The sequence below is a fragment of the Bufo gargarizans genome, chromosome 2, assembly GCF_014858855.1.
Source record: "Bufo gargarizans isolate SCDJY-AF-19 chromosome 2, ASM1485885v1, whole genome shotgun sequence".
NCBI classification, from domain to species: Eukaryota; Metazoa; Chordata; class Amphibia; order Anura; family Bufonidae; genus Bufo; species Bufo gargarizans.
Window position 1 is genome coordinate 207,809,889 of NC_058081.1, and position 72,089 is coordinate 207,881,977.

Sequence of the window (72,089 nt, forward strand, 5' to 3'; positions counted from 1 at the left end):
GCTGTCAGCTGTGCAGTGGCTGCATACAGCATGAGGGCGCTCTGTGACCTCACGCTGTGCGCGCTGGTTCACAGCACAACTGACAGCAGGAGCAAAAAGCCCCCAGGCGGTGAGGAGCGGCAGCGTCCAGGAGCAGGAGAGGTAAGTGTTTTATTTATTATGTGATCTGAGGCTGGGGGCTGCTGAATTATGGCAGGGGGCTGATTACATATGGTGGGGGCTGATCACATATGGCCGGGGGCTGATCACATATGGCCGGGGGCTGATCACATATAGCCAGGGGCTGATATGAGGCATTGGGGTCTCATCTAAGGTCTGATTGGGGGTCTTTTTTATATTGGGCTCTTATCTGAGGTCTGATCTGTGGTCTTATTAACATTGGGGATCTCAATGGGGCTGTGAGCTGGGGTCTGATTGCAGATCTGATGTCTAAAGAAAAATATTTTTTTCTTATTGTCCTCTTCTAAAACTTAGGTGTGTCTTATAGGGCGAAAAATACACAACAACTTGGTTGTCATGTATTCTGCAGGATGATAAATAATACTGAAGTGGACTTTTAAAACTGCTGAGTAACGTGAAGTCTGTCACCACCAGCCCTACTCACACATGCAGATCCCTACAGTATATCTCACAGCAAGGGTAGGCAACCTCTGTCACTCCAATTGCTGTAAAACTACCATTCCCAGCATGCCCGCTCGCTCTGCTCTTCTCAGAGCTCCCACAGAAGTGCATTAAGCCTTCTGGGAATTGTAGTTTGAAGGTTGCTGATCCCTGTATCACAGGGTTAATGGTTAAACCATAAGAACCTGACAAGCAGCTGATCTAACAATGTGACCTGATGACACAGTTAAAGATGAGTGCAGTTTTGGAAAATTTGATTCGTCCGAAGTACTCCAAGAAATTTGATTTGTTCTGAATTAATTTGTCATGAATCGCTATTAATCAGGTATACCCAAGCCACCTTGCCTAATCATATTTTTTCCACTTGGTGGCCCAATCTCAGTGTGAGGGTTTGGAAGTTAAACCTTTCCTGACCACCAAAAGTAAATTTACATTGATGGCCAGGCATGTAAAAATGGTTCAGTGAGCTTCATGGCCGCCGGGTGTCTGCTGTTTTAAAGAACAGACACCTGGCACTAATGTCCGCGTCCAGCATTACGCTTCAGATGCCTTGATCATCTGGGTGTGCTCCAGCTCCCTCCGTAAGGAGCCAGAATGTGTATGAAACAGCCCCTGTCCTCCTGTGTGATGGTACTAGAGATGGTGCACAGCATTTAGGCAGGAAAACCTTCCTCAAAGCAATAAAATTGAGGGATTCACAACATGGATGACTATAATCCCATGTGGATCCCCCCATAAGGTCAGGGATCCCTCCCTACTACATGGTAGATGGATCAAACATGGCTGCTGGATTATTGCAGCAACACTGTCCCTAGAGCATAAGCCCTTGCCATTTCTTTCCTTATGCTCAGCTCACAAGACAATGGCAGAGACCGAGCAGTATGAGGCTTTTGTAGGGCTGGGACATCATAGGGAATGGCTATCTGCAGATTGACTGGCTGTACGCCATTATTGGTGATCTTGCATTTTAACTTTGTAACATGCAGCCATCATTTTAGGAAAACCTGATTTGTTACCAAAAAGTGTAAGGAAATTCTGCTTTGGCCCAAATTCTGCTTTGAATTCTTCGCTCAACACTAGACAAAGCCTTATGTGGAGCAGTGGGTGGGCTAAATGAATGCACTACACTATTGCCAACTGAAATCCTAGGACTTATTATTTCTCTCCTGTCCATCTCTTTTTCAAGTTATATCTCTTCAGTTTCCTTTCAAGCTCTTTAATGACACTGACAAATAGCAAGCATGCTCAGCCGAATACTTCGCTAAGCAGCCAATAAACGTGCAGGTAAGTATTGCCATCACTGTAATGCCAGTAGTCATGTTGGCTACTGTTTTAGGGCAAATGTAACTAATCTGGGCCTAATATAGTGTCCATATTCTGTGGTGTTCTGTAACCAATACTGTACTACATCAGAAAACAGTGTCTGTATTTCAAATTCCAATTATCTGGGCCTAATATAGTGTGCAAATTCTGTGGTGTTCTGTAACCTATACTGTACTACATCAGAAAAAAGTGTCTGTATTGCAGATTCCAATAATCTGGGTCTAATATAGTGTCCATAATCTGTGGTGTTCTGTAACCAATACTGTACTACATCAGAAAATAGTGTCTATATTGCAAATTTCAATAAATTTGTAATATAGTCAGGGACCTCAGGTCAGGGACCGCCGCCCAGTTGCGCTCGGTTACCTAGGACATTTAAGTGCAAGTAGGCCGGGACAGAAGTGTAGGTGGAGTTAGTCGTGCACCATTCCCCACACCTTTGTGTGACAGTATGGCAAAAACTGTGGTTAACTAAATTTTGAAGAATTACATTCTAGAGCAGAATTACATTTTGGGAAAGGCGCAGAACTGTGTTACGTTTACTACAACCAAGTGGTAGGGCAGCAACTGTTTCAACAACAACTTGACTAGGTGGGAGTTCAGCTTGTACACAAACAAAATGCTGGCCGCAAATGGTTTTCTCATGGTCACATGTTCCGTAATGGAAGTCTCACGGGTAGAAGACAAAGAGGATGAGTCTGAGCAGGAGAAAAAGAAGAAGTAGCTGATGATGATGACAAGGACACTGTACTGCTTGGGGATGTGGCCTGGTTGCCACAAAAAAGACAAGAAGAAGAAAACTTGTTCTGAATCAGAATTCTGGCCAGTAGAGATGAGCGAATCGAAGTTGACGAAGTGGGATTCGATCCAAACTTCAGGAAAAATTGGATTTGCACCGAATCCCAATGTCCTCACGCTTCGTGGTAATGAATCATATTTTTTCCTGCACGTGTTACAACAAGGAACCCCGTGGAACGAATGATCACCCACAATGCCATGCATGCAACAATCAGAAGCCAGACAGCCCTGTAATGTCACAACCCTATAAATAGCCTCAGCCATCTTAGATTCAGCCATTTTCCAGTGCACTGAGATCAGGGAGAGACGTCAGCAGGAGCTAGGGACAATGGTAGAAAATACTTTAAAACTTTTATTTTGCTGTATAGAAGTTCAGAGAAAGGATAGGGAGGAATCATTCCACAGTATTGAAGCAGAACAGGGGGAGGTTACAGTAGAGGAGGTTAAAGCCTGGGTAAAAGGAACAATCCTACTACATCTTGCTGCACTGCGGTGGATCCAAATTACCATTATACAGCTCTGCAATTCCCGCAAACCATTCTTGTTATTGGGGTGCGAGTGCTGTTTGATCCAGCCATTAACAGGATTTATTACAATGAAATATTTCTATGTCCTTTTTGCCCTTGTGCGGTGCACTTATATGTTCTAAAGCAATTTTTGGCTTGTATTAGCCATTGATTAAAGTGAGAAAATTAAATCCCTTTTTGGCATGTATATGTGGCAAAAAAAATATATAATATTTGCCGTTCAGCGGTGCAGTTATATGTTCTAAAGACCTTTTTGGAATGTATTAGTTGCACAAAAATATATACTATACTATACTATATATACTATATAAATACTTACAGTTCTGAAGACTCCAGAGGCTCAGGATCAGTGCTCTTGGCAGCTGGGCTCAGGCTGGAAGTGGGCACCGCTCTGCAGGAAGGAGACCGGGGCTCGCTTGACTCACCCGAGCATTAAAGTGCACCCCAGCACCCCACAGTATGCAGTATAGCACCCTATAGTATACAGCACCCCACAGTATACAGTATAGCACCCTATAGTATATAGCACCCCACAGTATACAGTAAAAAAAACTATAGTATACAGCACCCCACAGTATGCAGTAAAGCACCCTATAGTATATAGCACCCCACAGTATACAGTAAAGCACCCTATAGTATACAGAACCCCACAGTATGCAGTATAGCACCCAATAGCATACAGCACCCCACAGTATACAGTATAGCACCCTATAGTATACAGCACCCCACAGTAAGCAGTAAAGAACACTATAGTATACAGCACCCCACAGTATGCAGTATAGCACCCCACACTATACAGTATACAGCACCCCAAAGTATATAGTAGAGCAGTATAGCACCCCACAGTCTACAGCACCTCACAGTATACAGTATACAGCACCCACAGTATACAGCACCCCACAGTATACAGCACCGCACAGTATACAGTAAAGCACCCTATAGTATACAGAACCCCACAGTATGCAGTATAGCACCCTATAGCATACAGCACCCCACAGTATACAGTATAGCACCCTATAGTATACAGCACCCCACAGTATGCAGCAAATCACCCTATAGTATACAGCACCCCACAGTATGCAGTAAAGCACCCTATAGTATACAGCACCCCACAGTATGCAGTATAGCACCCCACACTATACAGTATACAGCACCCCACAGTATATAGTAGAGCAGTATAGCACCCCACAGTATACAGCACTCCACGCTATACAGCACCTCACAGTATACAGTAGAGCAGTATAGCACACCACAATATACAGCCCCCACAGTATACAACACTCCACAGTTTAAAGCACCCCACAGTATATAGTAGAGCAGTATAGCACCCCATAGTATACAGCACCCCACAGTATACAGTATAGCACCCTATAGTATACAGCACCCCACAGTATGCAGTAAAGCACCCTATAGTATACAGCACCCCACAGTATGCAGTAAAGCACCCTATAGTATACAGCACCCCACAGTATGCAGTATAGCACCCCACACTATACAGTATACAGCACCCCACAGTATATAGTAGAGCAGTATATCACCCCACAGTATACAGCACTCCACACTATACAGCACCTCACAGTATACAGTAGAGCAGCATAGCAAACCACAATATACAGCACCCCACAGTATACAGCCCCCCACAATATACATCACCCACAATATACAGCCCCTCACATTATACAACACCCCACAGTATACAGTAGAGCAGTATAGCTGCCCACAGTATACAGCGCCCCACAGTATACAGTAGAGCAGTATAGTACCCCACAGTATACAGTACACCACAGTATACAGCACCCCACAGTATGCAGTATAGCACCCCACAGTATACAGTAGCTTACAGTATATTAGCATGGAATCCCATGTAACCTTTTCCTGATGTAATCTTCACAAAAAAAGCTCCACAATTCTGGCAAACTTCTCCTGCAGCAACACTCCTGGTAAAAAGAAAGGACCTTTGATGACCTCATATGACCAGTAATATTGCTAGGTTACTGGTCACATGGTGATAATGTCATCTAAGGTCCTTTCTCCTAAGAGAATCACAGCTCTTACAGTTTGCTGCCTGGAGTGCCAGCAGGTATGGCATGGCAGCACTCCCCTGTGTAGCTGACAGCCTTACACCCGGGGCAGTGGCTAGCAGGGTTCAAAAGGCAGCTGCCTTGGGCCCCCCAGGAGCAACTGGGCCCGGGGCAGTTGCCCCTTTTGTCCCTTGTTAAAGACGGCCCTGGTATTAGTGGCAGTGTATTAGTGCCGGAGTGCTTCCTTGTTATAATGGAGGGCAGCGCGATACTATGTTGCATATTACAAGGCTCCTGAGGAAGTTCGCAGGAAATACGTTGAGCCTAGGAAATGCATAGTTAGCATAGTTTAGTTATTGCTTCATGAGCAGCTAGCGGTGTTAATTTTTAATTCCCCAGTGAGTACATAGTGTGTGCAGGCTGACGCCAGCTGCGTGTATGTGCAGCACGAGTGGCGTTTTCAGCTGTTTAAAGTGATACAAAGCTAATTGATTTAGCATTTTTTGCAACCTTGTATTCCATTTGGGCTTTTTGAATAATTCCCTACTGAGTACATAGTGTGGGTAGGCTGACACCAGTTGCGTGTTCTTGCAGCATGAGTGGCGTCTTCAGCCGTTCAAATTGATACAAAGCTAATTGATTTAGCATTTTTGCAAAGCCAATACTGTGGCGAATGAGTAATAGTGCAGGCTACAGTATCCCTCAGTTGTGGGGATATAGAATCGGATTAATGGAGTAATCTGCATCTGGCTCCATATCTGTATTTTGCTCCTTCACTATTGAGTATTAATAGTAGAACTGTTTGATACATTCCCTTTCATCTTGTTTTAATTATTAAGTAATCAATAAAGATTTTTAGTTTTTAACTTTTAGCGTCCCAAGTCTGATGTAAATAAAAGAGAAAATTACATCCTTTTTAGGCGTGTATTAATGGCCCAAAAATATATATTTGCTGTTCAGTGGTGCAGTTAAACGTTCTAAAGCCCTTTTTTATGTTTATTAGTGGCACAAAAATATATATTATTATTTGCCGTTCAGCGGTGCAGTTTTACGGTTCTAAAGCCCTTTTAGGTGTGTATTAGTGGCACAAAATAAAGTATTTGCCGTTGTGTGGTGAAGTAAGAAAATTACAGCCCTTTTGATTATGTTTTAGTGGCAAGAATATATATATTTGCCGTTCAGCGGTGCAGTTATATGTTGTAAAGCCCTTTTTGGTTTGTATTAGTCACAAAAAAAAGTATTTACCGTTGTGTGGTGAAGTGAAAAAAAGTACTGCCCTTTTTGGCGTGTATTAGTGGCAAAAAATGTATATTAATTTGACGTTCAGCGGTGCAGTTATATGTTCTAAAGCCCCTTTTTGTGTGTATTAGTGGCAAAAAATATATATTATTATTTGCCGTTCAGCGGTCCAGTTATATGGTTCTAAAGCCTTTTGTGGTGTGTATAAGTGGAAAAAAGTAAGGGCCTATTTGCTGTTAAGCGGGGCAGTTATATGTTTCAAAGCCTTCTTTGGCATGTCGTAGTGAAAAAAAAAAGGGCTTATTAGTGAAGTGAGAAAATTACAGACTTTTTGGGGTGTTTTAATTTCCTTTTTTTTTTTATTTATTTGATCTAACAGTATGTCAGACAGAGAAGTGCCAGGCCCTGCACAGGGGAGTGGCAGACGCCTAAATGTTTCTGGTGCAGGCACATGTCACAGCAGAGTAAGGGGTCATGGCAACAGGAGTCTCAGCGAGAGGCCTGATCTCCTAGTGTCATCTTCTTGAATGGTTGACTCGATCATCCACTTCGTCACAAGTGACATCACACACCCCAGCCAAGAGTCAGTGGGTTCATCAGACACAACCCTTAATTGGCATGGCCCAGGAGCAGGCCCTGTGACCTCCCCTGTCCTCAACCTGTCTCTGTCCTTTCCTATTCCCTCAGCCAGACAAGTATTATGTGCTGTGGGCTCAGCTCCTGAAGTCTTCCACCCATCTGCAAGACATCCTAAAAATGGCCAAGACCTTTCCATGCACTTCAGCCACTCATACACCACAAAGCACACTGTCCTTGAGCTGCAGCGGCAGAACAGCATCCCCCAACACAATCTGATATGCAGCATTTCCACCCATTGGAATTGCACCCTCCATATGTTGAACCGATTATACGAACAGAGAAAGGCCATAAACGATTTCTTGATGAACCAAGCGAACAGTAGTAGTCCCCTGTGTAACTTTGATGTCAGTCAGTGGCAGATCATGTGTGATACCTGCAGTTTGCTCAGGCAATTTAAAGAGACCACGTTATTTGTCAGTCGCCAGGACTATGACATGAATAATGTTATCCACTGCTTCATGTCATGTAACAGATGCTGATAAATCTAGCTGGTCAGGAGACTGGAGACATGCGCCTTGATCTCATGGCCACATGAGCCCTGTGGGAGCTGAACTGGAGGAGAGGAGGACATTTGAGCACAAGCAATGTGTAGCAAAATGGGTGTTTTTTCTACACATATGACATTAAAGGAGGAGCAGGAGAAGCCAGAGGAGCTACAGGGTGATAAGGAAGTTAGGGCAGAGGCCCCAGACACATTGTGCCAGTATGCAGAGGAGATGGAGGCAGGGAGTACCTCTGAGTCACTTGCACAAATGGCCCGATGAATGCTCACTTGCTAGTAGTGATAAGCAGGAGGTGCCATATTTGATTTTGCGATATTGAATATTCGTATTATATTCGTATTATATTCGTCATTATTTCATTTATCGCGAATAATATGCGATTAAATTAATCGTGCAATTTTTTCCCCCCTGTATAAGGCAACGTTCCTATGACTATGGCTAGGCTAATATGTGTATTTTACGAATATTCTTAATATTGCTCTAACTTCGTCTTTTAGAATAGTCATAATATTCTAAAAGACAAAGTTAGAGCAATATTAAGAATATTCGTAAAATACACATCTAGACTGTAATTTAGCTAATATAGTGCTATAATCATTTTTTTTTTTTTGTCTAATTTTTTTTGCCTCTTCTGAACTTCAGTTTTGGAAAATATATACACTATTTTAAAAAATTACTATAGCACTATATTAGCTAAATTGCAGTCTATATGTGTATTTTACAAATTTTCGTAATATTGCTCTAACTTCGTCTTTTAGAATATTACGAATATTCTAAAAGACGAAGTTAGAGCAATATTACGAATATTCGTAAAATACACATATAGACTGTAATTTAGCTAATATAGTGCTATAATCTTTTTTTTTGTCTAATTTTTTTGGCCTCTTCTGAACTTCAGTTTTGGAAAATATATTAACTATTAAAAAAATTACTATAGCACTATATTAGCTAAATTGCAGTCTATATGTGTATTTTACGACATTTCGTAATATTGCTCTAACTTCGTCTTTTAGAATATTATGAATATTCTAAAAGACCAAGTTAGAGCAATATTACAAATATTTGTAAAATACACATATAGACTGTAATTTAGCTAATATAGTGCTATAATCTTTTTTTTTTTTTGTCAATTTTTTTTGCCTCTACTGAACTTCAGTTTTGGAAAATATATACACTATTAAAAAAAATTATTATAGCACTATATTAGCTAAATTGCAGTCTATATCTATATGTGTATTTTACGAATTTTCATAATATTGCTCAAACTTCGTCTTTTAGAATATTACGAATATTCAAAAAGATGAAGTTAGAGCAATATTACGAATATTCGTAAAATACGCATATAGACTGTCATTTATGTGTACTGTTATTACACTTTGGCATACTGCTCCCCGACAAGCGTCCCCGTAACCATGGGAATGCCTGTGCGTTAGAATATACCATCGGATCTGAGCTTTCACGATCTCAGGGAAAACTCAGATCCGATGGTATTTTCTAACCCACAAGCGTTCCCATCGTGACGGGGACGCTTGTCGGGGAGGAGTATGCGGACAACTGTACAGATACGAAAAAAATAATGCTAAAATTCTAAATAACGAATATATTCACTATATTGCTATGTATTAGTTTTTCAGAATATTGGTCATTTTATTTTCCATATGAAAACATGATTCCCCCCTGCTTAAGTTGCTTGTGGGTCAATGGCTTATTGACGCACAAGCAAGAAGCAGGGAGAAATCATATTTTCAGATGAAAAAAAAAACCAAATATTCGATTTCGCGAATATATAGAACTATATTCAAAATATTCTCGAAATCTCAAAGTTACGATATTCGAGATTTTTTTTTGCAATTCGAATATTCGAGCTCAACACTACTTGCTAGTGTAGTGACAGCCGAATGGTCTCCATTCGGCAGAGCGATGACTTCTGGCTCTCCACCTAGTTGGACCCTAACTACCAGTCCAAAAGGGGGGCCTTTTTTACACCCGTTGAGAGGGAGGACAAACTAAACTACTATAGAGACATCCTATGTAGTCAGCTGGCTGCTTCATATCTGTGCCATCGTCCATCCTCTCGCAGGTCTGACCAGGGGGGCCCTCTGCGCTCACCTTCCTCTGCCATGGCTGCTGTGGCAGGGTGGGAGCAGTTTCTAGCTCCATAAGCAGCAACTTCTAGAGTTGCTGATGAGCAGCTTTCTTCACCCGCCTAGTGAAGAAACTACACACCAGCAGCAGATAGACCTGGAGCAGGACCTGAAACAGCAGGTGGTGGCATAGTTGGACAGCAGCCTGCCACCCCACATTGAAGATCCGCTGGACTACTGGGCAGCCAAACTGGATTTTTGGCCGCAACTGGCAGTGTTTGCCCTGGAAAAGCTGTCCTGCCCGGCCTGTAGTGTGGCATCAGAGCGGGTGTTTAGTGCGGCGGGGGCCATAGTTACCCCAAGAAGAACTCTCCTATCCACCCAAAATGTGGAGAGCCTGACCTTTGTCAAGATGAATCAGGCTTGAATCAGCTAAGATTTCCACCCACCAATGCCTGATGCATCAGACTAGATCATCCATGGCACCACACCAACACTTTGACAAAAGAGACTGGTTTCTTCTGGCTACCTCCCTCATCTACTATTCTGATACTGCCACCCACCTGATGCCACGCATCTGATGCCAAGTGTTCCTTCTTTCACCCATCATCTTTAGCTGGTACTGGTATTGCCAACCACCTCTCCACTCTTTCAGAGGGTCCCTCTGTGATCTCCTGATACTGCTGCCACCTCTACACTATGTCACCTTGCTACTCTGTGGTCTCCTGATGCTGCTGCCACCTCCACACTATGTCACCTGGCCACCCTGTGGTCTCCTTATGCTGCTGCCACCTCCACACTAGGGTTCTGTAGACATCTATGTGGAATCAGCTGACGATGGTGTAAAAGGAGTGCTCTTCTTCTTGATGCTAACATTGACCTGTAAGGCTGAGTTCACACTTGAGTTATTTGGTTAGATTTAGTTTTGCCCCCGTAACTGCCCAAATAAGAGAAGTGTGCACTGATTCTAAGAGCTACGCCTGTCATCTACATATCATACTGACTCACAGTATTGTTTTACTACCATAGCAGACTCCCTATGCATGTTACTGGGAGGCACAGTGTTCTACACCACTATATAGGGTCTCTGCAGCCAGGAAGTAGCAGTTTTTTTATGCGTTTCACCACAAATAAATTCGTATCGAACCAAGTTTTTTCAAAAATGTCTGCAAAAGGGCCAAATCGAATTTTTGAGAAATTCGCTCATCTCTATTGGCCAGTAATATCTTTATACTGGATCCAATGATGCTGCCTCATGTGCTGGAATAGATCCCTGCCATCGACTAATTTTAATCCTGCATATCTTGCACATAGCTGTGGTTTTTTATGCCAGTCTTGTGGAGAAAAAAGGCAAAATGAGAAATATTCGCACAGTTAGTAGCAGCCGAGCTTGGCCTAGGCTGGCACGTTTTGAGCATGCACCCACAGCATTAGCAGCATCACCTGTTTCCTATCTGAGCACAATAGAAGCAGATCCAGCCCTGGCAATTCTTTTGTAGGTTATAGACGTACGTTGCCTCTGCTCTGTGTTGACACTGTGGCCAACATCATTCTCATCTGATGTCTCCTCTTTAATCTGTTCTCTTATACATAGACATACTGTGCATCAGACTCATTGTCAACATGCGGTCTAATATATACTGTAGACCTGTTTATCTAGTACACTTTCTGCACCATTAATACTTAATCTATTTGGTTATATATAGACTTACTGTGCATCAGACTTAGTCTCAAAGGTGGTCTATTATATAGGCGCTTTTACCTGCCTGGTTGACTCGCTCTTCAGCGTAATCTCTGGTCACAACAGATTCACACTGCTAGGAATTGGTAGGTTCCTCTGACACCACCCTTAGTTTGCATAGCTCAGGACCAACCTCTACACCCTCACCTGCCTATTTATTGTGCTGTTCCTTCTGCTCAGGAAGTGATGCAAACTGCCAGCTCTGCTCTGCTTTTCCACTAGGACAAGCTTAATGAGCACAGTCAACAGCTACAGGCCAAAACAGACTGGGAGGAGAGGCCCGTTACATCCTCCTTTAGGTGTGCAACTAGAAATAATGACAATAAAGTAGGGAGCATGCGTTGTGAGCAGTCAGGGATGTGGTCATGAAACTGGTAAGGGTGTCATAAGTGATGAAAAGACAGTAGTGGATGTTGATGTATCCAATCGCACGTGGGAGCCGGGTGAAGAGGGGGCAACTTCATCATCATTAGGGGGTGAGGGTGGCAGCAGGGCCATGAGACAACAGCAGGGTGGCAGCGTGCCGATTAGCCAGCAGGGTGGAAGCAATGGGAGATCTGGAGACAAACATGTCTAGGGTAGACGTGTAAAATGTAAAATGCCATACTCGGCAATGTTTCATCACGTCGCTGGAGGATGTTAGTATGGCAGTATATAGGATATGTGGGCAGAAAGTGAAGTGCGGTCAGGATGCTAATGTTGGCACCACACCCTCCATTAACATATGGAGTGTCAAAATAAAGTGGCCTGGGAACACCATGGCACTAATGTAGTGGTACAGCTTGACACAGAAACCGCCGCATCTTCTAGAGGCCCACATGTATGTGTGCACTCATCCAACAGAGCAGAAGCTGAATGTCCACCTGGCCAAGTTCCTCCCTTTCCATATCGTGGACTGTGAACATTTCAGTGAACTGATGGCTTGTGCCCACCCAAGATGGAGAGTCCAGCACATGTTAGTTGAGCAGAAGGTGGGCCAGTCATTTTGCCTTTCGGTGTCCGATACAGTTTATGCCAGAACTGACGTGTAAAGGTTTAAATATTGTCAAGGACAATATATGTCCTTTCCAGCCCACTGAGTAAATGTGGTTCCAGCCCAGACACACCAGCAACTTGGCCAGGTGATGGCAATGCCACCTCAGCATTGTAATCGTGGGATTTCCTCACCAATGTGCTCCTCTGCCTCCTCATCCTTCACCTTGTCCTCAGCCTCCACTGTAGGCACAGTTCAGAGTGGTCCTCCATCATACCAACCATACAAAGCACAGCATTGTGACACAGTTCTGGAACTGGTCAACCTGGGTTAACGGAGTCACCCCCAGGAAGAACTGGTTCACATCATCAACCAAGAAATCCAATTCTGGCTGTCTCCTCTCCAACTGGAGATAGGTACCATGGTCATCGATAACGGGAAGAACATTCTGTCTGTGCTGCATCAGGGAGGGCAGACCCATGTGCCCTGTACAGCACACATCTTCAATTTGGCTGTCACCTGGTTCCTGAAGTCTTAAACCAAACTGCAAGACATCCTAAAAATGTCAAGGAAACTGTACCGTGCAAAACATGCCTTCCTTAAGCTGCAAAGGCAGAATGGTGTTCCCCTACATTATCTCATATAACCGATTTCTTAATGATGCAGACAGACCGGACTAGTCCCTAATGCAACTTCGGCGTTAGACAGTGGAAGCTCATGTGTTACACCTGCTGTTTGCTGAGGCCCTTTGAGGATGCCACTTTATTTATTATTATTTTTTTGTCAGTCACCAGAACTACAGGATAAATTATGTAATTCCACTCCTTAACGGCCTGGAGGGGATGCTGATTATCTGCCCAAGCGACAGGAGAGGAGCTAGAGGGCAATGACCAAGACAACATAGATACCCCTACAGACCATGGCAGTATGCAATGAAGATGGAGGCAGCAAGTCCCTCCAAGTCCCTTGCACAAATGGCTAGATGCATGCTGAGTTGCTTGCGTAGTGACAGCCGCATTATCACCATTTGGCAAAGGGATGACTACTGGCTTTACACAATTAGGGATGGGACAAGCAAGCTTCGTATCCTAGATCTGAAGTCACGCCACTCAAAACATCATTTTAATTCTGTACAGAGATTCATCTCCGTACAGTATTAAAATATATGGGCTCCGACAAGACAAATTTGTTATCACCAAAGTCTCCCGGGGCTTCGGTCAATAACTTTGGGATTCGATTTTTCAACTTTAAAACCAAGTTAAAACTTGGTTCTGAAGTAGGCTTTGGTACTGAGGTGCCAGTCAGTACAGAAGCCGACTTCGGATACCTGTTTTAAAATGGTTATCCAGTTTAATAATAGAATGCTGAAGTTAGCAAGACTTTGGTGATAACTCATTTTGCCTCTTCGGAGCCCGTACATTTTACTGCTTTACATTCATCCCTATCCAAAATGTTAAACCTTGCCTACCGGTCCAAAATCGGGGCCTTTTTTACACCTTCTGAGGGAATGATACTTTTGTGTTTGGTTGGTTGCTGCCTACGTGCGCCATCACCCATCCTCATGAAGGTCTGACCGGGGGGACCCTCTGAGATCACGCTTCACTGCTGTGAATGCTGGATGGGGGGCTGGAGCAGCACCAGCTCCATCAGCAGCAACATAAGTCTTGAGTCTCTGATCAGCTGTTTTCTTCAGCCGCCTACTGAAGAAACTCAGCAGCAGCAGGGCATGGAGCAGAAAGTGAACCATCAGATGCTGGCATACTTGGTCTGAATCCTGTAAAATCCAAGATCCCTTACTGGACAATCAAATTTGAATTGTGGCCATAACTAGCCGAGTTTTCCTGCCCAGCCAGTAGTGTGGCATCAGAGCGGGTGTTTAGTGCAGCAGGTGGCGTAGATACCCAAAGAGAACTCGCTTTTCAACACAAAATGTTAAGAGACTAACCTTTATAAAGATGAATCAGGCCTGAATCAACCAGGATATCCAGACAGCAGTGCCTGATGCAACAGGCTAGATCATTCTGACAGTAATGATCTGACTGTAGTGTGCTGCCACACCGGAACATTGTGATAAATGGCCCATTACTTCTGATCACGTGATTACTTCTGATCATGTGCTGCTGCCACTATTCTGATGTTGCCACCCGCTTGATACCACATGCCTGCTGCCTTTGCTGCCACCATCAACACTCTTTTTTGGGCCACTATTTTGACTCTTCATGCTGTTCCCACCCTCACCACTCTGTTCCAGGGCCACTATTGTGACTCTTCATGCTGTTGCCACCCTCACTAATCTGTTACAGGGACACTAGTGAACCTGTTTGGCCGTGTTGACATCACTGTTCATTTTTCTGTTCTTTTGAATCATCATAAGAACAGAAAAATGACAAAAAAGAATGGTCCTGTCGCATCCGTAAGGCCTCTATCACACTGTCAGTATTTTGAATTAAGATTTGATCATGATGTGGAAGCCAAAAGCAGGAGTGGGTCCAAAATACAGAAGACACGCAAATATTTCCATCACATGCTATCTCTGTTTTGGTCCCACTTCTGATTTTGCCTTCCCAATACTGATGCAATACTGATGCAAAAGAGAATGACCAAATTTTGACTGTGTAATAGAGGCCATTAAAGTCCTGCATGTAGGATTTATTTTCCATCTAAATAAAACTGATTTCAGATGCAGATTGGCAAAACTCATGCAAATTCAGCACAAGGTCTCTTTCACACGGTCAGTACTTTGCATCAGAATTTGATCATGATTTGAAAGCCAAAAGCAGGAGTGGATCCAAAACACAGAACAGATCCAATAATTTACATCACATTTTATCGCTGTTTTGGATTCACTCCTGTTTTTGCCTTACCAATACTAATTAAATGCCGAACAAATACTGATGGTTTGAAGGTGGATGCTCCATGTACTGCGGCCCAATTCATAAACTGTAAAGCTTGTACTCTACTAGAAAGTAGATTTTAAGCGCACAGGGAAAGGTGTGCTTTAGGGGAGATATCTGTATTAAAAATTAAAAATGCATTAATAAAGTACATTACAAAAAGTATTATTAGGGCATACAGGACATTTTACCAAAATGTTAATTAGAAATTATACCAATATCCTACAAGAAACTGAATACAAGTACATTACAGGCACACAACAACGTTTGCCTGTATTTTACTGTATTCCAAAGATACATAAAGATTTAAAAAATCCTCCAGGGAGACCTATCATCTCAGGAATTGGGTCTTTGACCTCGAATCTATCGCAATATATAGACAAAATATTACAATCGGTGGTCAAAAAAGGTTTTTCATATGTTAAAGATAGTACCCAAATCATTGAGATGATAGAGAAAACAAAATATCAGCCTAATTGTATATTGGCCACATTAGATGTAAACTCATTGTATACTGTGATACAACATGAAGCAGGTATTCGATCAATTGTTGCACAGAGAAAAAAAGCAATCTCCCGAAAGAACAAATAGATTTTATAGCTCAAGGAGTACAATTTATTTTAACCCACAATTATTTTTATTATAATACAGATTTTTAGCTACAAACAACCGGAACTGCCATGGGTACCAGGTTTGCCCCCAGTTATGCAAATCTTTTTATGACTGAGTGGGAGGAGGAATATATCCTTCCATTTTTAGGGGGCAACCTGGTACTCTGGCTTCGTTATATTGACAATATTTTATTAATATGGAATAACACAGACACAGAACTAAGAGATTTTATAGACACTATTAACCATAACCAATTAAATTTAAAGTTCAGTCTAAATTTTAGTACAAAACAGATAGAATTTTTAGATTTATTAATATCAATAGAAATGGACCATATGACTTGCCAAACGTATCAAAAACCTGTGTCAAGAAACAGTCACATTTTGTTTTCAAGTTGCCATCTGCCACGTTGGCTTATAAATATTCCAACAAGCCAATTTCAGAGATTAAAACGTAATTGTACAAAACTAGAAGATTTTGAAAAAGAGGCTGAGGAAATGAAAAAACGATTTACTGTTAAACAATATCCAACAAAGTTATTGGATAAGTCATTAAAGAAAGTACAAAACATGACAAGAGATACTTTCTTCCAAGCCAAAATAAAAGGTGCAAGTACAACACAAGAGGAAGACGTAATCAGAATGATATTACCATATAATACTCAACATAAACAAATAGAAAAAAATTATTAACAAACATTGGCATCACATACTTAAAGATAAAATTATAGGATCATCATTAACAGAAAAACCAAAAATAACTTATACTAAAGCACCTAACTTATCATTGAAAATTGCCCCAACTGTACAAAATAATAAAAAACAACAACAATCTATGATACAGAATTGGCATAACTTGAAAGGTTTTTTTCGCTGCAGACGGTGCAACAACTGCAAAATAACTAAGTTCCCCAAAAAAACTATTAAAGTTCAATCATATAATAGTTCATTCACACGGGAAATTAAAGATCTTTTAACGTGCAACACAATTAGTGTAATCTACATAGTAGAATGCACGTATAAAAAACAATATGTGGGCAGAACAAAAAGAAGTTTAAAAATAAGGATTTCTGAACACATAGCAAACATAAAAAAAGGATACGAAAAACACCCCTTATCAATGCATTTCAAACAAATACACAATAAAGATCCAAGTGGAATTATATTTATAGCTTTAGAAAAAATTGAAATCAATTGGAGAGGGGGCGATCATATCTCGAAAATGTCCCGGATAGAGTCACAATATATTTATGATTTTAATTCAATAAGACCAGGAGGTCTGAATTCAGAATTTGAAATATGGGGTTTTATATAGGAGGTGGGCCTCTCCCTGATGAGGAGTCATGTGTCAGGCTGTCTACCAGAACCACAACTCTCCGTCGGGGGAAGGCACACACCCGTTGACAACACAACACAGAATATAAGCAGTGAATAATATATTTTTCATGGATGTTTTTTCACAACATATTGTAATCTTCGTGGAGTTATGTTTTCGAAAAATTATTCGTAACATGTTCTTAACATCGTTCTTAAAAGTATTATAACACATTAAAATCATAGTTTAATACTATTTTACCCAATAAATAATTTATCTTTTATTCATTTTAATCTTGATTTTAAAATAAATAAGGGATGACAATATTATGTTAATGAGTGACCATACTCAATGAACAAGAATCCAATTTAGGAAGTCATATATGTATTGGAATGCATGGAATAGAGACAACATGTGTTTGTGGACATAAAAAAACAGCGTTTTTTAGCTGTCTCTACTCCATTCTTTGAAATAATTGTGAAACAATAGTTAAATGGTTGTATAACGCATATTTATGAATATTCTACATATTAAATAATGTAAGATAGATGCAATAGGACTATATACTCTTTAGAATGATATAAAACCAAAAAACGCAAGTTGCAAGAAAAAAACGCATCACAAACGCATGTGCGTTTTTTGGTTGTCTCTACTCCATTCTCTGAAATAATTGGGAAACAATAGTTAAATGGTTGTATAATGCATATGTAACGGACCGTTTCAGCAGACTTTTTGTGAAATATCTATTGTATGTACTATTGAATGAGATTCCAGCTGAAACTGATATACAACACAGACAAACGCTCTAGGTCTGGGTGAGTAGCTTTACTGTGAGAGGGACGCCTCTACAGCAAGCACAATCGAATTCTACAAGTGACTATACTGTATATACTGAAAAATTTATTCGAAAATCACCCATTGACCTATATAGCCTCAGTGTTCCATTGCAAATACCAACTATTCTATGGTATAAATCAAGGCAATATACGAAAATTTGGGCGATTATAACATCAATATTCTGCAATTAACTCAGTACTGGAATGTGTTGGATTACCCATAAGAACAAAGAGACAAGTATACTTGGCAAATTTTTGGAACTACATTCGTATAATACCTGAAAACTATATACAAAAGATTCTAAGGATACTTTTCTGCTAATCAGATTTTTTATCCGATTTTTTTATCTGATTTTTTACTTGAATATATATTTGATCTTTTATAAATTGACTCTATTATAACATCTGTTGTCCACTGATATATGGTTATATACTTTCTATACTGTGTGTTAAATAAGATATATTGTTATCTATATTGTTATCCATTTTTTAATTACAATATTTTATTTATTTTTAATTATTCTTGTTTTAATGTAAACAATAAATGTGTTATATATGTATGAAACCCAGATGGTGAGTGCCTGCTGATTATTTTATATTTTATATTTATTAATTAAAAATGTTGTTACTCTTTCAGGATATACTCTAATGGTTTGAATAATGGTTCACTCATAGATTAACTGCATCAGTAAGTCCCATAAAGTTTGTATAGAACACATACTTGACCATTGCTGGGAGTGTGAGAGATAATGGAGACGGACCCCTCATTCTAGTGATTTCAGTGGGTTACATCAGTAGGTCCCCAGTGATTAAACAATTTTGAACTATCATTTAGGTGGTTACACTGAAAATCCATAAACCATATTTCAAGACTATATACAATTGTAAATCGTACCATATATTAGACAGTATTCAATACATAATTGAAGTTATACTATTAAGATTTCAAAACTTTTCTTTCAGCACCATACAGTACCTTTATAGCTATAACCTGAGTCAATAAAAAGCAAAAGACCAAATAATAAAAGTCAATCTGTAAGACATCAGAGAGCAAGTTGACTATGGTTCCGAACATTGTCAAACATCCCTCGCTTACAGTCTTTTAAGTACCATGGGACTCTTTTTCACCATGGGGCATAAGATGATTACCTCTTGCTTTTGCGATAAGTGGGTCCATCTTTACTTACTACAAGACTTACATTGATTTTTTGCATCCTATCCACATTCACAATCATTTAGTTGTTTAATTTCTAGCAAGAAGCTTCTTCTTCAGTGCTAAATTTCAAGAGAACAGTAATCTTCAAGAAAGACACCTTTACATTCCTTGATTGAGAGAACATCCATCTCTGGTGAAGACCTTAATCAATTCTAGGTCTGGAGTGTTTTTTTTTTGCCTTTTATCTTTTATTTTGTTTCATTTAAAGGAGACCTACAAAAAGAAACACCTAAAATCCTCTTTAATTTAAAAGGGCTATTCCCATCTTCAAGATCATATTTAATTTGATAAAACTAATGCCCTACATAATTTTTCAAATTTGATTTTATTACCAAAAATGCACCCATGTTGAAATAATTCCATTAATAATTTCCTTAGTTTACCTTTCATTTCCCATAGATACGGCCCGCTCCTCAGCCGCATCTATAGGCCGCGCTTGCGCAGACAGGACCTTATTTTCACCCAGGCGGCCGGTCTTTTTCTCATGAGCGTGCACACTGCCTGCCACGCATGCGCAGTTCTTCATTCACGCAGCATCTGATACAGAGCTGGGGAGAGAGGATTGTAGCATGCAGGAGAGCGGACGTGACCGGGAAAAGAAAAGTTCGGTAAGTGCCTGCTGCCATATGCACTCGGATTGCTGATGGGGGCATATAGTGGGCTTATGGCGATGAGGGGGTGGCTGATGGAGGCGCTGGGGTGGCTGATGGAGGCGCTGGGGTGGCTGATGGAGGCACATGGGAGGCTGATGGAGGCACTTCGGGGGCTGATGGAGGCACATGGGGGGCTGATGGAGGCACTTGGGGGGCTGATGGAGGCACTTGGGGTGCTGATGGAGGCACATGGGGGCTGATGGAGGCACATGTGGGGTTGATGGAGGCATATGGGGGCTGTTAGAGGCATATGGTAGCTGTTAGAGGCATATGGGAGCTGTTGGAGGCATATGGGGGGCTGATGGAGGCACATGGGGGGGCTTATGGATGCACATGGGGGGTTGATGGAGGCATATAGGTCCTTTTGGAGGCATATGGGGGCTTATAGATGCACATGGGGGCTGATGGATGCACTTGGGGGGCCAATGTAGGCACTTGGGGGTCTGATGGAGGCACTTGGGGGTCTGATGAAGGCACTTGGGGGTCTGATGAAGGCACATGGGGCTGATGGAGGCACTTGGGGGGGCTGATGGAGGCACTTGGGGGGCTGACGGAGGCATATGGGGGGTTGTTGGAGGCATATGGGGGGCTGATGGATCTAGCAGTGCTGAATATGCTGCTGTTCAGCCACAGTTATAATGGGGAAGGGAATAGACAGATGTAGCAAAGCTGTATATGTGGCAGGTCAACATCAATGCTGGTGGAAGAGAGAAACAGATGTAGCAGGGCTGTATATGTGGCGGGTCAGCATTAATGCTGGTGGAAAAGAGAAACAGATGTAGCAAAGCTGAATATGCAACTGTTCTGACACAGTACTGGTTGAAGAGATAAACAGACAGATGTAGCAGAGCCATATATGAAGCTTTTCTGACACAGTGCTAGTGGGGGAGTAGAATAAAGATGTAGCAAGGCTGCATAGGAAGCCATTTAGCCAAAGTGATGTTAGGGGACTGAAGAAGACACATGTAGCTGAGCTGTATATGCATCTATAAAGATACCGTACATAGTGTAAGGTTTATACACAACTGGAGTACAGCTGTAATGGAAACAAATCTGCATCAGTGCTAGTGGGTGGGGGTTGGTCAGGCTTTTGAGCTAATGTATAATATGGAACTACAGGGTGGGCCATTTATATGGATACACCTTAATAAAATGGGAATGGTTGGTGATATTAACTTCCTGTTTGCAATTAGTATATGTGAGGGGGGAAACTTTTCAAGATGGGTGGTGACCATGGCGGCCATTTTGAATTCGGCCATTTTGAATCCAACTTTTGTTTTTTCAATAGGAAGAGGGTCATGTGACACATCAAACTTATTGGGAATTTCACAAGAAAAACAATGGTCTGCTTGGTTTTAACATAACTTTATTCTTTCATGAGTTATTTAGAAGTTTCTGACCACTTATAAAATGTGTTCAATGTGCTGCCCATTGTGTTGGATTGTTAATGCAACCCTCTTCTCCCACTCTTCACACACTGATAGCAACACCGCAGGAGAAATGCTAGCACAGGCTTCCAGTATCCCTAGTTTTAGGTGCTGCACATCTCGTATTTTCACAGCATATGCTGTGAAGATACGAGATGTCACATCATCAATAAATACAAGAGAACCAGTTCCACAACAGAACCAGTTTGACACACATACACCTACCTCCTGGAGAGTGTTCTTGATCTGGCCAACTGTTGTGAAGAGTGTTTTCTTCACCATGGAAAGAAATCTTCGGTCATCCACCACAGTTGTTTTCCTTGGTCTGCCAGGTCTTTTGGTGTTGCTGAGCTCACCGGTGCGTTCCTTCTTTTTAAGAATGTTCCAAACTGTTGTTTTGGCCACGCCTAATGTTTTTGCTATCTCTCTGATGGGTTTGTTTTGTGTTTTCAGCCTAATGATGGCTTGCTTCACCGATAGCGACAGCTCTTTGGATCTCATCTTAAGAGTTGACAGCAACATATTTCAAATGCAAATAGCACACTTGAAATGAACTCTGGACCTTTTATCTGCTCATTGTAATTGGGATAATGAGGGAATAACACACACCTGGCCATGGAACAACTGAGAAGCCAATTGTCCCATTGGCCAATTGTCCTACTTTTGGTTCCTTAACAAGTGGGAGGCACATATGCAAACTGTTGTAATTCCTACACAGTTCACCTGATTTGGATGTAAATACCCTCAAATTAAAGCCGACAGTCTGCATTTAAAGCACATCTTGTTTGTTTCATTTCAAATCCATTGTTGTGGTGTATTGAGCCAAAAAAATTACAATTGTGTCGATGTCCCAATATTTATGGACCTGACTATCTTCCTGCAAGTCTAGGTTGTTACAGAGGATTATTCAATTTGCACCATAATGGTAATTTAGATCCACACAAAGCTTCCATTGCAACAAGCTGGGTTTACACATTGCAGTTTCTATCACAATTGTATGTAGTTTCTAAGGATAAAACATGTTACATCAATGTGTTTTACCAGTAAGCACCACATTGGCAATTACCACAGCTACCACAATAAATTTGCCTGTGGTTCTTACATGTGGTTTTTGTTATAGTTTCTTAACACAACAAAAACTGAAACCTGTAAACCCACCATTAGTGGTGCAGCAAAACTATTAAGGTCTTTAAGTTGTCTTGTCTTGGCATAGCTGTAACACAAAAAAAAAAAAAAAACATTTTGTTGCATTTTGCTGTTGAGCTAGCATTTTATAAGTGTGGAAATACACTTGAATCTGACTACTGTAAAATTATAGTAAAATAAAAGTAATTACAGCTAGAGTTGAGCGAACACCTGGATGTTCGGGTTCGAGAAGTTCGGCCGAACATCCCGGAAATGTTCGGGTTCGGGATCCGAACCCGATCCGAACTTCGTCCCGAACCCGAACCCCATTGAAGTCAATGGGGACCCGAACTTTTCGGCACTAAAAAGGCTGTAAAACAGCCCAGGAAAGAGCTAGAGGGCTGCAAAAGGCAGCAACATGTAGGTAAATCCCCTGCAAACAAATGTGGATAGGGAAATGAATTAAATTAAATATTAAATAAATAAAAATTAACCAAAATCAATTGGAGAGAGGTTCCATAGCAGAGAATCTGGCTTCCCGTCACCCACCACTGGAACAGTCCATTCTCAGATATTTAGGCCCCGGCACCCAGGCAGAGGAGAGAGGTCCCGTAACAGAGAATCTGTCTTCATGTCAGCAGAGAATTAGTCTGCATGTCATAGCAGAGAATGAGGCTTCACGTCAGCCACCACTGCAACAGTCCATTGGCATATATTTAGGCCCAGCACCGAGGCAGAGGAGGGAGGTCCCGTAACAGAGAATCTGTCTTCATGTCAGCAGAGAATTAGTCTGCATGTCATAGCAGAGAATGAGGCTTCACGTCAGCCACCACTGCAACAGTCCATTGGCATATATTTAGGCCCAGCACACACACAGGCAGAGGAGAGAGGTCCCGTAACAGAGAATCTGGCTTCATGTCAGCAGAGAATCAGTCTGCATGTCATAGCAGAGAATGAGGCTTCACGTCAGCCACCACTGCAACAGTCCATTGGCATATATTTAGGCCCAGCACACACACAGGCAGAGGAGAGAGGTCCCGTAACAGAGGATCTGGCTTCATGTCAGCAGAGAATCAGTCTGCATGTCATAGCAGAGAATCAGGCTTCACGTCAGCCACCACTGCAACAGTCCATTGTCATAAATTTAGGCCCAGCACCCAGGCAGAGGAGAGAGGTCCCGTAACAGACAATCTGGCTTCATGTCAGCAGAGAATTAGTCTGCATGTCATAGCAGAGAATGAGGCTTCACGTCAGCCACCACTGCAACAGTCCATTGGCATATATTTAGGCCCAGCACACACACAGGCAGAGGAGAGAGGTCCCGTAACAGAGAATCTGTCTTCATGTCAGCAGAGAATTAGTCTGCATGTCATAGCAGAGAATCAGGCTTCACGTCACCCACCACTGCAACAGTCCATTGGCATATATTTAGGCCCAGCACCCAGGCAGAGGAGGGAGGTCCCGTAACAGAGAATCTGTCTTCATGTCAGCAGAGAATTAGTCTGCATGTCATAGCAGAGAATGAGGCTTCACGTCAGCCACCACTGCAACAGTCCATTGGCATATATTTAGGCCCAGCACACACACAGGCAGAGGAGAGAGGTCCCGTAACAGACAATCTGGCTTCATGTCAGCAGAGAATTAGTCTGCATGTCATAGCAGAGAATGAGGCTTCACGTCACCCACCACTGCAACAGTCCATTGGCATATATTTAGGCCCAGCACCCAGGCAGAGGAGGGAGGTCCCGTAACAGAGAATCTGTCTTCATGTCAGCAGAGAATTAGTCTGCATGTCATAGCAGAGAATGAGGCTTCACGTCACCCACCACTGCAACAGTCCATTGGCATATATTTAGGCCTAGCACACAGGCAGAGCAGAGAGGTCCCGTAACAGACAATCTGGCTTCATGACAGCAGAGAATCAGTCTGCATGTCATAGCAGAGAATGAGGCTTCACGTCACCCACCACTGCAACAGTCCATTGGCATATATTTAGGCCTAGCACACAGGCAGAGCAGAGAGGTCCCGTAACAGACGATCTGGCTTCATGTCAGCAGAGAATCAGTCTGCATGTCATAGCAGAGAATGAGGCTTCACGTCAGCCACCACTGCAACAGTCCATTGGCATATATTTAGGCCCAGCACCCAGGCAGAGGAGGGAGGTCCCGTAACAGAGAATCTGTCTTCATGTCAGCAGAGAATTAGTCTGCATGTCATAGCAGAGAATGAGGCTTCACGTCAGCCACCACTGCAACAGTCCATTGGCATATATTTAGGCCCAGCACACACACAGGCAGAGGAGAGAGGTCCCGTAACAGAGAATCTGTCTTCATGTCAGCAGAGAATTAGTCTGCATGTCATAGCAGAGAATCAGGCTTCACGTCACCCACCACTGCAACAGTCCATTGGCATATATTTAGGCCCAGCACCCAGGCAGAGGAGGGAGGTCCCGTAACAGAGAATCTGTCTTCATGTCAGCAGAGAATTAGTCTGCATGTCATAGCAGAGAATGAGGCTTCACGTCAGCCACCACTGCAACAGTCCATTGGCATATATTTAGGCCCAGCACACACACAGGCAGAGGAGAGAGGTCCCGTAACAGAGAATCTGTCTTCATGTCAGCAGAGAATTAGTCTGCATGTCATAGCAGAGAATGAGGCTTCACGTCAGCCACCACTGCAACAGTCCATTGGCATATATTTAGGCCCAGCACACACACAGGCAGAGGAGAGAGGTCCCGTAACAGACAATCTGGCTTCATGTCAGCAGAGAATTAGTCTGCATGTCATAGCAGAGAATGAGGCTTCACGTCAGCCACCACTGCAACAGTCCATTGTCATAAATTTAGGCCCAGCACCCAGGCAGAGGAGGGAGGTCCCGTAACAGACAATCTGGCTTCATGTCAGCAGAGAATTAGTCTGCATGTCATAGCAGAGAATCAGGCTTCATGTCAGCCACCACTGCAACAGTCCATTGGCATATATTTAGGCCTAGCACACAGGCAGAGGAGAGGTTCATTCAACTTTGGGTAGCATCGCAATATAATGGTAAAATGAAAATAAAAATAGGATTGAATGAGGAAGTGCCCTGGAGTCCAATAATATATGGTTATGGGGAGGTAGTTAATGTCTAATCTGGACAAGGGACGGACAGGTCCTGTGGGATCCATGCCTGGTTCATTTTTATGAACGTCAGCTTGTCCACATTGGCTGTTGACAGGCGGCTGCGTTTGTCTGTAATGACGCCCCCTGCCGTGCTGAATACACGTTCAGACAAAACGCTGGCTGCCGGGCAGGCCAGCACCTCCAAGGCATAAAAGGCTAGCTCTGGCCACGTGGACAATTTAGAGACCCAGAAGTTGAATGGGGCCGAACCATCAGTCAGTACGTGGAGGGGTGTGCACACGTACTGTTCCACCATGTTAGTGAAATGTTGCCTCCTGCTAACACGTTGCGTATCAGGTGGTGGTGCAGTTAGCTGTGGCGTGTTGACAAAACTTTTCCACATCTCTGCCATGCTAACCCTGCCCTCAGAGGAGCTGGCCGTGACACAGCTGCCTTGGCGACCTCTTGCTCCTCCTCTGCCTTGGCCTTGGGCTTCCACTTGTTCCCCTGTGACATTTGGGAATGCTCTCAGTAGCGCGTCTACCAACGTGCGCTTGTACTCGCGCATCTTCCTATCACGCTCCAGTGCAGGAAGTAAGGTGGGCACATTGTCTTTGTAGCGTGGATCCAGCAGGGTGGCAACCCAGTAGTCCGCACAGGTTAAAATGTGGGCAACTCTGCTGTCGTTGCGCAGGCACTGCAGCATGTAGTCGCTCATGTGTGCCAGGCTGCCCAGGGATAAGGACAAGCTGTCCTCTGTGGGAGGCGTATCGTCATCGTCCTGCCTTTCCCCCCAGCCACGCACCAGTGATGGGCCCGAGCTGCGTTGGGTGCCACCCCGCTGTGACCATGCTTCATCCTCATCCTCCTCCACCTCCTCCTCATCCTCGTCCTCCTCGTCCTCCAGTAGTGGGCCCTGGCTGGCCACATTTGTACCTGGCCTCTGCTGTTGCCAAAAACCTCCCTCTGAGTCACTTCGAAGAGACTGGCCTGAAAGTGCTAAAAATGACCCCTCTTCCTCCTCCTCCTCCTCCTCCTCCTGGGCCACCTCCTCTTCCATCATCGCCCTAAGTGTTTTCTCAAGGAGACATAGAAGTGGTATTGTAACGCTGATAACGGTGTCATCGCCACTGGCCATGTTGGTGGAGTACTCGAAACAGCGCAACAGGGCACACAGGTCTCGCATGGAGGCCCAGTCATTGGTGGTGAAGTGGTGCTGTTCTGTAGTGCGACTGACCCGTGCGTGCTGCAGCTGAAACTCCACTATGGCCTGCTGCTGCTCGCACAGTCTGTCCAGCATGTGCAAGGTGGAGTTCCACCTGGTGGGCACGTCGCATATGAGGCGGTGAGCGGGAAGGCCGAAGTTACGCTGTAGCGCAGACAGGCGAGCAGCAGCAGGATGTGAACGCCGGAAGCGCGAACAGACGGCCCGCACTTTATGCAGCAGCTCTGACATGTCGGGGTAGTTGTGAATGAACTTCTGCACCACCAAATTCAGCACATGCGCCAAGCAAGGGATGTGCGTCAAATTGGCTAGTCCCAGAGCTGCAACGAGATTTCGCCCATTATCACACACCACCAGGCCGGGCTTGAGGCTCACCGGCAGCAACCACTCGTCGGTCTGTTGTTCTATACCCCGCCACAACTCCTGTGCGGTGTGGGGCCTGTCCCCCAAACATATGAGTTTCAGAATGGCCTGCTGACGTTTACCCCGGGCTGTGCTGAAGTTGGTGGTGAAGGTGTGTGGCTGACTGGATGAGCAGGTGGAAGAAGAGGAGGAGGAAGCCGAGAAGGAGGAGGTGGCAACAGGAGGCAAAGAATGTTGCCCTGCGATCCTTGGCGGCGGAAGGACGTGCGCCAAACAGCTCTCCGCCTGGGGCCCAGCTGCCACTACATTTACCCAGTGTGCAGTTAGGGAGATATAGCGTCCCTGGCCGTGCTTACTGGTCCACGTATCTGTGGTTAGGTGGACCTTGCCACAGATGGCGTTGCGCAGTGCACACTTGATTTTATCGGATACTTGGTTGTGCAGGGAAGGCACGGCTCTCTTGGAGAAGTAGTGCCGGCTGGGAACAACATACTGTGGGACAGCAAGCGACATGAGCTGTTTGAAGCTGTCTGTGTCCACCAGCCTAAATGACAGCATTTCATAGGCCAGTAGTTTAGAAATGCTGGCATTCAGGGCCAGGGATCGAGGGTGGCTAGGTGGGAATTTACGCTTTCTATCAAATGTTTGTGAGATGGAGAGCTGAACGCTGGCGTGTGACATGGTTGAGACGCTTGGTGACGGAGGTGGTGGTGGTGGTGTTGGTGGTACATCCCCTGTTTGCTGGGCGGCAGGTGCCAACGTTCCTCCAGAGGCGGAGGAAGAGGCCGAGGCGGCAGCAGCAGAATAGGCCGAGGCGGCAGCAGCAGAAGAGGTAGCAGGGGGAGCCTGAGTGACTTCCTTGGTTTTAAGGTGTTTACTCCACTGCAGTTCATGCTTTGCATGCAGGTGCCTGGTCATGCAGGTTGTGCTCAGGTTCAGAACGTTAATGCCTCGCTTCAGGCTCTGATGGCACAGCGTGCAAACCACTCGGGTCTTGTCGTCAGCACATTGTTTGAAGAAGTGCCATGCCAGGGAACTCCTTGAAGCTGCCTTTGGGGTGCTCGGTCCCAGATGGCGGCGGTCAGTAGCAGGCGGAGTCTCTTGGCGGCGGGTGTTCTGCTTTTGCCCACTGCTCCCTCTTTTGCTACGCTGTTGGCTCGGTCTCACCACTGCCTCTTCCTCCGAACTGTGAAAGTCAGTGGCACGACCTTCATTCCATGTGGGGTCTAGGACCTCATCGTCCCCTGCATCGTCTTCCACCCAGTCTTGATCCCTGACCTCCTGTTCAGTCTGCACACTGCAGAAAGACGCAGCAGTTGGCACCTGTGTTTCGTCATCATCAGAGACATGCTGAGGTGGTATTCCCATGTCCTCATCATCAGGAAACATAAGTGGTTGTGCGTCAGTGCATTCTATGTCTTTCACCGCTGGGGAAGGGCTAGGTGGATGCCCTTGGGAAACCCTGCCAGCGGAGTCTTCAAACAGCATAAGAGACTGCTGCATAACTTGAGGCTGAGACAGTTTCCCTGGTATGCATGGGGGTGATGTGACAGACTGATGGGGTTGGTTTTCAGGCGCCATCTGTGCGCTTTCTGCAGAAGACTGGGTGGGAGATAATGTGAACGTGCTGGATCCACTGTCGGCCACCCAATTGACTAATGCCTGTACCTGCTCAGGCCTTACCATCCTTAGAACGGCATTGGGCCCCACCATATATCGCTGTAAATTCTGGCGGCTACTGGGACCTGAGGTAGTTGGTACACTAGGACGTGTGGATGTGGCAGAACGGCCACGTCCTCTCCCAGCACCAGAGGGTCCACTAACACCACCACGACCATGTCCACGTCCGCGTCCCTTACTAGATGTTTTTCTCATTGTTATGGTTCACCACAACAACAAATATATTATTTGGCCCAATGTATTGTATTCAAATTCAGCGGGATATAAATTTGAGGCCTAGTATTTAGGCGCTGGGTGACCGGTATGGATTTAGTGACAGAATTAGACTTGGAAATGCACAGAAGCGTGTGTGTGAAGTTATTCTGAATGACCCTATGTGCACCTTCAATATGATCTACCCTTTTAGGGATAGATTTCAAATAGCTCTGATATAGCAGAAACCACTAAATTATGAAATTGCTAAATTGGGAATTGTATTTCAACCCAGAACAAAAAATGTGCTTTGACGGACACTAAATAACTTTCCCAGCCACAACAGGACAGCGGTAACGAGAGATTTAGCGGGATATAAATTTGAGGCCTAGTATTTAGGCGCTGGGTGACAGGTATGGGTTTAGTGACAGAATTAGATTTGGAAATGCACAGTAGCGGGTGTGTGAAGTTATTCTGAATGACCCTATGTGCACCTTGAATATTATATACCCTTTTAGGGATAGATTTCAAATAGCTCTGATATAGCAGAAACCACTAAATTATGAAATTGCTAAATTGGGAATTGTATTTCAACCCAGAACAAGAAATGTGCTTGAACGGACACTAAATAACTCGCCCAGCTACAGCACTAGGGACAGATTTAGCTGGATATAAATTTGAGGCCTAGTATTTAGGCGCTGGGTGACCGGTATGGATTTAGTGACAGAATTAGACTTGGAAATGCACAGAAGCGTGTGTGTGAAGTTATTCTGAATGACCCTATGTGCACCTTGAATATTATATACCCTTTTAGGGATAGATTTCAAATAGCTCTGATATAGCAGAAACCACTAAATTATGAAATTGCTAAATTGGGAATTGTATTTCAACCCAGAACAAGAAATGTGCTTGAACGGACACTAAATAACTCGCCCAGCTACAGCACTAGGGACAGATTTAGCTGGATATAAATTTGAGGCCTAGTATTTAGGCGCTGGGTGACCGGTATGGATTTAGTGACAGAATTAGACTTGGAAATGCACAGAAGCGTGTGTGTGAAGTTATTCTGAATGACCCTATGTGCACCTTGAATATTATATACCCTTTTAGGGATAGATTTCAAATAGCTCTGATATAGCAGAAACCACTAAATTATGAAATTGCTAAATTGGGAATTGTATTTCAACCCAGAACAAGAAATGTGCTTGAACGGACACTAAATAACTCGCCCAGCTACAGCACTAGGGACAGATTTAGCTGGATATAAATTTGAGGCCTAGTATTTAGGCGCTGGGTGACCGGTATGGATTTAGTGACAGAATTAGACTTGGAAATGCACAGAAGCGTGTGTGTGAAGTTATTCTGAATGACCCTATGTGCACCTTGAATATTATATACCCTTTTAGGGATAGATTTCAAATAGCTCTGATATAGCAGAAACCACTAAATTATGAAATTGCTAAATTGGGAATTGTATTTCAACCCAGAACAAGAAATGTGCTTGAACGGACACTAAATAACTCGCCCAGCTACAGCACTAAGGACAGATTTAGCGGGATATAAATTTGAGGCCTAGTATTTAGGCGCTGGGTGACAGGTATGGGTTTAGTGCCAGAATTAGACTTGGAAATACACAGTAGCGGGTGTGTGTGAAGTTATTCTGAATGACCCAATGTGCACCTTGAATATTATATACCCTTTTAGGGATAGATTTCAAATAGCTCTGATATAGCAGAAACCACTAAATTATGAAATTGCTAAATTGGGAATTGTATTTCAACCCAGAACAAAAAATGTGCTTTGACGGACACTAAATAACTTTCCCAGCCACAACAGGACAGCGGTAACGAGAGATTTAGCGGGATATAAATTTGAGGCCTAGTATTTAGGCGCTGGGTGACAGGTATGGGTTTAGTGACAGAATTAGATTTGGAAATGCACAGTAGCGGGTGTGTGAAGTTATTCTGAATGACCCTATGTGCACCTTGAATATTATATACCCTTTTAGGGATAGATTTCAAATAGCTCTGATATAGCAGAAACCACTAAATTATGAAATTGCTAAATTGGGAATTGTATTTCAACCCAGAACAAGAAATGTGCTTGAACGGACACTAAATAACTCGCCCAGCTACAGCACTAGGGACAGATTTAGCTGGATATAAATTTGAGGCCTAGTATTTAGGCGCTGGGTGACCGGTATGGATTTAGTGACAGAATTAGACTTGGAAATGCACAGAAGCGTGTGTGTGAAGTTATTCTGAATGACCCTATGTGCACCTTGAATATTATATACCCTTTTAGGGATAGATTTCAAATAGCTCTGATATAGCAGAAACCACTAAATTATGAAATTGCTAAATTGGGAATTGTATTTCAACCCAGAACAAGAAATGTGCTTGAACGGACACTAAATAACTCGCCCAGCTACAGCACTAGGGACAGATTTAGCTGGATATAAATTTGAGGCCTAGTATTTAGGCGCTGGGTGACCGGTATGGATTTAGTGACAGAATTAGACTTGGAAATGCACAGAAGCGTGTGTGTGAAGTTATTCTGAATGACCCTATGTGCACCTTGAATATTATATACCCTTTTAGGGATAGATTTCAAATAGCTCTGATATAGCAGAAACCACTAAATTATGAAATTGCTAAATTGGGAATTGTATTTCAACCCAGAACAAAAAATGTGCTTTGACGGACACTAAATAACTTTCCCAGCCACAACAGGACAGCGTTAACGAGAGATTTAGCAGGATATAAATTTGAGGCCTAGTATTTAGGCGCTGGGTGACAGGTATGGGTTTAGTGACAGAATTAGACTTGGAAATACACAGTAGCGGGTGTGTGTGAAGTTATTCTGAATGACCCAATGTGCACCTTGAATATTATATACCCTTTTAGGGATAGATTTCAAATAGCTCTGATATAGCAGAAACCACTAAATTATGAAATTGCTAAATTGGGAATTGTATTTCAACCTAGAACAAGAAATGTGCTTGAACGGACACTAAATAACTCGCCCAGCTACAGCACTAAAGACAGATTTAGCGGGATATAAATTTGAGACCTAGTATTTAGGCGCTGGGTGACAGGTATGGGTTTAGTGCCAGAATTAGACTTGGAAATACACAGTAGCGGGTGTGTGTGAAGTTATTCTGAATGACCCAATGTGCACCTTGAATATTATATACCCTTTTAGGGATAGATTTCAAATAGCTCTGATATAGCAGAAACCACTAAATTATGAAATTGCTAAATTGGGAATTGTATTTCAACCCAGAACAAGAAATGTGCTTGAACGGACACTAAATAACTCGCCCAGCTACAGCACTAAGGACAGATTTAGCGGGATATAAATTTGAGGCCTAGTATTTAGGCGCTGGGTGACAGGTATGGGTTTAGTGCCAGAATTAGACTTGGAAATACACAGTAGCGGGTGTGTGTGAAGTTATTCTGAATGACCCAATGTGCACCTTGAATATTATATACCCTTTTAGGGATAGATTTCAAATAGCTCTGATATAGCAGAAACCACTAAATTATGAAATTGCTAAATTGGGAATTGTATTTCAACCCAGAACAAGAAATGTGCTTGAACGGACACTAAATAACTCGCCCAGCTACAGCACTAAGGACAGATTTAGCGGGATATAAATTTGAGGCCTAGTATTTAGGCGCTGGGTGACAGGTATGGGTTTAGTGCCAGAATTAGACTTGGAAATACACAGTAGCGGGTGTGTGTGAAGTTATTCTGAATGACCCAATGTGCACCTTGAATATTATATACCCTTTTAGGGATAGATTTCAAATAGCTCTGATATAGCAGAAACCACTAAATTATGAAATTGCTAAATTGGGAATTGTATTTCAACCCAGAACAAGAAATGTGCTTGAACGGACACTAAATAACTCGCCCAGCTACAGCACTAGGGACAGATTTAGCTGGATATAAATTTGAGGCCTAGTATTTAGGCGCTGGGTGACCGGTATGGATTTAGTGACAGAATTAGACTGGGATATGGCCAAAAAATAAACAGACTATTGCTGGTTAAATGCACTTGGTGTGACAGCTTCACCCTGATGTAGGCTTTAGCCAAAAAACAACCACACCATTGAGGGTTAAATGCACTTGGTGACAGGCGCAGCTTGCCCCTGATTTAGTATATGGCCAAAAAATGAACAGACTATTGCTGGTTAAATGCACTTGGTGTGACAGCTTCACCCTGATGTAGGCTTTAGCCAAAAAACAACCACACCATTGAGGGTTAAATGCACTTGGTGACAGGCGCAGCTTGCCCCTGATTTTGTATATGGCCAAAAAATGAACAGACTATTGCTGGTTAAATGCACTTGGTGTGACAGCTTCACCCTGATGTAGGCTTTAGCCAAAAAACAACCACACCATTGAGGGTTAAATGCACTTGGTCGCAGCTTGTGCTGGCGCACCACAAGACACAAAATGGCCGCCGATCACCCCAGAAAAATGTGACTGACAAACGGTCTGTGCAGCCTAAAAACAGTGAGCAATTGAGGATCAGCAGCTCAATGATCCACAGCTGCAGATCGATCAGTTAATCAAGTCCTTTGGAGGAGTTAATCTGCCTAATCTCGCCCTACTGTCGCAGCCGCAACCTCTCCCTACGCTAATCAGAGCAGAGTGACGGGCGGCGCTATGTGACTCCAGCTTAAATAGAGGCTGGGTCACATGGTGCTCTGGCCAATCACAGCCATGCCAATAGTAGGCATGGCTGTGATGGCCTCTTGGGGCAAGTAGTATGACGCTTGTTGATTGGCTGCTTTGCAGCCTTTCAAAAAGCGCCAAGAAAGCGTCACAAAAGCGCGAAGAAAGCGACGAACACCGAACCCGAACCCGGACTTTTACGAAAATGTCCGGGTTCGGGTCCGTGTCACGGACACCCCAAAATTCGGTACGAACCCGAACTATACAGTTCGAGTTCGCTCATCCCTAATTACAGCACATCTCAATTTTTAATCCAAGAAAAGCTAAGGATTCTTTTACATGAGCAGATTTTTGCCCATGTAAATAGTGCTGATTGACAATATAGCATTTCAATCGGAGTATGTCAGCACAAAATACCCCCCCCCCCAGCAGAGCCACATACCACAGTGCGAAAAAAATACTGGCGCTGCCATAGTATTCTGCTGTATCACTGTCACTAATCCAATTGAATTCACTAATGGCGGCAGCGCCAGTCCACCCCTGCCGCCCCTTCATGTTTAATTGATGGGCTTTTTTGTTTCCTTCATGTGCAACTCCTCCTTGAGATACCGAGTCACCGCATCAGAGATCTCAAGAATGAATTCTTCATGAAGAAGACAAAAAAGGTTTTGTCTGTACTAATAGGAAGGCGGACATTTTATTTCTCCTAACGATTGCTCGCCAGACAAAATGAGCCATTATAACTAAGGAAAGGTATTTGGGAATAAATTTATAATAAAGTAATTATTTATAATTTTAAATTTATTAAAGTAATGTTTAAGTATTTTCATTTTCTTAATTCCCTGAGAACCCCTTTTAAAGTCAAAGACTGGGGACCCTGGGGATAAGTCAGAAGCAGTTGCAATGACATAGCCCTGGGTCTAACATAGGTCTAATACATTCACATGACCAACAAAACCTTTATTGCAAACTGCTTGCAGTTCCTTCATAACTTCTAGCAGAAATAATAGGAATGATAAAGCATAGAGTCATAAGAATAGATGCTTCAGAATGGTTATTACATGTGGGATGCATGAAGCTATTAAACAGACATGTCAGGAGATGTGACAGGTAGGGTTGAGCGAACTTGAACTGCAAAGTTCGGGTTCGTATCGAACTTTGGGAGTTCGGGTACCCAGACCCGTACCTGGACTTTCACTAAAGTTCAGATTTGAGTTCAGTGTTCGGGTGATTTTATTATTTTCCATTATAACATGGTTATAACAGAAAATAACAGCATTCTTAAGATACAATGCTAAATAAAATAGCCATTGAGGGGTTAAAAAATAATAAGAAATCTCACCTCATCCACTTGATCGCGCAGTCGGTAACCTCTTCTTTCTTTAAGACCTGCAATGACTTCACCACACTCACCATGTGGCGACGTCATTGCAGGTCCTGCTGAATGAAGATAGAAGATCCTTCTATCTTCATTCAGCAGGACCTGCGATGATGTCGCTGTGCTCACCACGTGGTAAAAGCGGTGACGTCATCGTAGGTTCTTTTGCAGGTCCTAAAGCAAGAAGAGGATACCAGCTGTGTGATCAAGTGGATGAGGTGATTTTTTAAAATTATTTTTAACCCCTCAATGGCTATTTTATTTAGCATTCTATCTTAAGAATGCTATTATTTTCCGTTATAACGGAAAGTAATAAAGTGAAGTTCGGGTCCCCATTGACTTTGATGAAGTCCGGGTTCGGGTTCAAGTTCAGGGCAAGTTCGGGTCCCGAACCCAAACTTTGACCCGAAGTTCGGCTGAACACGCCGTTTGCTCATCCCTAGCGACAGGTCCTCTTTAATATGGTATGTGGATTTCAAGGTAGTTGCAAGCTTAAAGCACTGACACCACCTGTTGTATATATTAACTGTGGGCATTTATTGAGCAGTTATGAAGGTCATCTTGCTTATCTGCCATATTGTTAGGCTACTTTCACACTAGCATTAATATTTTCCGATATTGAGATCCGTCATAGGGTCTCAATACAGGAAAAAAAAAAGGTTTCCATTTTGTCCCCATTCATTGTCAATGCAGACAACATGTAACTGAACAGAACGGAGTGCTCCAAAATGCATTTCGTTCTGTTCTTAAATGCAGAGCAAGATGGGTCCGTCATGACCCACAATGCAAGTCAATGGCGATAGAAAACGGATCGATCCCCCACTGACTTTCAGTGTAGTTCATGATGGATCGGTCTTGGGTATGTTAAAGATAATACAACTGGATCCATTCATAACGGATGCAGACAGTTGTATTATTAGTAATGGAAGTGTTTTTGCTGAATCCTGCCGGACCCAGCAAAAATGCTAGTGTGAAAGTAGCCTTACTGTAATACATTAGCACCAAATTCATAAATAATACTAAAAAATAATGCAAAAAATGATAGTGCTGTGATTTAGCACTCCACCTCATACTTTCAAGCTCCACCTCTTTTACAAGGATAGGCAATGTACCTCTATTGTCAAATACAGGAATGTTGGGGATATATGTGGTGAGACTTAAATGCACTGGTATAATTAATAGTGCTTTTGATATTATATTTTCTCAGTGAAGACTATACCTCTCGCAACATAGTAGCAGAACTATTTAACGAGCTCATTAATTATATTGAATTACACTGCTAATTTGTTGCATAAAATCACTGTATGTCACAAGAATCATTCAATGCATTAATAGCCTTATTATGCGCAGCTGGGGGTGCATAGTTGTATATCTAATTATATTTAATTACAGATAATTATAATCAGCACTACTCTGCCATTTTTTAAACACTTCCCACTCTGCTGTATATTTTTCCTGTTTGTGATACATTATAGGATATTTTCATGAAACCAAGACTATTACAACAATGCAGCTCACAATGACAATGAAATACTCCTTCATAATTGTCCTTTATGTAGTTTACCTTTAAAGGGTAGATGCTGTGGCTTTACCTGCTTCTCGATATTTTCTTGTAGATACCATGGAAGTGAGTTTAATGGGCAGAGCCAGCAATTTTATATGGTGATTAGAGCTGACAGGAAAACAGACAGAGATTGGCTCAATATTCTGTTCACCTAGTAGTAAATGTCTGATTTGCAGTTTCTGTGTCCAAACTAATGATGCAGTCTCTGAAAGGAGGAATATGGAATTTGGAATTTAGTCTAAGCTAAAAAACTACAGTCTGTTCTTAGACAGAAGGGTGAAATCCATTCCAAGAATCCATTTAGTTCGGTAATATTTTCTATTACTGCCTTTTGGCCACTTTGCTTAGTTGCAATATTAGTGCTAGAAATCCGTCTTCTCACCCATATTATTAGCTGCTTAAAGAGGTTCTCCCATTAACGACATTTATCACCTAGCTAGCAGATGCATGTAATTCCCAAGAAGACAGGCCCAGCTAACTTACTAAGGAGTGCTACATAATTGGAAACTGCAGAATATACGGCTGAATGAAAAAGTAAGTGAACCGTTTGACATTACCTGGATTTATGCATTGATCACTAATAAAATGTAGCCTTTTTGTTACCACACTAACTATTATACAGAAACTCAATCTAAGTAAACTAGCAAAACACAAAACAGTACTGTACATGTATTTTATTATTATATTATAATTTTTTTGAAATAGTCAGTTGTCACTCTGAAAGAAGATGGTGGTGTTTGTATCCTGGGTTGGAGGCCCATTCATCCAAGTAGAAGAAATGGATCAGCACCCACTTTTTTATTTATTTTTTACAAATCCAGCTACATGACAGCTTATTTTTGTGGGACACACTGCTGTTTTCATTGGTACTCCTTTGGGGGTACATGCAACTTTTTTTATTGCTTTTTTTAAATAATTTTTTTATTGAGAAAAATGTGAAACATACATATGAAGTATATGTTATAATAGTAACAATTGGTATGTCAGGTATTAGACAGCAAAATTCCGTTAAAATGATAGGATACTTAGAGCTAATAATCATTACACATAGTAGCCATCACTTTTTCATATTTCACTCAGTTTCCATGTTGTGGTTGAATTTTTAGCATTTTAGCCTTAAAGGGCAAAGGCCTTCAGAGGCAAAGCCTTTATGATAGAGTGTTTAAATAAAGTTTCTATATGTAATCCAGGCACTCCAGCTAGACCTGAAGGAGTTAATCCTACGATCTCCTCAAATCTGTATATCTGATCCAATTTCTCTATCCATTGAGATATGGAAGGGAGATCAGAAGATAGCCAGAATTTTGGGATAAGGAGGCGAGCGGCACATAACATACAATAGAAAAGCCAAGTAGGGGTCCCTTTAGAGGTGGAAGGATTGGATCCCAATAAGGCCAATTGGGGTGATACTGGAATTACTAACTTACATATTTTGTTGGCCATGCTGAAGAACTCGGCCCACCACTTCTGTATAAGAGGACATGACCACCATAGTAACATAGTAACATAGTACATAAGGCCAAAAAAAGACATTTGTCCATCCAGTTCGTCCTGTTATCCCGCAAGTTGATCCAGAGGAAGGCAATTTTCTCCACTTTAGGGGACTATAAACTTCCTTCCCGACTCCAATCAGGCAATCAGAATAACTCCCTGGATCAACGACCCCTCTCTAGTAGCTATAGCCTGTAATATTATTAAGCTCCAGAAATACGTCCAGGGCCCTCTTGAATTCCTTTATTGTACTCACCATCACCACCTCCTCAGGCAGAGAGTTCCATATTCTCACTGCTCTTACCGTAAAGAATCCTTTTCTATTTTTGTGTACAAACCTTCTTTCCTCCAGACGCAGAGGATGTCCCCTTGTCACAGTCACAGTCCTGGGGATAAATAGCTGATGGGATAGATCTCTGTACTGACCCCTGATATATTTATACATATTAATTAGATCTCCCCTCAGTCGTCTTTTTTCTAAATTGAATAACCCTAATTTTGATAATCTTTCAGGGTACTGTAGTTGCCCCATTCCAGTTATTACTTTAGATGCCCTCCTCTGGACCTTCTCCAGCTCTGCTATGTCTGCCTTGTTTACAGGAGCCCAGAACTGTACACAGTACTCCATGTGTGGTCTGACTAGCGATTTGTAAAGTGGTAGGACTATGTTCTTATCACGGGAATCTATGCCCCTTCTGATGCAACCCATTATCTTGTTGACCTTGGCAGCAGCTGCCTGACACTGGTTTTTGCAGCTTAGTTTGCTGTTTATTAAAATTCCTAGATCCTTTTCCATGTCAGTGTTACCGAGTGTTTTACCATTTAGTATGTACGGGTGACTTGCATTTTTCCTTCCCATGTGCATAACTTTACATTTATCAGTGTTAAACCCCATCTGCCACTTATCTGCCCAAGCCTCCAATCTATCCAGATCCCTCTGTAGTAGTATACTGTCCTCATCAGTGTAAATTACTTTACACAGTTTAGTGTCATCTGCGAAAATTGATACTTTACTATGCAAGCCTTCTACAAGATCATTAATAAATATATTGAAGAGAATAGGGCCCAATACTGACCCCTGAGGTACCCCACTAGTGACAGTGACCCAATCTGAGTGTGTACCGTTAATAACCACCCTCTGTTTTCTATCACTGAGCCAGTTACTTACCCACATACAAATGTTTTCTCCCAGTCCGAGCATTCTCATTTTATATACTAACCTTTTATGTGGTACAGTGTCAAATGCTTTGGAGAAGTCCAGATATACGACATCCATTGATTCGCCGCTGTCAAGTCTAGAACTTATCTCCTCATAGAAACTGATTAAATTAGTCTGACATGACCGATCCCTCACGAAGCCATGCTGATATGGCGTTATTTGCTTATTTCTGTTGAGATGCTCTAAGATAGCATCTCTCAGAAAACCTTCAAACAGTTTACCCACAACAGATGTTAAACTTGCCGGCCTATAGTTTCCAGGCTCTGTTTTTGGCCCCTTTTTGAATATTGGCACCACATATGCCATGCGCCAATCCTGTGGGACATTCCCTGTCAGTATAGAATCTGCAAATATCAGAAATAAGGGTCTGGCTATGACATTACTTAATTCCTTTAGGATACGGGGGTGTATGTCATCCGGTCCTGGCAATTTGTCTATTTTAATCTTTTTAAGTCGCTGATGTACTTCTTCCTGGGTCAGACAGGACACTTTTAATGGGGAATTTATTTTTGCATTCTGCATGTCATCTGACAATTTATTTTCCTCAGTGAATACATTGGAGAAAAAAATATTTAACAGCTTTGCTTTCTCCTCATCGCTCTCTGCGACTTCTCCCTCATTACTCTTTAAAGGGCCGACACCTTCAGATTTATACTTTTTAATATTTATATAATTGAAGAACATTTTAGGGTTAGTTTTACTCTCTTTGGCAATTAATCTCTCGGTCTCTAGTTTGGCCGCTTTTATTTGTTTTTTACATGTTCTATTTTTTTCCTTATAGTTTTTCAGTGCTTCTGTGCTCCCCTCCTGTTTCAGTGAATGATATGCTTTCTTTTTGTTATTTATTGCTTTCTTTACAGTTCTATTTATCCACATTGGTTTCTTTTTGTTCCTTAACCTTTTATTACCATACGGTATGTACCTCTCACAATGAGATTTTAGGATGTTTTTAAAGATATCCCATTTTGTGGCTGTATTTTTATTTTTGAGGACTTTGTCCCAGTTAGTTTGGCCTATGGCCTCTCTTAATTGGCTAAATTTAGCTTTTTTGAAGTTTGGTATTTTTGTTCCTCCCTGTAGAAACGCTCTTTTGAATGATAATTGGAAGGTTATTACTTTGTGGTCACTATTTCCCAGGTGTCCCCCAACCTGCACGTCTGTTGTTCTGTCCGGCCTATTGGTTAATACTAAGTCCAGTATGGCCGTCCCTCTAGTCGGGTCCTGAACCAGTTGGGAGAGGTAATTGTCTTTGGTTATTGCCAAGAACCTGTTTCCTTTATGAGATATACAAGTTTCAGTTTCCCAGTCTATATCTGGGTAGTTGAAGTCCCCCATAATAACCACCTCATTATGATTTGCCGCCTTGTCTATCTCGTTTAGTAATAGATTTTCTGTGGGCTCTGGTATATTAGGTGGTTTATAGTAAACTCCTATTAGTAATTTATTGTTGTTTTTAGCTCCATGTATCTCTACCCACACTGACTCCACATGTTCATGTCCCTCACTTATATCTTCGCGGAGTGTGGGCTTTAGACCGGACTTTACATAAAGGCAGACCCCTCCCCCTCTCCGGTTTTGACGATCCTTTCTAAACAGACTGTATATGATAAAAGGAACCTCTTTGTTCTTTACATCTCCAGCATGTGTCCGAACCATTCAAACTGTACATACAAGTGATATCAGGAGACCTATACCAACGAGTTAAGATCTTGTAACCATTTTCCTGGGTTCTGACACATCTGGAAGACTTATGAGGTAGCAATAAGAGTTGTGAGACCTCCGCTTGAGAAAAAGCAGTACCTAGATTTCTCTCCCATAGGCCTATAAAAGCCGGTTTGATCAGAGTCACCGGTGTATTTAGTTTTTTATAGAGTTGGGATATCAGTTTGGTGTGCCTGGAATGGTCCACTAATAGGCTTTCAAACCACATTAGGGGACGTAAGAGAGCTTCCATAGGAATATTTTAGCAATAAAAGAACGTAAGAAGGATAGCAGGGGAGGAAAGGGTTTACAGTCTGGGAGAATATGCAAGATTTCTCTATTGTTTAACACTGTACCCTCTTCACCATATATGGAGAGAATCGGAACTGTGGAGTTCCTAATTGAATAAGGTAAACAATCCCTTAAATCAGAAGAGGCATGTGCCATGATGTCTCTTATCTGAATCAGAGGTGACAGAAGGGGTACAGCGTGTTGTGATGACTGGAGCCACTTCCATGCCGACAGTGTCGACTTTACAATCGGGTTAAGAGGTCTATCCTGGGCAGGGAACTTTTCCATTCCCACCTAGAGACCTGAGGAGCTCGAGCCAAGATCACTCTGCTCCATGAAGACCCAAGGTTTCCTTAGAGGGCTTGTAAGCCAGTCAACTACCCTTGATAGTAAGACAGCTTTCCCATAAAGCTCATGATCCGGTAATCCTATCCCCCCTTTAACCTTTGGTCTACAAAGAACAGAGCAAGCCAGTCGAGCCCTCTTCCCATCCCAGACAAATGCGCTGATTTGACGTTTAAGTTTAACATAGTGGGCCAGATTTATCATTAGCTCAGGTCAGAATAATGGAGTGAAAAAGTCCCCAAAAAGTCCCAAACGCTAAAACTGCGCACAAATTTGCGACTTTTTTCTGCTCTGCACTATGCTCGCCAGTTTTCTGAAAGTGGGCGTGTTTTCTTATGTAAATGAATCTATTTATACAGATTTACTATTGGGACTATTTAAAAAGTTGAAAAAAAGTCGCAATTTCACTCCTGTGAGGACCATGCTTATCTTATGAGACTTTTTAATAGAACATGCGACTTTTTCATAAAAACATGCAACTTTTTCATAAAAACGTGCAACTTTTGTAAAGCTGCTTACTGACGGATAAACTGCTACCGTCAAACCACATTTATTACAGTCTTAAAGGGCCGATCATAAATCTGACTTGGCTAAAACTGACTTTAGCCATATGTTAAAGTGGAGTGAGCTGTCAGAGTCATGATAAATCTGGCCCAGTATGTCTTTGGGATTGGAATAGGTAAAACCTGTTGCAGGTAAGTCAGTCTGTGTAGGACAAGGGATGTGACCATATTTTTTCTGCCAAACCACTAAAACACTTATTAAACCTGACAGGGCACACCTGTGAAGTAAAATCCATTTCAGGTGACTACCTCTTGAAACTCATCAAGAGAATGCCAAGAGTGTGCAAAACAGTAATCAAAGCAAAAGGTGGCTACTTTGCAGTTGTTTCACACTTTTTTGTTATGTTTATAATTCCACATGTGTTAATTCATAGTTTTGATGCCTTCAGTGTGAATCTACAATTTTCATAGTCATAAAAATAAAGAAAACTCTTTGAATGAGAAGGTGTGTCCAAACTTTTGGTCTGTACTGTATGTGGAGAGATTTCAGGGAGGGAATTAAGGGACAAAAATTCCTCTAATAATGTTCGTACACCCTTTAAGTTTTCTTCAGTGGATATAAGTTGTTTGTTTAGTCTCCATCTAAATGCACAGGGTTCTAGTAAAGGAGCAAGAATAGTAATGAACACAGGCGCATGGTCTGAGAGGGTCATGTTGCCTATGTATGCCTGGGTACATAGGCCTAGATGTTCTTTGAACACAAATATATAATCCAGTCTATGGTATGATTGGTGGGGAGGCGAAAAGAAGGTGTAATCCTGCGTGGAGGGATTGAGAAGATGCCAGACATCAAACATGGCACTGTGATGTAGTTTTCTCTTAAGATGATTAAGGGCCTTGGAAGAAATTGCGGACTTCTTGAATGTTTAATCCAGTAAAGGATCCAGTGCAGTATTTAGGTTTCCTCCAAGCACCACCACACCTTCCCTGTATGTCTCCAGAAGGGAAAGCACCTCCACCAACCATGGCACCTGATTAACATTGGGGGCATATATATTAGCAAAAATGTATAGTTGGTTGGCAATAGTTTCCTTTAGCAAAATATATCTACCCTCCACATCTTGAATGTGTGAGACATATGTGAAAGGAAGGCCTCTCCGGAACCCCGATGCTCACGTCTCTAGATACTGCCGAATTGGATCCACAATGATACCAATGTGGGAATAGAGACCGGGAGAGGTTAGGATATTTGTTAAATTTAAAATGTGTCTCCTGAAGCATCAGGACTGAACATTTTTCTTTTTTCATATGTGTAAATATTTGGCAACGTTTGGCTGGGGCGTGGAATCCCTTAACATTAAAAAAAGCTATACACAGGTCAGCCATCTATCAATGGGATGTCTAACCGTCCTAAGCTTTGGATTTCAAAACTGTTCTGTGTGAGTGAAAAATGAAGGTACTTAGCTTCCCTAGGCGGAGCATCAGGGTTCCAGAGACGTCCCCCTCTTCTTCGGGAGTGTATTCTAGGTAATTGAAAACACCTGTCATAATAACAAAAAAGATGGAACATAAAATAAGAAACATAGCAATGAATGGTTGTATAAATTTTCAATGGGGAGATGGTTAATTTGCCAGACGTCTTTTGGGTAGGTCAAGAGATGGAAACTCGCTGACCGTTATAGAGAAAGGATATTCCAAAAGGTAATAGCCACTTGTACAGAACTTTATTATTGCATAGCAGTCAGTAAGTGGCTTCAAAGCCCTCCTTTTCTTTAAAGTGGATTGGGCCAGATCTTGAAAGATTGTAATAGGGCTATCGTCCACAATCAAATGCAGGGCATTACGTGCTTTGTTTAGTATCGCGTCCTTAACAGGATAATGAATAAATTTGCAGATCACGTCTCTTGGTGGCTCTGTAGGTTGAGGCTTGGGACGTAGTGCACTGTGTGCTCTCTCAATGATAAGTTCACGGGAAGAATCTGGGCCCAGTAGCTGCAAGCAGATGTTCATAACTGCTTCATGTATGTCGTCTGTGCCCACAGTTTCAGGGATGCCCCTAAAGCGCAAATTATTGCGTCTTCCCCTGTTATCCTGATCTTCCAGGAGTGAATACAGGGAGTTTAGATGTTTCTGATGCTGGGACAGAGTGGAGGATGTCGCCTTCTGATGCGAAATTATCGCTGACTATGCATATCTTTCTTTATGGAGGCAAGATCTGTTCTGAGAGGTTTTAGGGCTTCAAGCAGAGCGTCCTTCAGGAACGATCTGGAGATGGGTAGAGTATCGGCCCCAGGGGAGACCTCCCTTACCTTCTCAGAGGCAGCCGTTGCTTTCAAAGCGCTCCCCACCGCTCTCGGCGTTCCTGGCGCCATCTTGGAATATTTAGCCACATGTGCTTGAGCGGCTTTCTTTATAAATATCTCCATGGATTCGCTTGGGATCGATTCTTTAGTGTGTACCTGTGCATCCACGGATCTGGGGCCACCTATTTTGACCATGCTGGATCCAAATTGCCGATTATATAAGGCTGTGAGGGAGTCTTATACAGCAGAGCTGCACTTCAGGCTGCCATCTAGCACCGGTGCAGGCTCCGCCCAGCACCCACTTTTTGATGCTGACAAATCTTCACTTTATTGCCGTAAACAAAATACCAACAGCTTTTTTCAAATAAGGTGCAGGCAAAAGTCTGGCATAAAAGTTGTCTAAAAAACATTTGTCTAGCATCTTGTCAATTCAACAAGTTACAAGTACTGGTAAAAATAAAACCCAATCCATGCACAGAGATTTATATATCTGTCCTATTGTGTAAAGCAGGCATGCTCAACGTGCGGCCCTCCAGCTGTTGCAAACCTACAACTCCCATAATTCTACAGCTATCATCCTACAGAAGGGCATCATGGGAGTTGTAGTTTTACATTAGCTGGAGGGCCGCAGGTTGAGCATTCCTGGTGTAAAGCATAGTGCAGGGAGGAAATGTAAGTGTTTTAATGACTTCTCCAATAACTAATTGGCAATAGGTGTTTTAATTAAGGAGATTAGATTGGAATTGTGGGTTTTGTAGATGTTTGTCTATTAAGTAAAGGTGCACAAAGACTAGTTACTGACAAATCTTCTCAGGAAAGATTAGTAAACAATGCCTCAATGCAATAAACTTTTAGAAGACCTCAGAAAATCTTTTATAGAGATACATAAAACTGGAAAAGGATACAGAAGCATTTCTAAAAACTTGGGTGTATATCAATGTATGGTTAGATAAATTATCTACAAATGGAGAAAATTCTGAAATGTTGCTACTCTCCCTAGGAGTAGTTGTCCTGTTAAGATGACACCAATAGCAGAACTGGCAATTATGAAAGAGGTGAGAAAATACCCATGGGTAACAGCAAAAGAAATACAGACTCTACAAGCTATAAAAAAAAAAAAACTTTACATGCCTACTGTTAGAAAAATTCATGAAATAATACCAGATAGGAAGCTGCTGCTGTTCTAAAAAATAAATCAATTGCAGCCTTTCTCAAGCTTGCCCAAGACAACATGGATGTTCCACAAAAGATGAGAAAAAGTAGTTCTGTTCTGTTTGGTGGAAAAAGAACACTGCACACAGTGAAGCTGCTAAAGGGAGATCTCCAAGTTTAATTTAGGAACTTACTTAGTTTTGCGCCATGCATTGTTGATGTTTACTTAATGTACTTAATAAAAGACAAGAAGGTACAACTTGTTGCTATTACTTTTGTTGGATTGTGTTGTCTATTAGAAATTTCATATTTTGAAATTCGTTCACACTTCGTTTGTTGCTAAAAGATGAATTGCGTTATGGATTCCGTTACCACGGACCATAACGCAATTCTATGACGGAATGCATAACAGAATGCCTTTAGAGGCATTCCGTTATTCATTCCGTCATAATAGAAGTCTATGGGCTGCAAAACGCATCCGTCCCGTTTCCGGTATGCAGGGGAGTTATAGTCCGTGGTAACGGAATCCATAGCGCAATTCACCTTTTACCAACAAACGAAGTGTGAATGAATTTCATAAGCGCAAATTCGCTCATCTCTATTGTAGATAACAATTGGACTACATTTCATTAGTAACCAGTGCAGGAAGCAGGTAAATCTAAAGTTCACTTCCTTTTTCTTACTCCTGTACTTATAACACAGCAACAAATGAAAAGGCAGTGTCACAGTGTCCTCCTGCTCAGGTGTCCCAAGTAGGTCCTAATGGTACAATAAATAGATACAATGAATGGGAGCAGGTGGGCAGGTGCTACTAATAACTATATTTATTAAAACATGAATAAAATGAAGGATAATACATGATAAAATATGCTGAAAGCACCTTTGGAATACTACCTATTAGCAGAAAAATGGTCCTCTATCATGATGCAATCCTGGACCTCTACTTCTGTGGTAGAGATAAAGGTTGTTGCTAGTGTTGATCTAGCACCATAGTGCTCGGGGGCTCGGGCCGAAAACCTGGGGATGCTCGGGTGCTCTACCAAGCACCCAAGCACAATGGAAGTCAATGGGAGAACCCGAGCATTAAACCAGGCACCCCCTGCTCTGAAAAGGGGCGGGTGTCTGGTTCATAGGAAAAGTTCAGAATTTGATGGAAACACCACCAAAATGGTTCAGAAACAGTATGGGGAGGATGTCTGGATGCATCTTGGACTCCCAGGCCACTGCTGGGAACAATGTTGTCCGAGTAGTATGCCACTTTTACAGACTGACAATAATACGCACCAAACCAAAGATAAAATCTATTTTAGGCAGCACTTGCACTTGTATATAAAGTGCAAGTGCTGCCAAAAATTACAAGGAAGAGGCACTCTGATGCAACCTGTATATCATATAAAGAAGGGCATCATTCACATTGTGGTACAATTGTTCAAGTAGTGGGACTCATTCATAAAGTGGGACTACACTCATAAAGCCTATGCACTAAGGAGAAGGGCTGCCAAAAATTACAAGGAACCAATACTCCAATACACCCTTCGTTATACATAAAGGAGGGCATCATACACACCCTTGAAAAATTATGATTGATGGCCTGCTGGTGAGCTGACACTGTAAAACATTATATGCAAGGGCCTACAGGTGAACTGACCCTGTAAAACATTACATGCGAGGGCCTGCAGGTAAGCTGACCCTCTAAAAAATGATATGCGAGGGCCTGCAGATGAGCTGACCCTGTAAATGATTTTAGGTGCGGGCCTGCTGGTGAGCCGAACCGTGTAAAAGATTTTAGGTGCGGGCCTGCAGGTGAGCTGACCCTGATGATAATGATGATGTATAGTCTTGTGTACACACAGTCTTACCCTTAGGGCCTCAATGCGCTTAGCTGGCTGATTCAAGAAGAAGGCATTACACTTTGCCATGGGCCGCAAAGGCCTAGAGAATAAGGTACCTATTCCAGAGACCAATTTCCTAGCACTTATCAAATGGAGAATCAAGAAAAAGGGAGGGAAGGTAGGGGGATCTCAAAGTTCAAAGGGTTTGGACGAGATATAGAGAATGTGAAGAGAACAAAATTAATAAACGTGAGGAAAAGGTATCTTTAAAATAGAAGGGGCATTACCAACCGTGAATTTATAAACTAAAATTTAGGAAAACCCCCAAATTATATGAACCAAAAATAAGTGCTATATAGGAAGATCAAACGCCTGTTTGAAAAGTAAGGTTTTCAGTGCACGTCTGAATGAGAGAAGACTGGTAATCATTTTCAGGGCTAGAGGTAGGTGGCTCCAAAATCTGGCCCCTTGAGCCGAAAAGAATCTACCTCCACGTCTGATCTTGTTAACTTGTGGAATGTTAAAATTCGCAAAGTTACTAGACCTCAATGTCCTCAACGGTACCTGGTGAATTTACGTCACAGGTACAGGGGCCCCACACCATGGAATACCCTATGCATGAAGCGTCCATTCTTGAACGTCACCCGTTGTTAGATGGGGAGCCATAAAACGTTATATGCAAGGGTCTGCAGGTGAGCTGACCCTGTAAAAGATTATATGCGAGGGCCTGCAGGTGAGCTGACCCTCTAAAAAATTATATGCGAGGGCCTGCAGTTGTGCTGACCCTGTAAACATTATATGCGAGGGCATTATATGCAACGAAAAAGCATGTTGATATGATGGAAGAGGAGGAGGAGGTAGTGTTGGGTTTGAATATTCGAATAGCGAATATTATTCGTGAATATCGGCACTTCGAGAATTTGCAAATATTTAGAATATAGTGATATATATTCGTAATTTTGAATACTCTAGATTTTGTTTTCAACAGTAACCTCCCTTCTTGCTTGTGGGCCAATGAGAAGGCTGCAATGTCTTTGTCTGAGCTTAGCAACATCCCTAGCAACCAATAAGAAAGTTGCCTACCCCTTACTATATAAGACGCTCCACAGCAGCCATTGTATGCAGTGTTTTGCAGATCTGAGAGAGACAGCAGTGTTATTGCTGAGTCATTACATTAGATAGTTAGCTTATATGTATATAATACAGATAGTGGGAGATAGTCAGTGCAGGTTAGATAATGATATAGTGTAGCTGATAGGTTCTGCTGTCCATACATACATGCTGCATACATAGTGCTGTATGTATGTATGTTACATACATACTGTGGGGGTTTAGCTCTATCTCCAGGGTCTCAGTCACAGAATTCTCACTGACAACCATGTTGATTGTCCAAACAGTCCATTTATTTTTCGCACCAGCACCAACAAACACGGTACAAAATGAAAACCTGCCCGTCTGGGCTCTACCTAAACACTAAACTAACTAACTAAATCCCTGACTCACCTATACAGAGCACAGTTCACATACTGCCTCTGGTGCGGCTTGCTCAGCCAGTAGTCCACCAGCCCCCAGGCTGTAGCACGGTCAGTCCAGACTATCTCCCAGCCTCATGGTCTCTCAGCCTTGTCCAGCTGAGACCACACTCATAGAATCTCCAGCAGGACTGGGTTTCACAAAAACTCTGTCTCCTTCCCCAGACTGGGAGCCGCACCTAAGTCCAGCAACAGGATTAAATGCCATCCCTGGACATGGGCATATTCCAAAATCCCGGATTGGAGCATGGGGGACAGGCACCCACCCGACACATTGCCTGTTCCCAGTAAAAGCCCGCCCTGGACTAGCTGGAGCCAGCTAAGCTAATTGTCTTGGTGTCCACCAACTAACTTGGTGGCCACCTATATCTAGGGCCTTTACTCCACCAAGGCCGGGCCCCTTGGTGACAAGCTCCTAGTGCAAACAACACACCTTTTTTATGCTTGCCCGGGACTTTACTTCACCCATCACTATTCACATTGCCACAATACATACATACATAGTGCTGTGATGTCACAAGTTCACGACAATACTTAGTGCACCAATCACTAATAAGTAGTCAGACCTGTTAAAATGTGAAGTTGCATGTATTGCGCCAAAATATTTGCATCATTGGTGGCAATTTTGCAATCGCAAAAATATTGGAGCACTCTATCTGCATATAAAGATATTGTAATGTTCTTCCATGCCAACCAGTATCATGAAACTTCTAGCAGCTTGAAAAATTTAGCTATAGTGACCTATGCCTGTATTTAGAGCTCATTACACAAATATTACATTGCCGATTTTTCGCGATCAAGAAAATAATCTCAAATTCGCAAATATATGACGAATATTCTACAAAATATTTGCAAAATGTCATGAATTCAAATATTGCCCCTGCCGCTCATCACTAGGAGGAGGAGGAGAAAAGAAAGATTCAACCATATACCTTTGTTTGTGGTGGAAGGGGTGCAGGGGAATACAGTGTATTCAGTACATTATAAACAACACATTTAAAGTGCCTTTATGTTCAGCCGCTTTCCTCTGGTGGAGTCAAGAAGTCATGGTCAATCCAGGCCTTGTTCATTTTTATAAGAGTCAACCTTTTAGAATTTTCAGTTGACAGCCTGATACTGCCACCAACAGCACTAAATACCCGCTCAGACAAAACGCTGGCGGAAAGGCAGGCCAGCACCTCCAAGTGAGGGTGCTGGCAGGGTGTCATGAAACTGTCCCAGGCTTTGGAGAGTGTTGGCCTGCCTCTGTTGGAACTGCTGTGTGTTCCCCTTGTCTCCCCTCTTCGGACTCTGCCGCCAGCGTTGTCAGATGAAAATTTTTGGAGCAATTTTTCAACAAGAACCTTCTGGTATTGCACCATTTTTCTCGTCCTCTTTGCCAGAGGAATGAGAGATGAGAAGTTCTCTTTGTAGCGGGGGTCAAGAAGGGTAAACAACCAGTAATCCGCGTTGTCTAAAATGCATATAACGCGCATTTCACTGGAAAGGCAGCCTAACAAAGTCAGCCATGTGTTCCAGAGTACCAACAGGCAAGACTTCGCTGTTGTCATCAGGAGGATTACCCAATCTCCTCATCCTCTTCCTCCAATTCTGCCACCCACGCAGAACAGATGAAATTAAACTTCCATGGGTACTACCCTCTGTAGCGAGGGCAACCATCTCCTGCTCCTCCTCCTCTTCATCATCCAATTCGCGCTGAGAAGACGAACTAAGGGTGGTCTGGCTATCACCCTATGTAATGTTTTCCCCCACCTCTTCCACATGCAAAGCATTGTCCTTAATTGTGAGCAGCGAGCGTTTGATTAGACACAGAAGTGGGATGGTATTGGTTACGCTGATAATAGCATTATCTCCACTCACCATCTGTGTTGATTCCTCAAAGTTTCTTGAAACCTCACAGAGGTCAGACATCCATGCTCACTTGGCGTTCCAGCACGTGCTCATGTTGCACAACAGCCAGTGAGCTGGCATTTTACAACGCTGCTGCAGTGTTGACAGACCGGCAGAAGCTGTCGATGACTTGCGGAAATGTGCACACAAGCGGTGTACCTTCACCAGTAGCTCAGGCAAATTTGGGTAGGTTTTGATAAACCGCTGAACCACAAGGTTGAACATGTGGGCTAGGCATGGGATGTGTGTGAGCTTGCCGAGCTCCAAAGCTGCCACCAAGTTACGGGCATTATCAGACACAATCATGCCTAGGTCTAAGTTGAGTGGCGAGAGCCACAGCTCAGTCTGGTCTCTTATCCCCTGCCACAGCTCTGTGTGCTGTTTGTCACCTAAGCAGATCAGCTTCAGAACAGCCTGGTGACGCTTCCCCACTGCAGTGCTACACTGCTTCGAGCTACCAACTTGTGACTGACTGGTGCTGCGAGAGGATAATTCTGAGGTGAAAGTAGAGGAGGAAGAGGAGAATTGGGAGTTGGAGCCATTTGCGTAGATGGTGGTGGAAACCCTAATGGAATTAGGGCCGGCAAAACTTGTCATCGGTAGCACCTGTGCCATCCCAGGATATGACTCGCTCCCGGCCTCCACAACATTCATCCAGTGTGCCATCAGGGAAATGTAACGTCCCTTGCCAAATGCACTTGTCCATGTGTCCGTAGTGAAGTGGACCTTCACAGTAACTGCGTTAGTCAGGGCACGTGTAATGTTACGGGACACATGTTGGTGTAAGGCACGCATGGCACACCTTGAAAAATAGTGGCAGCTGGGGACTGTGTAACGTGGGATGGCGGCCGACATCAGGCTAGGGAAGGCTTCAGTGTGCACATCCCTAAATGGCAATATTTCCAGGGCCAGTATTTTGGAAAGCTGAGCATTTAGTGCTATGGCCTGTGGGTGGGTGGCTGGGTGTTTACGCTTGCGTTCAAATGACTGGGTTAAAGACATTTGGACACTGCGCTGGGACACGAAAGTGGATGTGGTCGCTGATGGTGCTTGCAAAGGTCCAGGTGCAGAGCGGGAGACATCCGGGCTTGCGCCTTCAGCAGGGGATAGGTCAGCACATAACACAGGGGAAGAGGAGGCAGTGGTGTGACCCACAGACACAGACTGTGGATCCAGCCGTTCGGCCCACTTATTACGGTGCTTGGATGCCATGTGGTGAATCATGCTGGTGGTGGTGAGATTGCTAGTGGTCACGCCCTGGCTTATGTTGCTACGGCACAGGTTGCAAACTTCTATTCTTTTGTCGTACGCACTTTCTCACTATGGTCATCCTCCTGACTTGTTGACCTAATCACAATCTCAGTGATTGGCAACAGTGTCTCATCACCTTTCACCTCATTAAGCAGTAATTGCCGTTCCCCACTGCCATCTGTCAATATCTGTCCCTCTTTAAGCGTGCTTCGCGAGAGGGCTAAATCAAGGAATGGTGCAGAAAATGGTAGGGAAAGGGATACAGTTATGGCCATCCAGTTATTGGATACCACTGCCATACATTATTAAAAGCAGGCTTTGTTCCGCTGTAGAACAAAAAAATGGGGCACCATAGGGTAATAACGTTCAAAATAGATACAAAGAAGTATCTCCAATAAATGGAGGCTCACCTGGTAGAGTTGTGCTAGATTAGGCACAACTCTAATGTAGACATGTATCAAGTTGGCATAAGCCCCTCACAACGGATGGTGTGCAGCCCGGGATGGATACTTCTGTTCAGGGATGCCTGGAATCCCTCAGAAAGCCAATGATTCAATAAAAGAAAGGAATATCCCACGGAGAAAAAACCACCCAGTGGTTGGATTGATGAGGGTTCTTTTTATTTGAGAAAGTGGTACAACGCGTTTCGGGGTTTTCCCCTTCTTCAGGTACAATTGACTTGCATACTTGAATCTAACTGAGCGATCTACATACATTGTGTTTTGTGGGTGCAGGAGACAATTTTTTTATCCTGGCCTGAGCCCAGTGACTGAAAAAAAACAACTTTTATAAGTCAGTTAGGTGGGTGGCGGCTGCCATTTTATGCAAGCTTAGTGCACCAGCGCTGCATCTGAGCTTTTGGGACATTGAAAATCAAAATTTTTGGGGGGCAATTTACAAAATATGGTGCATTTGCAGTCTTGGTCAGTGTGCAATTTAAGCTAGAAATACAGCCATCATTTTCAGGATTTCTAACACACTTTTTTGCCAAAAAAACGCTATTTTGCAAATCTGCAAGTGTTAAATTCAAGTTTAACATATGCAGCTTTCATATTCTGTTACCCAAAAAATCACTTTTTTGGCAATATACAACATCTGGATTAGTCAGTGTGCAATTTAAGCTAGAAATACAGCCATCATTTTCTGGGTTTTTAAAAACACACTTTTTTTTGCCAAAAAACACTATTTTCCAGATCTGCAAGTGTTAAATTCAAGTTTAATATATACAGCTTTTATATTCTGCTGCAAAAAAAAAACAAAAAAAACTTTTCGGGCAATATACAACATCTGGATTAGACAGTGTGCAATTTAAGCTAAAAATACAGCCATCATTTTCTGGGATTTTAAAAACACACCTTTTTTTTGCCAGATTCCACTATTTTACTGGCCTTGCAGCATCAGCACGTGTAAAGTTCCAGGGTTATATACTGCTGTCAAATTCAGTTATTAAGCGGCCAGGGGGAGAAAAACAGAACTGGATCGCACGTCCACAATGCTATGCTTTGATCTAACTCGCTTATCAGCACTATATTAAAGTGTACAGCCCCCCATACTGCATGTTGTACAAGATGCATTAGTATACATTTTGATCAAAAGACATAAGCCCACTCACCACCCCAAGGTCGCCTCTTTGAGTGGGACCTACTCTGACAGAAAGGTGCAGCGCAGTGCGGTGACAAAGCGGCACTGCCCTAGTGGGCGGCAGGACCCAGGAGTCAAACAGCAACTCTGCTGTCTGACAATGCCACCCATGGCACTGGGTCCCACCAACTCACCAGTACAGCACCACAAACACAAAGGCCACCACGCAGTACTGCACCATGTGAACAGTTGTCTAACACAACATGTCCATTGCTATCAGGAGCTACAGGTCAATGACCACTTTTTTGCATACTTCTGTGATTAAAACCACCTGTGCCGAATAGGAGGAGTGCTGATACCAGTAGTAAAGAAAAAGATAGACCAATGAGGCGACCTTGGCGTGGTGAGTGGGCTTATGCCTTTTTGATCAAAATGTACACTAATGCCTCTTGTACAGCATGCAGTATGGGGAGCTGTACACTTTAATATAGCGCTGAGAAGCGAGTTAGATCAAAGCATAGCATTGTGGATGTGCAATTCAGTTCTGTTCTTCTCCCCCAGATAACTATTTGAATCTTTCTTCTTTATTACTGGACTCAGCACTCCTCCCATTCGGCACAGGTGGTTTTAATCACAGAAGTCTGCATATAAGTGGTCATTGACCTGTAGCTCCTGATAGCAATGGACATGTTGTGTTAGACAACTGTTCACATGGTGCAGTACTGCGTGGCGGCCTTTATTTTTGTGATGCTGTGCTGGTGGGTTGGTGAGACCCAGTGCCAGGGGTGGCATTGTCATACAGCAGAGGTGCCTTTTGACTCCTGGGTCCCACCGCCTACTATAGCAGTGCCGGTTTGTCACCGCATTGTCGCTGCGCCTTTTTGTCAGAGTAGGTCCCACTTAAAGAGGCGACCTTGGGGTGGTGAGTGGGCTTATGCCTTTTGATCAAAATGTACACTAGTGCCTCTTGTACAGCATGCAGTGTGGGGGGCTGTACACTTTAATATAGCGCTGAGAAGCGAGTTAGATCAAAGCATAGCATTGTGGATGTGTGATCCAGTTCTGTTCTTCTCCCCCAGATAAAAATTCAGTTATTAAACAAACAACCGTTTGGGCAAAAAAAGTTTATTTGGCAGCCTTTGCTGCATATGTCATTGTGAAATACAGCCTTTACATAGTGTGGTTCTATTCAGGTATTTGAAATACAGCCATTTGGTGCACAAATCTTTAATTGGGGCCTAGTGTGGGTCAGGCCGTGTGAGATACACCCTTTAAATATAGGTGTTTGATTCAGGTATTTGAAATACAGCCATTTTGGACAAACAAATTTAATTGAGGCCTAGTCTGGTTCAGGCCGTGTGAGATACACCCTTTAAATACAGGGGTTTTATTCAGGTATTTTAAATACAGCCATTTTGGGCAAACAAATTTAATTGAGGCCTAGTCTGGTTTAGGCCGTGTGAGATACACCCTTTAAATACAGGGGTTTTATTCAGGTATTTGAAATACAGCCATTTTGGGCAATTTTTTTTATTGAGGCCTAGTCTGGTTAAGACCGTGTGATATACACCCTGTATATACTGTCGTTCTATTCTACTATTAATTAAACACCGATTTAGGCCAAGATCCTAAATTCAAGAAATATGAGGAGAGCGTCAAATAAGGAATGTGGCCCAGGTCGTAGTGCTGCTGGTGGAGCTCCTGTTGCAGGGAGAGGATGTGGTTGATCTGTGCCAGCTACACACACAAGTGAAAACCCTTCCTCAGGTGCGAGTAGGCGACAAAACCTGCAGCGGTATTTGGTCGGGCCTAATATGGCACTACGGATGGTGAGGCCAGAACAAGTACAGATTGGGTTGCTGACAGTGGATCCAGTTCCTTCACATTGTCTCTCACCCAGTTCCCTGCTGAAAGACCACAGTTGGCATCTGCAGCCGATGTCCATCAGTCTTTCACCTCACCCCTTGCAAATCAGCCAAGCAGTCTGAGCCCCAAGTCATGCAGCAGTCTCTTTTGCTTTTTGATGACTCTGTTAGCAGGGTTTCCCAGTGTCGTCCACCTAGCCCTGCCCCAGAAGTAGATGCACCGATGCCCAACCACTTATCTTTCAAGATGAGTACATGGGAGGACCATCGCAGCACGTCTCGGATGATGACGAAACACAGGTGCCAGCTGCTGGGGCTTTCGAAAGTGTGCCGACCGACAAGTAAGGCAGGGGTGAAGACTGGGGGGAAGATGATGTGGCGGATGATGAGGTCCTCGATCCCACATGTAGTTCGGAGGATGAGGCGGTGGTCGCACAGAGCCACCAGCACAGCGGAAGAGGGAGCAGGGTGCAAAAGCGAAGCGGCCGTACTCTAGACAGTACGCCTGCTACTGCCCACAGCAGCAAGGAATCGATCACACCAAAGCCAGCTCCAAGGAGTTCCCTGGCATGGCAGTTCTTCAGACAATGTGCTGATGACAAGACACGAGTGGTTTGCACTCTGCACAATCAGAGCCTGAAGCGGGGCATAAACGTTCTCAACCTAAGCACAACCTGCATGACCAGGCATTTAAGTGCAAAGCACGAGCTGCAGTGAAGTAGACACCTCAAAAACCAAGAAAGGTCTCTGGCTCCTCCTGCTTCCTCTTCTGCTGCATTTATCCACCTCTGAAGTGACAGTGCCACCTGCCACCCCGCAAACAGAGGATCTGCCAGCAACACCAACACCTGGGTCACCAAGCATCTCCACAATGTGCCACGGAAGCGTTCAGCTATCCATCTCCCAAACGCTGGAGAGGAAGAGGAAGTACCCCCCTACCCACCCACGATCCCTAGCCCTGAATGCCAGCATTTCTAAATTATTGGCCTTTGAAATGCTGTCATTCCGTCTGGTGGAGACAGATAGTTTTAAAAGCCTTATGGCGGTGGCTGTCCCACAGTACTTTGTGCCCAGCCGCCACTACTTTTACAGGAGAGCCATCCCTTCCTTGCACAACTAAGTAGGGGACAAAATAAGGTGTGCACTGTGCAACACCATCTGTGGCAAGGTGCACCTCACTACAGATACGTGGACCAGTAAGCACGGTCAGGGACGTTATATCTCCATAACAGCACACTGGGTAAATGCAGTGGCGGCTGGGCCTGAGGCGGATAAGTGTGGCGCGTGTCCTTCCACCACCGAGGATTGCAGGGCGCTTCAGTTTGCCTCCTATTGCTTCCTCCTCCTACTCCACTGCCTCATCCTCTACCAGCTCCTCATCCGGTCAGCATAACACCTTCACCACCAACTTCAGCACAGCCAGGGGTAAACGACAGCAGGCAGTTTTAAAATTTATCTGCTTGGGGGACAAACCCCACACTGCTCAGGAGCTGTGGACGGGCCTTGAACAGACCGATGAGTGGTTGGTGCCAGTGAATTTGGTGGTGCAGAGATTCCTTAAAAATTACCCCGATATGTCAGAGCTGCTGCATAAAGTGCGGGCCGTCTGTGCGCGCTTTCGGCGTTCTCACCCTGCTGCTTGCCTGTCAGCACTGCAGCGTAACTTCAGCCTTCCCGCTCACCGCCTCATATGCGATGTGCCGACAATGTGGAACTCCACCTTGCACATGCTGGCCAGACTGTGCGAGCAGCAGCAGACTATAGTGCAGTTTCAGCTGCAGAACGCACAGGTGAGTCGCTCGGCGGAACAGCACCACTTCACCACCAATGACTGGGCCTCCATGTGAGACCTGTGTTCCTTGTTGCGCTGTTTTGAGTACTCCACCAACATGGCCAGTGCTGATAACGCCGTTCTCAGTGTTACTATCCCACTTCTATGCCTCCGTGAAAAATCGCTGCTGGCGATGATGGAAGAGTATGTGGCACAGTAGGAGGAGGAGGAAGAAGGATCATTTTGTAGGGTTTCCGGCCAGTGATTCCCAAGAGGCTCCGAGGGTGGGTTCCTGCACCCACAAACCCAAGGTACACAATTGTCCAGCCAGGGCATAGTTTTGGAGTATGATGAGGTAGAGGATGAGGAGGAGGAGATGGAGGAGGAGGAACCATGTTCACAGCAAGGTGGCACCCAGATCAGCTCATGGCCATCACTTGTGCGTGGATGTTGGGATACAGAGGACACAGATGATACACCTCCCACAGAGGACAGCTTTTTGTTGCCTCTGGGCAGCCTGGCGCACATGAGCGATTGCATGCTGCAGTGTCTCCGCAACGACCTCCGAGTTGCCCACATTCTAACTTGTGCTGATTACTGGGTGGTCAAGCCTCTGGATCCCCGTTACAAGGACAACGTACCGTCCATAATTCCATCACTGGAGCGTGATCGGAAGATGCGCGACTACAGGCGCACGCTGGTAGACGCGCTTCTGGTGGCATTCCCACCTGACAGCGGGGGCACAGTGGAAGCACAAGGCGAAGACAGAGGATGAGGAAGAGGTCGCCAACACAGCTGGGGCCCCGCCAGCACCTCAGAAGACAGGGTTAGCATGGCCGAAATGGGGAAAAGCTTCGTCAGCACTCCACAACAGCCAGCACCACCAGCTGATATGGAACGTCTTAGCAGGAGGCAGCATTTCATCAACGTGGTGGAGCAGTATGTGTGCACAAGCCTACACGTACTGAATGACGGGTCTGCCCCCTTCAACTTCTGGGTCTCTAAATTGGGCACATGGCCTGAGCTTGACCTTTACACCTTGAAGGTGCTGGCCTGCCCTGCAGCCAGTGTATTATCTGAACATGTGTTTAGCACGGCAGGGGGCGTCATCACAGACAAGCGCAGTCGCATGTCCACAGCCAATGTGGACAAGCTCACGTTCATTAAAATGAACCAGGCATGGATCCCTCAGGACTTGTCCTTACCTTGTGCAGAATAGAAATGTATACCGGCACTAACCAGCCATTGTTATGCTGCAGCACAATTGCTCATTCTTGTATTTTGGATAGTTCACACTCTTTTAGAGTGTACCCTAATTTTAAAAAATAAAATGAAAACCAAAAACCTGTGTTGGCTACCTCGTATTCCTCCACCAGAGCTTCCACCTACGCTGCTAAGTCCACTGCCTCCTCAAACTCCTACTCCATATGGAACTCCACCTCATAAATCAAATTTTTTCAGTTCACTACTTTGTCATTTACATTTTCGGGGGAAATTCACCAATTTTGGTGTGTATAGTACCACTGCTATACATAGTAGACACGTAATTTTTTTTTATAAATAGTCAGTTACATTTTCCGGGGAAATATTTTTACGTATTCTATGATATTTAAAGTAATTTCCTTATCCACATTTGTTTGCCATGCTCTTAACCACATTTTGATGCCATTTGCAGCCCTCTAGCCCTTTCCATGACATTTTTACTGTAACAGGGCACCGAAGGCACACTCGGTCTCCCATCAGCTGCAGACCTGCTGCTTAGCTTCAGGAGCCAGGATCTGTGTTTGGACTCGTTCCCAGGGCAGCCTTGCTAGCTGGAAAGCTCCCTGCTCCTAGGTCTGCCTTGAGTGCCAAGCTGATCACTCGGTGTTCGACTTGTTTGTCTGTCGGTCATGTGATACTGGCCACGTCACATGATCCTCACTCCCCACTATAAATACAGGCAGCCTGCTGGCTACAGGTTGCCTGTGATTTTCGTCTTATAGGCTGTGTACTTTATTGTTGTTCAGGTGGAACCTCACATTAAATTGTTGACCGCCAAAGTTTTTTAGCTTTCAAGGAAAGCTGTAAACTTTATTTTCGACTACGACCCCACTCCTCCGGCCCTGACCCACAGAGGGTTGGTATTATCATTTCCTTGCTTAAAGGGGACCCCCAGGAATGGGCCTTTTCTTTACCACCAGATCCCCCTTGTCTTAGCTCCCTGGACCTCTTTTTTTTTAGGCGTTAGGGGTTCTTTATGATGAACCTGACCAAGCCTCTGTGGCAGAATCGAATCTTAAGGCCCTCACTCAGGGAAATCGTCCCATGGAGGATTATTGTACGCAGTTTCGCAAGTGGTGCGTTCCTTCGGGCTGGAACGAACCAGCGCTCAAATGTCAATTTAGGGCAGGCTTGACTGAAAAGTTAAAAGACATGTTGGTTTGTTATCCCTGTCGTGACTCTTTAGAGGAGACCATGACGCTAGCCATCAGACTATATAGACGGATCAGAGAGAGACAGCGGGAGCGTTTGTTTTCTCCTCATACCCTTCTTCAACCTGAGACTCCCCCTTTGAACCCAGGATGGAAGCCCACTCGAACGAGCCCATGCAACTTGGGATGACTCGAAGAGAACTAAGTAGTCGTCGCGGCTCTTGTTTTTATTGTGGGGATCCTGAACACTGGATCCGTCAGTGTCCTAAAGCTCCGCCTTCTGGAAAATCATCCAAGTCTTAGGGATTCAAGAACAAGGTACTCCCAGAGGTGGTAAGAAGTAAACTATTGCTGCCGGTTTCTATTGCCTTTGGGGTCTTAAAGGGGTCAGGAAATGCCTTTGTGGATTCAGGGTCAGCTTTTAGTTTTATTGATTACAAATTTGTTGATCAGATTTGAATTCCTATACTATAATTACCCACCCCGATCCAGGTTGTCGCCATCAATTCTACCCCCCTGCTAGGGGGCACAGTAAAACTCCATACTCCAGGGGTTACCCTATCTGTAGGGATCTGCCACTCTGGGAAATGTTCCTTCTTTGTTTTAGAGAATCTTCCAGGTCATGCAGTCCTTGGTATGCCCTGGCTTCAGCAACACAATCCAATCATTAACTGGAGTTCGGGCGAGTTAGAGAGATGTGGGCCTAACTGTAATTCTTGCTTAACCTTAGTTCAAGCTGGGGTCTCATCAGATATTCCTCATTTTATTGCTGATTATTTAGATGTTTTTTCCACCTCTGAGACAGATACTCTTCCTCTCTCTTCATAGGTCTTATGACTGTGTTATTGACTTGATACCTAAGTCCAAATTTCCTAAAGGATGGATTTATAATCTGTCGGGGCCTGAGCGCAAGTCCATGAAAGACTACATCGAGGAGAGTCTCAAGAAAGGACATATTAGGCCCTCCAGCTCTCCTCTGGGAGCAGGATTCTTTTTTGTTAAAAAGAAAGACTGTGGTCTCAAGCCCTGCATTGACAACATAAATTTGAATAAAATTACTATTAGGAATCAGTATTCCATCCCGTTGATTCCTGATTTGTTTAACCAGATTTTGGGTGCTTCTTGGTTTTCTAAATTTAATTTGAGAGGAGCTTATAACCTAGTTCGTATTAAGGAGGGAGATGAGTGGAAAACTGCTTTTAATACTCCAGAGGGACACTTTGAGTATCTGGTTATGCCATTCGGTCTTTGCAATGCCCCAGCTGTGTTTCAGAATTTCATGAATGATAATTTTAGAGAACTTATTGGCAAAGTTATGATTGTTTTTCTCGATGATTTTCTTGTCTTTTCACCTGACTATGATTTTCATGTATAGAAAAGTGTAGGAAGACTGAGCACTCACCAGCTAGAACAATTGGAGAACAAACGAATATGTAGCAAAATATTTTATTTAATATTTAAATAAAGCCCTGAATCTAAAAATGTAGCGGAATCAATAATATAATATACAATAAAAAATTTGATGTTCACATATAATGAATACACCTGTAGTAAAAAATGCGGTTATATATATATAGCTTAAACAATAATAAAAAACATGTTAGGGCAATTGTTCACAGTGCATATGTAGAAAATTGGAATAAATATTTGGTAGACTGCTGATCAGTTCGGGGAATATGCCAAATATAATGTCCAGATCGGGATATTGTAATAAATATGCGATCAGTCACTGGTTAATACAATAGATGCGCCAGATATGGTATCCAATAGTTGTCAGTAATCGAAGAAAAATTGATGTCCCTGTGATAGTTCACTTCTTATATAATACTTTGATGCAATGTAGCTAGGTGGACATGTGTTTAAAAGGGTATAATACACCTGTTAAATGCCGTCTAGTGTGAGCGTAGCCGTGGCGTCCCACGAGGCTCACTAAGTTAGATTCGGCGGTACCTTAGTCTGGTCGTTTGCTTGAGGAGGTTCAAATGAGCGTGTAGCTCTCGGCGTGGATAATCTTCTGGTGATGTTCACCGATGCTGCAAGCCTGGACCTGGTTGGTAAATAACAAGGTGTTCCCTCCACACTAGCAAAGTGTATTTCCGGCAGGGTTAAAGTTCAATTGTCGGGATGTTGGGGTCTCGTAGGTTTTTTTCATCAGCTGATGTCCGAGTACAGTAACCAGACGCGTTTCGGGGTCCTTTCCTGGCCCCTTCCTCAGTGGTGGTCTGTAAGAGGGTTTTGACCCTCTTTTTATACCCAACATCCCTTGAAGTGAGCTGGTGCAAAAGCAAAGTAGTGGATTTTGGATCTGGTCATGTGAAAACTCTGGCATGGAACAGTCTAAATAGTTGTTATTATTTTTATTTGTATAAGGAAAGGTATTTCCAAATATTGTACTGAAAATCGGTTTTAGCGATCCTATTATCTGGCATTTCTTAATTAAATCCCGTTTTCATTTTGCAGTGGATTCCATATAATTTATCAATGCGGTTTTTTGAAACGCAAATGCGGTTTCTTCAATGCATATGCGTTTTATTGTCCCCTATATTTGTAGGTGCAGGTTATAATGATTTTCATCAATTTTATGTCATACAATGCAATATGGGGATGAAAAATTAATAAAAGATTTATAATAAATTTATAAAATACAACATTTACAATAACAGACAGTATATATACAAGTAAAAAGTCTTAAATTTTTCATCCCCATATTGCATTGTATGACATAAAATTGATGAAAATCATTATAACCTGCACCTACAAATATAGGGGACAATAAAACGCATATGCATTGAAGAAACCGCATTTGCGTTTCAAAAAACCGCATTTAAAAAACCGCATTGATAAATTATATGGAATCCACTGCAAAATGAAAACGGGATTTAATTAAGAAATGCCAGATAATAGGATCGCTAAAACCGATTTTCAGTACAATATTTGGAAATACCTTTCCTTATACAAATAAAAATAATAACAACTATTTAGACTGTTCCATGCCAGAGTTTTCACATGACCAGATCCAAAATCCACTACTTTGCTTTTGCACCAGCTCACTTCAAGGGATGTTGGGTATAAAAAGAGGGTCAAAACCCTCTTACAGACCACCACTGAGGAAGGGGCCAGGAAAGGACCCCGAAACGCGTCTGGTTACTGTACTCGGACATCAGCTGATGAAAAAAACCTACGAGACCCCAACATCCCGACAATTGAACTTTAACCCTGCCGGAAATACACTTTGCTAGTGTGGAGGGAACACCTTGTTATTTACCAACCAGGTCCAGGCTTGCAGCATCGGTGAACATCACCAGAAGATTATCCACGCCGAGAGCTACACGCTCATTTGAACCTCCTCAAGCAAACGACCAGACTAAGGTACCGCCGAATCTAACTTAGTGAGCCTCGTGGGACGCCACGGCTACGCTCACACTAGACGGCATTTAACAGGTGTATTATACCCTTTTAAACACATGTCCACCTAGCTACATTGCATCAAAGTATTATATAAGAAGTGAACTATCACAGGGACATCAATTTTTCTTCGATTACTGACAACTATTGGATACCATATCTGGCGCATCTATTGTATTAACCAGTGACTGATCGCATATTTATTACAATATCCCGATCTGGACATTATATTTGGCATATTCCCCGAACTGATCAGCAGTCTACCAAATATTTATTCCAATTTTCTACATATGCACTGTGAACAATTGCCCTAACATGTTTTTTATTATTGTTTAAGCTATATATATATAACCGCATTTTTTACTACAGGTGTATTCATTATATGTGAACATCAAATTTTTTATTGTATATTATATTATTGATTCCGCTACATTTTTAGATTCAGGGCTTTATTTAAATATTAAATAAAATATTTTGCTACATATTCGTTTGTTCTCCAATTGTTCTAGCTGGTGAGTGCTCAGTCTTCCTACACTTTTCTATATATTATTCTACCTATGACTGGGTGAGTCATAAATAGACTTAGTAGCACCCATTTCCACAACTGTATGCGGAGTGAGCCACCATACCATAAATATATTCCTTTATGATTTTCATGTGTCTCACATAAGACTGGTTCTTAAAATCCTCAGGGAGAACCATTTGTCTGTTAAATTAGAGAAATGCGTATTTGGAGTTCAAGAGATTCCCTATCTTGGCTATATTCTTACTCCTCATTCATTTAAAATGGATCCCAGTAAGGTTCAGGCTATACAAGACTGGGTAAGACCATCCTCCTTAAAGGCACGCCAACTTTTTTTTAGGATTTGCCAATTTTTACCGTAAATTCATAAAGAATTTTTCTGTTATTGCCAAACCCCTCAGGGATCTAACTAAAAAAGGTTTGAATCTCGGTAACTGGTTGTTGGAGGCCTGTCCAGCCTTTGACACCCTAAAAATTGTTTCCAAATGGCTCTAGTCTTGGTTCAGCCCGATACCGAGGAATCTTTTGTGGTGGAGGTGGATGCCTCAGAGGATGGTGTGGGGGCTGCTTTCACAGGCGTCCTCTAACTTTACTAATTTAAGGCCATGTGCCTTCTTCTCTCGCAAGATCTCTCCTTCGGAGAGAAATTACGATATTGGAAACCGCGAGTTACTGGCCATTAAATGGGCATTTGACGAGTGGAGCCTTTTTTAGAAGGGGCTAGACACCGTATTACTGTTCTCACTGATCATAAGAACTTAGTGTTTCTTGAGGCGGCCAAACGCCTTAATCCTAGACAAGCCAGATGGGCCCTGTTTTTTACTCATTTTAACTTTTCTGTTACTTTCAGACCAGGAAGTAAAAATGTTAAGGCAGATGCCTTGTCCCAGAGTTTTAATGCCGTCCAACCTCCTGATACCTCCCCGGAACCCATCTTGCCAACAAACATATTTGTGGCAGCAGTTTCTGTGGATCTTTCCTCTGAGATTCAACAGGCTCAGCAACTTGCTCCTCCACAAACACCGGCAGATAAGTTGTTTGTTCCTGAATGCTTTTGTGTTTAATTATTGTGTGAATGTCATGACTTCGTGCTCTGTGGTCATCCAGGTATTGCTGCCACTAAGGAATTGCTGCTGAGGTCTTTTGGTGGCCCACTTTGTCTAAAGATGTACGGTCTTATGTTTTAGCTTGCAATGTTTGTGCCCGGTCTAAGACCCCAAGAACACATCCCGCTGGTGAACTACAACCACTACCCATTCCCTGTAAGCCATGGTCTCACATCTCCATTGATTTTATTTCTGATCTCCCCCTCTCTGAGGGGAAGTCAGTGGTGTGGGTAGTGGTTGACTGTTTTAGCAAGATGGTGCACTTTGTTCCTTTAAGTAAGCTCCCTGATGCAATGACCTTAGCAACGTTGTTCATTGAACATGTGGTACGTCTGCATGGTGTCCCTGAGAAACTCGTCTCTGATAGAGGCGTTCAGTTTGTTTCTAGCTTTTGGAGGGCTCTTTGTAAAAGGTGCGACATCTCTTTGTCCTTTTCGTCTGCTTCCATCCACAGACCAGTGGGCAGACGGAATGGTTAAATCAGGCAGTGGAGCTTTTTCTAAGGTGCTATGTATCGCATAATCAACTCATATGTGTAAGATACCTCCCGTTGACAGAATTCACCATCAACAATTGGGCTAATTCTTCCACAGGTGTCTCTCCTTTTTTTTATAACAGTGGTTTACATCCTCGATTTAGTTCTAATCCCTCTGTATCCTCACTCAACCCGCAGGCAGATTCTTTTATCTCTAGACTGTGCACAGTCTGGGCACAGGTTCAATCGAACCTGGAAAAGGCCCAGGAAACCCAGTGTAAACACGCCAATAAGAGACATTCCAAGGGGGTACTCGGAGATATGGTGTGGTTGTCGACTAAAAATCTTTCTTTGAAACAATGTTCTAAGAATTTCTCACCGCGTTTCATTGGACTATACAATATTATTGAGCTTATTAACCCAGTATCTTTTAGACTTAAACTACCCGACTCCCTCCGTATACATGATGTGGTCCATAAGTCGTTACTTAAGAAATATGTGTCACCAGTGGTTCTGGTTAAAAACCTCCTCCACCTGCGGAGGTTTAGGTTCAGGAGGAATTCATTATTTCTAAAATAATAGATGTCAGAAAGATTATAAATTTCTTTCAATATCTGGTCCACTGGAAAGGTTTTGGACCTGAGGAGAGGTCCTGGATACCTATGTCTAGGATGCATGCTTCCATATTAATTACTAAATTTCACCGGGAACACCCTGAGAAACCTTGTCCACAATGCTTGGGTCCGGTGGCCCCTCGTAAAAAGGGGGGTACTGTAACGGGGCATCGAAGGAGCACTCGGTCTCCCATCAATCGCAGCATCATCCGTGCTCAGAAGTTGAATTCAATGGGGTTCTGGTTCGGGTCAAGTTCGGGTCCCGAACTTTAACTTTTTTCCAAAGTTCGGCATAACCCGTTGAATCCGAACATCCAGGTGTCCGCTCAACCCTACTGATGATGCATTCCGGCCAGCCAATCACTGTAATGCCAGCAGCCAACATGGCTTCGGTATTACAGTGAGGGCAGTACTTACTTGCACATTTATTGGCTCGGTAGCAGCCAAGAAACATGCGGGGCGGAGACTCAAGAATGGCGCTCTAACACATGGGGTATTCGGCCGAAGTGGTGTTTTGCCGAGCATGCTCGATCATCACTAGTTGTTGAACAAATTTTCTGTATGCCAACTAGTCAAGGCTTTGTGAGTTACACAAACAGCTGAGCATGAGTACCCACGAATATGCCATTAACATGCTTCAATAAAACTGAATTAGATTTTCTTTACACATAGTTTTCCATGGGTTCTTTTGCCATTGTTTTCATATGTTTCTCCATTCCTATAGAAGGGCTGCATTGGAAAATATATGAAAAGACCACACATAGAGCCATGCAGTATTTCAAATATTTTTTTTTTTTTTTTTTAGCAAAACATAAAAACATGTGGGAAAAACACCACCAAAATTAACTTTTTTCCCAAAAAATGTTGGAAGCCTCCCATGCCCACCAAGCACCCTATACAAGTTGCCACAAAGTCTGAACAATTTTTGCATACTCATGATACAAATTAAAAATGTTTAATTGCAAGAAGCAGTTCTATGGACCTGCTTCAATTTGCTAGGATTGTAGGTCTGAACAAAAGGAACTTTTTACCACATGCACACTCATTCATCTGAACTGCAGAGTGCTAATTTAACCTAATCGATTTTCTATACAGTATGTGTTACTGTTTTCCTTGCATTACAACATTTTTCACCTAATACTGTATACACTTTAACATTGCTCTTGGTCTTAGGATTAAAAAAAAAAAAGTATAGTTAGTTGACATTAATCTATAAGTAAAAGGTTAAATAGAACTCCCCGCTTAATGCTTGTTTTCAGTGACTATTAATTGCATGGATATATGATGTAAGGTCATTTTACAGATAAGTCTCCCAATTCTAATTCTATGCTTATTTTTGTTCTAAAAAAAAATTATAAATTATAAATACATGTGACACTTGACCCTGGACCCCTGAACCTTGATCCTTTACACTTAACCGCAAATATAATTTCCAAATGGTATCCATTTATGCACAAATGCAATCAGTACTCATTTATATAACGAATGCCCATGGAATGGCACCCGTGTATTGCGGATTCGCAAATACGGGCCACAATACGGAAACGGGAAGCACGCGTTTGTTTGCAGGGGGCCTAAGACTGAGTTCACATGGCAGATTTATGTCAAATTATAATGCAGCAGATCTGCTCCTGGCCAATCTACAAGAAGACACCTGCTGTGGTTTCCAACCACGTCTGTATGACATGTCCTTTCTTGGTTCAGTCTGGAAAACTGCACAGAAATACATACTGTAGCAGCTGAATGACCAGCAGCATGGACTCTCATTGAATAAAATTGGAGGTGGTTTTCAAACCAAAATCCTTACCCTAAAATCATATCACATGATATTAATACACACATTAAATGCTTATTCCTTTCAGCATTCAGGCTTTTTGTAACCCTGAGATAAGAAGATAATGAAAACCATGCTCCCAGTCTGTTGTGGCAGCTGTGTCTGCAGATCTTTACACCAGGTACAACTTGATCAAGATTTTATCGCACCAAAAGATTGTTTACATTAAAGGGTTTTAACGAGATTTTAATACTGATGACCTATCCTCAGAATAGGTCATCAGTATCTGATCGGTGGGGGTCCTACACCCGGGACCCCTGCCAAACAGCTGTTTGAGAAGGCACCAGCCTTCTCTTAGCTTTTCCTAAGCCAGTGACGATACATTCATCTGTCACATGGTTGTCACACTTTGGTGTGGGAGGGAAACATCACACCGAGCATAGAAGGGAAGAGGCAAACAGGGAATCAGGCATGAGAACTAGAAAAGGAAGATGGACACCTCCTAGTGAAAACCCTAGCCAAAATCCTGACTGACTACCAGTATGACCAGACCCCAAAGGTAGGTGAGTTCATACGCAGGAATACCTAGAGTCTTATCTAGCCCTATAGGACCCTGGTACTAATGACAGGGACGAGACTACCTGTTCCTCCAAAAGGAAGGACGAACAGGAGTCTACTTCAAGCCTAATAAAAACAATAGGGAAATGCAACACACACAGAACCCAAACAAAATACAAAAAGGGAAAGGAATGACTTAACTTCAAAGAGGCTATGGAAGCAATCACAAACAATCCACAAACACAGAAGCTATAAACCGCACAGCATAGTGGGAAAAGCAGCTATAAATAAGGAAGGTTAAATGACGACATAAGTAACACCTGGAGTCAAGGGGTGTGGCCATTACCAGAAAAAAACATAGATACCTATTGATCCACAAGGAAAACCGGTCAGATAAAACCACTTGTTGCCAGTCTCATAGATCTCCTACCACTCACTGTCACCGGGATGTCCGTATGTCTCGGAACGTCCATGACAATGGCCTAGGCGTAGCTCAGCCCTATACAAGTGAATGGGGCTGAGCGAGATACCAAGCCCAACCACTATACAATGTACAGTGCTGTGCTTGGTGAGCATGGAGAAGGAAGCGGTCCTCACAGGAGCAGCGGTGCCTTCTCAAACAGCTGATTAGAGCGGGTCCTGTATGTCCTACCACAACGATCGGATACTGATGGCCGATAAAGAGGATAGGAAAACCCTTTTTACACTTGATATTGTTGCATGCATTAATATAGAGAAGAGCAAATTAATTCTAAATTAATCAGATTTATTACGAATTTCACAAAAATTCTCTGCCAAGCGAATCCGGAGAATGAATCATGGAAAACTGTGCCCACTATGTTACAGTTATGCAATGCAATGAAAACAGGGCAGAGAAAATTAAGTCTAAGAATAAAGTGATCCTGGGAGGAGGGGCTTGCTGGATGTTGGCTGGTCCTTCAGGCTCTATGCTATGAGTAAAGCACAGATACCATTGTGAGCTCAGCCAGTGATATGAGAGGACATGTCCTGGCAAATACCAATTTAAGACATAAAGCAGCCATATTAGGGTGGTGTAAGGATAGTTTTGGGACATATTTGGTTAGGTAGATTGAATTATTAGTTAGAAAAGTCAGAGCTTTGTCTGTGCGCGTTTTACAATGATGGCAACTGCTGAAAAGTTGAAAGTTGTTCATATAATGTACTGTAATGCATGCACCAAAGTCCTGCACAAATATCTTTATTTCTGTGCATTAGTAGCCAGCCTTTTTCCCCACAATGTCCAGCTTTTGCTAGTGTTTATAATTATACAATTCATCACATTTTACTGTGTCAATATGACAGTTTAATTCAGCGGATTTTAGTGCATCAGTATACCAATCCAGTATATCAACATACCAGTTTAATTCAATTCATTTTCCTGCATCAATATACCAGTTTAATTCTGTGCATTCTAGTGTGGCAATATACCAGTTTAATGCAATACATATTAATGCATCAATATACCAGTTTATTTCAACACATGTTGCTGCATCAATAGGCTAGTTTAATTCAATGCATTTTGGTGCATTAATATAACAGTTTAATTTAGTGAATTCTAGTGTATCAATTTATCAGTTTAATTCAATGCATTTTACTGTGCCTATATACCATTGTAAATTGTCAATACCAGTAAATTGTGAGTTCTAATCAGGTGATGTTTAATTGCGCCTATGTTAATTACCAAAAAAAAAAAAGCTACTATCGGTTCATCAGTGTACCAAACCTTTGATTTGTTAATGATTAAATAGGCCTCATAATAAAATGTCTGGTAAACTAGAGAGCAGAAACGAGAGACCAGTACCTTGTTATCTTTAAATGGAAATGTGGGTATCTGTAGCAGTGCAAAAAGTATTTGCAGCACAGGCAGCACCACACATCCAGCCAGAAGTAGCATCAGTAGCAGCAGGCCACAGTTCTCCCTCATTTATGGTAGGCGTCTGATTTTTATTGAGGACAAAGAAGATGACATTGTGGAGAAGTTGCCTCACTCATCCCCTCATTCACAGCAGTATGATGTTGATGTCTCCTCCGAGTCTTTGAGCCAGCAGTCAGCACATTCCTCTTGCTCCTCCTCATGGCCCCAGAGAAGCATTTCACTTTCATTAGCTCTGTGTTCACTGGCTCCTCATAGTGGAGTGTCTTATTTTTTCCTAAGAAAAGGCAACAACACCCCATGTGCTTTGGAAGATACTCAAGACATCCCATTGATGACTGTTCTGAGATGCGTCCACGTTTGGACTGCCATGAGGAGGAGGTTCAGGCGGAGGCGTGGGACTGGATGCATAGCTGTGTTGGTGATGGGTGAAGTAGTATTGACACTTTAGCCAAAGTAGTGACAATGAGGGCAGTGATAGCCATGGTGACAGTGGCACTTGGGGCAAATACAGAGGAGGGAATTTGGAGGGGGGCTAAGAAGTCCAAGATGACATATTACAGTCTGATTAAAGTAGTGGAAAGGATGGGGACTGTGACAATTGTGTGTTGGACAGGACTTGGGATCCAGATTGGGGTGCTGAGGAGCAGGTGACATCAGAAGAGGAGGGAGTTTTTTGTGGCAGCACCACATCCCCAAACAGTACGGTGTCCTCATCACCATTATCTTGATCGGCTAATTCCTCTCCTGCCCACCCCTCATTGTCCTCTACTTCATGGTGAGACATGCTTAATGGAATATATGGCCAACTATTCACTACCAGCAATTAGCTTGTGTGCAAGCTGAACTCCCCTCTGGCCAAGTTGCTGCCATACTACTTAGCTGTAGTAATTGTCGTGCAGTGCAGCACCATCGCCAAAATTTCGCAGGTATTAGTACTTCTGCCCAGCTGTCCATAAAAATTGTCTCATTCTTAAAGTGTAGTGCAGTTCAGTACCTTCACCAAAATTTCATTCAGCAGGCATAAATGCTTCTCGTAAGAAAAGTCTGATTTTCAAATGTTGTGCAGTTCCATGCATTCATCAAAATTTACAAGGTAATCTCTCCCTCAAATTAATTAAGTCACTTGGCCCAGACAGGTTATCAAATTAATATTACAAAACCTTTTCCTCCACCGATGCTCAAAACATGCTTCCTTGTTTTCAACAAATAATACAGGCTACTGTATATCCCCCAAGAAATGCTATCAGCTATGATAGTGGTCTCAGTCAGGCAGGTCTAACAGGCGACCTTGATTAAGTGGTACATACAGCTGTGCGGGCTCCCATGATTAGGTGGTACATATTGCTGTGTTGCTCCTCCTCTCATTGGCTGGATGCACACAGAGGTGACTAGGATAAGCATACTATATGTGCAGGGTCTTCTCTCATGAATATAGATGCCCATATGGCATAGGCAGGTTTAGAGTAGGACCTGCCTGACTGAGACCACCTTGGCGGGGGTAGGTGGGCACAGATGTGTTGATCAAAATATATTGGCTGAGAGTCTCAGATTTTATTATATCAGAATGAGGGCTTAGTCCATATATTATGTATGCATCTATTATTTTAGTGCATTATTTTCCATGATTTGCTTTAAGGTTTAAAGAGGACCTTTCATGTTTTATTTTTATTTTATTCTAGATAAATACCTTTACTTGGGGGGTAACCCCCACTGATGCTGCCACGCTGTCTGTTTTTTTTTAAAATATCACTCCTACGTCCTGCTGGGCTCCCCCTGTAGTTTTCCTGCTCAGTATGTTAAAACTGAGCATCAGTACAGGGAGGAGGAGATGCCATTTTCTCAATGAGCGTCTCCTTCT